Below are 60948 nucleotides of genomic sequence, written 5' to 3' on the forward strand. Positions count from 1 at the left end.
AAAAATTTTTAAAATTAAAAAAAAAAATTTAAAATAACAATCGAAAAATTTTTTTTTCCAAAAAATTCAAAAAACAACTGGAAAAAAAATTAAATTTTGTTTACCTAAAAATATTTAAAATTTTGAAGTATAATTTGGTGAAGGGTATATAAGATTCGGCACAGCCGAATATAGCACTCTTACTTGTTTTTCTTAAAATAAAACATACATAGATATTTTCCTTGAAGACCGCTTAGTAGGATGCGAGTTCGATATCTATTAAAAAAAATGTTATGTCACTAAAAACAATTTTTGACTTTTTTGCAAAATCAAAAAGTTTGTTGATTTTTTTTTCAAAATGGTCCCTATTTTAATTTTGTTTGCTCAAAAAAAAGCTTAGATATTTTCCTTGTAGACCTATTGGATCGCTTAGTGGGTGTGAGTTCGATATCTATCAAAATAAATGTTTTGTAACTCAAAACATGCAATTTTTGACTTTTTCTTTTGCAAAATCTAACTTTTTTTCCAAAATTGCTTGGGGGTATTCTTTTAAGACCTATTTGGTCGCTTAGTGGGATGCAAGTGGGATATATGGCAAAATAAATGTATTGTAACTCAAGATATGGATTTTTTCATTTTTTTTTTTGCAAAATCACCATACCCATCACCATGAGTGGCAAGGGTATATATAAGTTTGTCATTCCGTTTGTAATTTCCACATTTTTAATTTGCGACCCCATAAAGTATATATATTCTGGATCGTTATAGATAGCGGAATCGATATAGCCATGTCCGTCTGTGTGTTGAAATCAACTTTCCGAAGCCCCCAAATAACTTACATACACGATTCATACATCAATATCTCCGAAATTCTTCCGGCTCGGTCGCTACTTAAAATCGAGAAAATCGGTCCACAAATGGCTGTGATATAAGGAAAAAACTAGGACAACCTTTATTTTTTAACTATTTTTGACCTATATCTGGATTACTAAGACATTAATGTAGACAATATGGATATCTAATGATAGATATTTCAAAGACCTTTGCAACGACGTATATAAGACCATAGTAAGTTGGACATACAATGGGTCAAAATCGGAAAAAATATTTTTTAACTCGAATTTTTTTTTGTCATAAATTCTTTTCCAAAAAAATTAATTAAAGATATTTAAAAAAAAATTTGTAAAAAAAATTAAAAAACAATTTTAAAACATTAAAAAAAAAATTCGATTTTGTTTAAATACAAATATTTAAAAAAAAATATATATATCGTAGTACAGCCCTTAACTCATGTTGTAGTTCTTCTAATCTTACAATTGTCTTAGCTTAAAAAAAATGAGTTTGCTAGGCATCTGCGATTGACATTGCTTCGGATGGGAACTCCATTCAAATTGGGAGTATTTGACAGGTATGAAGCCAAGCTGTAGTTTTCAGTATGCGGGAGATTTTCGCGAAATCATTGAATCGTCGCTTGTTAAAGTTTCTAAATGTATCGTAAATGGATTTATTGGTTTGTTCTGTTTTCCAAGATTTCAGCCCCGGAGTTCACGGTAACATCCAATAGCTCTGTTACGTAGGGATGGTAATTTATTGTAAAATCTAACTACGAGTTACTCTAAATCTGACTAAAGATGAGGATCTCTAAAATCTTCAGAAGAAAGAGTCAGATTCGTAAATTTACTGCTACTCTTCTCTTCCCAGAATTTTGATCATATTGTGGCGTATAATGACGCCCATATATTACAATTACCAAAGCATGAATAAATTTAATTACTTTTCATATTCAAATAGGGTTTAAAACAATTGTACTTAAATAAATTTTCGTTTTTGAGGAAGATCTGCAAGAGTCTCTATTTATAACAAGTGTAACATTTGGTGTAGTTAAAATTTTAGTTAATATTCATTTATTGAACTTAACGGTGCGTTAATTTTTCCAACATAAAAGGTGGTAATTTTTCAAGTACTAAAAAAAAGTTTTCCTCCATTACTCAGTTGTATGTAAAGCAGTCAAGGTTAGAAATAATTATGCTTAAGTTTGGTATGGATATTAGCTTAATAATAACGAATTAAATTAACCTTGCAGGTGAAATAGAAACGAAACCCTGGAATAGATTGATGCTATGAAATATAATGGATAACATTTTTGAAAATGTTCTTGGAAGCATTTATGCATTCATGCTTTCACATGTGCTTTAGAGTTCCATAAATCTTGTTTCGATTTCATTTTTAATTTCTTTATTTTAAGAATACATGGTTTATTGTTTAGCTATTGTTAAAAATTCACTTTTATTGCCTACTTTTTACAATAATGTTAATTAATTAAGGCCTGAATTAATGAAGCAAATAAATTTTTTTTTAGAAAAAATGCCATTCAAACTTTCCATCATCACATTACCCACTACATACTAACCCCAATTTATTTTTTAATCATTAAAAATGTAACATACTTAGTAACCAAAAAATACATCCATAAACTATATAATTTGCATTTTTTGTTTCTAAATAAAACCATACAATTACGGAAATAAAAGAACACAAAACCCAAAATTCTAAATTATAAAGAACCAAAATTGATCGTACAATACTTCATCATTATTATCATTCATGACCCTCTAAATAACCACAGAAACTAGATTATTTGGGAGTGTAAAATAAATAATAATAAGAAACTTTGAAACGAGAACAAATAAAAGTTAAAAATTCGGTTGAGCTAAATTTATTTACTCAAACAAAAAATGTGAATTAATTTTGAATGAAATTCTCATAGAATATTTGTGAGGTTTATTTTAAAAAAATGGGTTCCAAATGCATGATACTATGTATGACTGTTTTTATTAGTCAAAGATCAACTGTAGATAAAGCTTGAATTATTAACAGGTATCAGGAGTGATCTGCCTCAGCAGAGAACTTAAATTATGATATGAATGAGCATAGAATTGGAAATTAGAATCTTCAATTTATTACAGTATAATTGTTTACGTACGTAGATTGAATGGTGATCTAAAGACGATCATAATTCAGTTGATCGCGTTAAACCTAGATTATAAGTTACTGGCTGATCTGCACCAGCAGGAACCTTAAATTATGATATGGATGAGCATTAAGATCTGTTTTGTAGCTGTTATGGTATGAGGAAAGATTGAACTACTCCTTGGATCTCCTATACGTTCCGGTGAGAAGAACCCATTGTCGAGGAAATCGAATATCTGTTTTGTTTTTTAGTTTGTAGATTTATCTAGTGTTAAACCAAACAATTAAATAAAATATGTCAACATGAAATATGATCGGAATGACACATTTTATGCTAAGAAAGCTACTTAAAATTACATGGATATTTACATATAAATAAACTTGATGAAACACAATAAATAAACTATGTATTGTTTAAAAGAAACCAACATCTTAATGGTTTGCCAATAAACCATTAATATTAAAAACAAATAAATACATTACAAATATTTTAGTATTGAAAAAAAAAACGTGAATATCTATAAAGTAGAAGTCAAAGTTGTAAACAACATAAATGATCTACGACCAGTAACGAAGAAACTCTCTACTCATACAAAAATTCTTAATAATACTAATTCCATTGACAGTAAATCAACAAATTTGCAAAACAATAATGAAACTTATAAAATTCTCCTCACCAAATAAAAAAAAAATTGAAGATCCAAAAAGATACGGTTGTATTGTTTGGTTGTTTAACTGATATCGTTAGTTTTACAGGTTGTATGGGTTACTTGGTGGTTGTTAGCTACTAACACTCACAAACCAACTAAACAGCAACCAACACTACTCACAAAATGACTACAAATTTGAGGGCTGTTTGAAAAGTCATTGCGAAACAAAAATATGGCACGTATTTAAAAACTTTAGAGGTTATTAAATAGCGCTAGAACCCGTAATGAAAAGGCAAATCTGCGCTCAATATATTTTACGCTAGTCAAGAATGTCAAAAAAAGTGCCAGCCAAAATAAGCGAAAATGGATTGATGATCTGACCAAAGAAGCCGAAACAGCAGCTGCAACCCATAGAACAAAGGATTTATACAGATTTGCAAAAAAACTATCCCAAAAATCGTTTGCTACTATCAAACCACTTAAAATGGAAATGGAGATTTAGTCACATCCCAAAAAGACCAGATGGATGTATGGGTAGATCACTACTCCTCGATGTTATCGAAAACTGGTCACAATCTATGTGATTGCACTCAACACAGTACTAGGGACAATATATCCACAGACTGCCCAGAAACTGCCGCAATTATAGAGGCCATAGTGTCCTTGAAAAATAACAAAGCTCTTGGACCAGATAATTTATCTCCTGAACTATTAAAAGCATCACTTGAAAATAGCGCTAAGTTTATACACCACGTTATAAAGAATCTTTGGGTAATAAACTCACTGTGCGATGACTTAAAGGAGGGACTTATTATTAATATACCAAAAAAGGGAGACTTGTCACAATGCAAAAATTGGCGTGGCATAACCCTTATCAATATCGCAAACAAGTCTCTCAAGTCAGCAATAAAAGGCTATCATCCGCACTCGATCCGCTTCTCCGCAATGAACAGGCTGGTTTCCGTCCGTTAAGGCCCTATATCACAACGCAGACTGTCGAATTCTTCATGATGGCTGTATTAGTGACACATTCAGAATTAAAACTGGAGTGAGACAAGGCTGTGTTTTGTCGCCCCTACTTTTAATATCGTCCTGGCCAACAAATTGAGAAGAGCCAGTGTGAACAGAGGGGAATAACTTGGGGATTCAACAAAAGGCTATCTCGACTATGCCGACGACATATGTTTACTATCCCACAACTTCAATGATATGCAGGCTAAGATCATAAAAATAAATATTGCCAAGACTAAGGCAATGAGAATTAATGCTTCTAACAACAGAGCATTTGCAATAGACGAGAAGAATATTGAAGACGTATCAATGTTCTGATATCTCGGAAGTCTTCTGACTATAACAGGTGGTTCTGCTGACGACGTAAGAAACCGAATAAGAGCAGGCAAACATTCGTTTGGTATCTTAAATCCCATATGGCGATTAGCACATTATTTCGAAAAGAACCAAGCTAAACATATTTAATTCCAGTATAAAATCACCTCTTCTTTATGGATGCGAATCGTGGAATGCAACGCAGAAGGATGTTAACTCGCTACAGGTCTTCATAAATCGCTGCCTGCGGATAATTTTAAAAATATTCTGGCCAGTTACAATATCAAATTAAAGGCTATGGGTCCAAACCTCCCAAACCCCGTACACGTCGAGATCCGAAAAAGAAAATGGCGCTGCCTAGGGCATACTCTACGAAAGCCCGTTGAGGATGTCACAAGACAAGCTATCGAGTGGAACCCACAAGGAAGACTATCACACACCTGGCGTCTCCAAATCGAAATTGAAGCAGCCAACCAAAGGGATGGAACGAGATAAAAACACTTGCATCGGACAAATCAGAATGGAATAAATTTGTTATGGCCCTATGCTCCTTATAGGACCTACGGGAACTTATATATACACAAAACTTACTCTTCTTTTAGCTCGTTATCCTTGGTTCAATAACTCCTTAATCGATCTGCTTTAAATAAAGTTAATTAAACCTTTCAAAATATGTGTTGCTCCAGATGTATTTATTTATTCATAGCTAAAATTAATGAATTTATACTGAGATCAAATTAGAATGTTTTCAATATCGCATCTCACGGAGAAATTGCTACCATTTAGATAATTTAGTGTAATTACAAACAACATTACTCAAAAGTCATTACTAGCCAATAGGCCTAGCCATAGAGAAACATAGAGCTGAAATTTTAAAAAAAACTCAAGCAAAAAATTACTCAAAGTTACTCAAAACGAGTTTTGTTTTCACATATTTTTTTCTACTAAAACATTCTCACCACTTAGTTTTCTGACAACTGAGTTAGGTCTTTGATAGAAGAGTTTCCGTTCTATGTCTATTATCAATGGGGCTAGCGTTTTCTTGCAAAAAGATATAAAGTTTCCAATGTCCCAAACCCTTCAGAAAGCTTTCGTTTATTTTAAAGGTAGCCGCCTTTTTTATACAGGTTACTTGGGTCCATTATGTGTAACCTGAAACTAGAAGAATGAGTAGCGAGACATAGATAAAAAAACAGATGAGGGTAAGTTTAAGTAGATGTTGAATGATTTATAGTATGAATTGAAGGTTACAACAACAAAATATAAAATAGAGGAGATAGTGAAGGTGCGATTCACATATCCGGCATTAATAGCTATCTGCTCTTCCTAATATAGGAATCTATTAATCCCAATTTCTAAGAACCTAGCACGGAGATCTGCTAGTGCCGGACAATTACATAAAAAATTTAAGTTGGCAGCCCAAGTCTTCCACCATGGGTGCCAAAAGTGAAATGTCCGGTGATCATCGCCACGTTGCTGAGTTGTAGACATTGCGTTTCAAGTACATAAGACGTGCTCTTATAGTAGACTTGGGTAGTTCATGAACGAACTAGTTTAATTGAACGATTCACTTGCATGAGCTAAATGAACTAGTTCAAATCTTTTCACTCACTTAGTTCAACTTCTGAACTATGAACTTTAAATCATCCAAACGTACTGAAATGACTCAATTAAATAGAATAAAACAATAATACACAAATTTTACCTGACATTAGCGAAAGCAACTAGGAATATTTAATTCCAATTATTTTATATTTCAAAATTAGTTATTTTTTAAAATTTGTAAATCAATGAAATTTGAAACCTGGTGATTTTTTATATTACCGCAGAAGAGGTAGTTCACGTAGGTCGTTCTAAATCAAAAAATACCAATAGAACTAGTTGAGCTACCTAATTAATGTTTGAATTATGAACTAAAATGAACGGTCATTGAATTGAACTACATAGCACAAGTCTATTCTATAGTCCAGCGCATTCTTGTGATAGCACAAGTAGATTCATTCACCCATCGTGTCTGAACAAGTTAGTGATAGGCATCATAAGTATATCCGTTGTTTGCAAGTGGACAAGGGAATGCCACATAGGGAGTCTAGCTCACCTTCACATATCAAGGCGTCTATTTTCGCCAAGCAATCAGCAATACAATTCAATATAACTATTGAATGTCTTTCCATTCAGGGATGCCCGGTATTCCTGTATTTAATTTGATGTCGTATAATCATTTGTCAGAGATTTTATCGCAGTTTGACTAACAGTATATAAACTAATATTCCTACCAGATATTTTGTTATATCTGAACCAGTTAGCCGCTACCTCAGTATGTAAAATACTTCATTCATTTGGGAGTCTAAAGGACATCTTAATCCTAAATTCCTATATGTAGACTCCTCCCATTTTTTGCAGCCATCAGTATAAATGGATAGATACATTATGTCAGGGGAGAGATCATCTTCTAATTCCGCACTGGCTGGTATTGAGAAACAGATGTTCCTCGAGAAGAAAGGTCTTGGAGTACAGTAATCTGTGTAGAATGCTAGCATGTCTATAGTTCCATCAGAAATTTTTAACTTCAATAAATTGAGTCGTCATACCTAGACAATAACTCTAATGATTTCGGGCATCTCAGATCAAGAGATGATCTTATCTCGAAAAGCTGAATATCCCAGACATTACCGAAATCATTTGATACATTAGTGGAAGTCATATCTACCCAACCAGAAAGATTCATGCAACCATTGACACTATTATCGAGACGTCATTGTTAGAAACTAGACCTACGGATTTCATATGTCCAATATCAGGACATGGCATTTCACTGGATGTTTTTTGTCCCGAAAACTACATGGTTTTAATGCTGAACTTTTTGTCTTGTTCCAAGAAACAAAGTACATTGGAATAGCGGGTTTAGCAAACCGTAACTTACTGATAGACTAATAGACACTTCTGACTGTCTGCAACGTCTGCATTAAATATGGAACACCATTCCAGAAATCCCCCTAAAAGTTTAGTACAAATTCAAACCAACATATTTAGAACCCAACTGAGCGCTTATCTGCCTCCATTCCAAAGACCGCTAAATACATAGCCATCTTGTTCTCCACAAAATGTAAAACCTTCTGGATTGTACGAAATACCTTAGAAACATAAATCAAACTTGTTATCTGTATTCCCTAAGGATCACATTTGTCTAATTCAGGATTTTATCTTTAAATGGTCGTCGAAATTATTTAAAAGGTTGTGTGATATTACCCACATCCGCTGATGAGTTGTGAAAGATCAGCAACACACTCAATATAGTGATTATTCAAAAATTATATCATGAATTTACTTAATAATGTATGTATTCATGATTATAATCCTTTTGACTTCCCAAATAATGGTAATTTCATGCAGACGATCATGAAAATTAAAGTGTTTAATAACCGCTGGTTTCCATTGTCAGATAAGATCAAAACTGATCTTCTTCAATCGATTCCAAATTTTGAAAAACGTTACTTATTGCAACAGGTTTCAATTCACTAGCTCCAACCGTTACACTATAAAAATAGCTTTTCAGATTACCCACGTAACTGTTATTAGCCAAAACAGTAAAACGTTAAGCATTTGTGCGATCTCAACATTTGCCACTTGTTGTTTCTTTACTTTTCGCCAACAGGGTGATCATTTGACTCTTTTTGGAGTTTATAGCTGTTGCTTATTGCTTTTGTTGTACACAAGTCTACAACAGCTAACTATGGCCCAACAAACGAGCAGCAGATTGAATTAATGTTGTTGTTTTTTTGTTTTTTCTTTCTTTCTATCTGTTGTTTATTTTGATTTGGTTGTAAAGCTGAAAGAAAGCCAGCACCACCAACCAGCAATACAATTTTTCTCTTGTGGTATGATCATGACATTCAGTCTTTGTTGGACTTTTATCATTGACGGTTGTTTAAAGCGGAATATCTGTGAAAAGTTTACGAACAAATATTGCTGGCACCCAGTGTTAAAGCTCGCGTTTTTATTGTAGTTAAGTATTTATTTAACTTTGGCAATTGTTGCATGCCACAATGAATTGTTTAAACATTGTTGAGTGAGCTACGAGTGAGTGTATAGTTAAGTTTGTAAAAATTGTATCTGTTAATTTCGCTCGCTGTATTGTTGTGTGTTAAAAGGTTAAAAGAATTTCAAATGTTTTAATACTGTTTGTTAATTCTAAAATCGTGATTCGAAACTAAAAGAAATTTATAATAACAACAAACAAAAACCAAAAAAAAAAAACACAGTAAATGGATAAAAATTCAAGAGGAATGTGAAAAAAGCTGTATGATTAAAAATGTTGAAAGTTTGTGTCATGAAGAAAATTGCTCCAATTTTCATGTTGTGTTGAATTTTTAAGTAATTGCTATTTGAATTACGACAATAAGAAAAAAATAAACAAAGATAAAGCTGATAATATTGGAATTTCGCTGTTGTTTAAATAATTTAAACATTGATTTTAAATCAACAACTAACTACAGATTTGGATAATATTTACTTAAAATACATGGGATTAATTTGTTTAACATAAAGTGGTAAGTAGGTACCTATTACATATGAAAATAAAAGTTTATATTAAAGTGTGACTAGGAATGAACCAAATTTATTCTGGTACAAAACTTCTGTATACCATAGGGTGGCCCTTAATAAACGAAAGTTAGAGTTTTGCAAGTCTCACCCCCCGCAGTTTGGTGAACATTGGAAAAAAAAATCATTTTTAAAAATTTTAGGTAAATCGGTTGGGGTTAAGCCTTCTGATATTTTGAGATGCATTTACAAGGGGAAAAAATTCAATTTTTTCAGTTTTTGTAAAAATTTTGCCATTAAAAAATTACTTTTGCAATTTAATTTAAAAGAATAGAAATGTGTACGTAATTGTCGTTCTAATGAGACATAAAAAACAGAAATTGTTCAAAAAATGTTAAAGTTATTAAAAATTCCCCAGGCCATTAACGGGTCTCAGGCCACTAGAACAAAAAATGTAGGAACAGAATTAACATATTTTGAGAAATATTAAAATAAAAGATAAGTTTTAAATATATCCATATTTACTTGTATATGAGTTATTGCCTTCATAGAATACCGTTAACCTATTCGCAGGTATGACCAAAAAAAATTATTTTTTTAACGACAGTTTCAAAACTCCATTTTAAAATTTTTAAAAATTTTGTTAAACAAATTTTAAAATTTTTTGATCATCACATGGGGATTTGTTGACAACATAATAGGGAATAAAAATATGAAAAACTTACCTTCAATAGTTTTTCCCTACCTACGATTTAAATGATGAAATTTTTGAGAAAAACTAATTGTTTGGCTATATTTTGGCGAATGAGCTCAATTTCCTTACCGTTATGAATTTTAAGTAAAACCTATTGAGAATATTATAGTCCACATAATTCCAAACATACTCTAAAAGTTTTACTAAAATTGGAAAATGTTAAACCTTAAATCGTGAAGGTTAAAGGTAAAATTTTTCAATATTTGGAATTTCTAAAGGAAAGATAGCGAAATGTTATATATTTTTGGGCCGATTTTAATGAAACTTAAGAAAAATATAACATGAAGTCTATTATTTATAATAACAGCACAATAATGGAAATTAACCCTTGATAGAACTGTTAAAATGACCCCATACTTCTAAAATTAAATATTATTGAATTAATCTTTGAGCAATATTAAAAGCAATTAAGTCTATTTTTTGTGAAAATTTTGATTTTGATTATTTTTAAAGATTTTGCTGATTTATATATTGCAACATAAACTTATTACGTGTTTTTTTTTGTAGTCGACTTAGGCTGTTTTTAGAAAAATATTTCTACTACCAAAGATATTTGCGAAAATCCAAATAGTCATTGTAAAAAACAAAAATTTCAAAATTTAAACTTAAGAGATGCTTAAACAGTAGATATGTTTCGTACACATATCTACTGTTCCGGTAATCTTTTGAAAATAAAAAAAAAACTATTGTTTTGCTTCTTTTTAGAAGACGAGTAAGAGGATCAAGATTGTGTTCCGTAAATAATTGTTCTAATCCAACAGCCTTCTTAATGTATACCCCTGGTTTACATCAAAATTAAGTCTATATTTGTAAGCGTGGGTGGTTGTTATTGTTGTTGTAGCAGCAGTGGTTGCTGAGGTGACAGCCCTTAGCCGAGTGAACTCGGGTCATTCCGGTGCGTAGAACTGGCTGTCATGGGAACTAGGGTGGTTGCTGGGTACAACTGTGAATTAAAATACCTGCTGGAAATGTGTCTCATGCATTAAACACATTCAATACAGCAGGCTACCAACTTCAATCTGTCAAAAATAAAATGCACACGTTTATATGGAGACGATTATTTTAACGACAGCACAGCTACACGGCCACACGACTACTCATGCCGATGTAGCCGAATTAGGCTAATTTCTATTTTTGTCAACTACAAAACAGAAATAGTGTTGCTAATATAATAAAAAAATGTAAATCAAATTAGTGCTTAAAAAAATATATTTTTTTACTTAATTAAGAGAAGTTTCTGCTAACCATATTGAAATAAATTAATAACAGGTACATAATTGATTATAACCATATATATATTTTTACTCAAAATAATTGTTTCAATCTTAATTACTTTGGAATTTTGTACGGTTATTTTTTATTAAAGTGGCACCACTGAATTATAAATCAGCTGTTTACTTTGTAGCTGTCGTCTTTAAAATAATTCAGTAGCTGACACACGAACCAGCAGAATTTGTGTTCGTGTAGTCGTGTAGCCTGTTGTCGATAGTACCTATACTTTAGTAACTGCGTGTATCTGTCATTTATTCTCACTTAGTGTAAAGTTTACACTGTAATGTTCAATAACTGTAAACAACAAAGTTTTTTTTGCTTTGAAAATGTCGAATTTTGTATCAACGAATCGTCATATGCTGGAAGTTTTGCTTTACTTCTTTAATTAGAAAAAAAAAAGCACCGCTGAAGCTTTTTTTTCAGCCAAAATAGGCCCCAAAATAGGCCAAGAATTGGAGGCATTTCTCCATGGAAATTGCAATTTCAAAACATTTGCCAGCAGCAGGATTCATCAAAAAGAAGGGAAATTGGGTACCAAACGATTTGAAGCTGAGAGACCTTGACGGGATTTTTTGGTGGTACCAAAAGGGTACTATCTATTATATGCTGCTGAAATCTGGCCAGACCAAATGCTAAATATGCGGCCAGATATAAAACCGTAATATTCCATTATGACAACGCAACAAAACTATTTAAAATGAAGTTTATGGGAAGTTTTTCCTCACCCGCTTTATACATTAGATCTTTCCCTGCCCGAATACTATTTTTTCGAACGATGCTGATTGTTCTATCTGGTATACATTTCACTTTGGAACAGAGTATTCGATATTGGCTTCAAAAGCTGAGCAGTTCTTTTTTGAATAAAATCCCTCATTTTAAGTCATACACTCAATACACAGAAAAAACTATATTTCAATTCAAACATTTATCACATATTGAACTGGTTTCAATTATTTCATAATTGAAGCAAGTATTCATAATTGAATCAAGTATTCATGTGCTCAAAAACAAAATTCTCCGATATTTTCTATTGAATTTTGAGTTTTGAATTTGATATTTGAATATACAATTTTCGTTATTGGTTGAACTTTAAATACAAAAATTATCTATTCAATAATTTTTATATTTAAAATTCAACCAATAACGAAAATTGTATATTCAAATATAAAAATTATCAAATTGAAAACTCAAAATTCAATAGAAAATATCAGAAAATTTTGTTTTTGGGCACATGAATACTTGATTCAATTATGAAACAATTGAAACCAGTTCAATATGTGACAAATATTTGAATTGAAACGGTTTAAGAAATAGTTTTTTTCTGTGTACTTTGCAAATTTGGCAAAAAGTAGACAATTTATCAATAAATTTTTGTAAAAAAAATAAAGGGCAACAAAATCGAAAAAATTGTAGGGGCTTTTTAAACTGCACAATTTTGATGTATTGTCTAATTATTAAAATCGATTTTTATGATCGATATCTTATTTTGTTCCTATTACACGTGGCTTTGCGGTAAAGTAATAAATCTGAACAATTTCTGTCGTTTTCTATTTTTCAAGATTTTTTAAAACAAAAAAATTGCTATTTCCACGTAAAAAATATATTTTTTGCTTGAATTTGTTATTATAACTCCGAAACTACTGAGCCGATTGAAACGCACTTTATGAGTATGTGAAAATTTGTACATAGCATGAGGAAAATGTTTTCAAAATTCAATCGTTCGAAAGAAGAACATTAACTAATCAATTTTATGTATATCAAAAAAAAAAAAAACTAAAATTTTATGAAAATGAGCGAATTCACTTAATTGTGAATAAATTCGAAAAGAATAAATTGATTTTTATGATCGATATCTCAATGTGGCTTTGCTGTAAAGTAATAAATCTGAACAATTTCGGTCGTTTTCTATTTTTCAAGATTTTTTTTAAAACAAAAAAAATTGCTATTTCCACGTAAAAAATATATTTTTTGCTTCAATTAGTTATTATAACTCCGAAACTACTGAGCCGATTGAAATGCAATATAAAATCGGACTAATACTCTTTGTGAGTTATAATTAATTATGTGGTGAAACGTCTATCAAAATTTATAATTTTACTTAAACATTTTTCAAAAAAAAAATCTATCCATAGAATTGAAAAATTTTACGATTTTTGTAATTAGGTAGCCATGATGCATCAAATCTATATAGAGGTTAGTCAAGCCTTTTTTGCTGTTGACCTGAGTTATTTTAATAAAATTTTGGGACCAGTTTTTTATAATTCAAAACACAACAATTTCGTTTTAGTCACAGAGTGGCTTAAAGTTGTCAATCACGGGACCAGTTCTAAGACACTTATCTCTAGGGTGGTAAACCATTACTTTAAAGTGTATACAGTTAAAATTAAGTTAATGGTTAAGCTAAATCATTTAAAAAATGTATAAAAAGTCTTTTAAAAAATACCATCAACATTTATTATAAAAACGATTTAAAACAATTATTATGCGTTTGTGCAGATGTTTGTAACGCCCAAAAATATTAGTCTAACACCCACCTTAAAGTTTAACGATCGACTCAGAATCACTTTCTATGTCGATTAAACGATGTCCCTCCGTCCGTCTGGCTGTCCATGTAAACCTTGTGCGCAAAGTACAGGTCGCAATTTTGAAGATATTTCGATAAAATTTCGAAAAATGTTGATATACACATAAAATTCAACATAAATAATTTTCATATAGACATAAATGACACGACCAAATTTCATGTCGATGGGTCCATAATTGGTCATAGCCCCCATATAAGGCCCACTCACGAATATAAATTATTGAAATTTAAAAAAAAAAATTTTTGCTCATTTACTTAGTGTAGGCTATCGGTCTTGACCGACCATATTTTCTTACTTGTTTTTATTTACATATTTGATTTTTTAATTCGCTTATATTGATAATTTATTTATCACCTCTTAAAGTGCGAACGTTCTATTTTAAATTAAAATTCACAAAAAAAAAAAATAAAAACTAAAACAAACTGTTTTCAAATGATGACATTTGCATAAAAATTAAACAAAAACCGAACGGAATTCTAATAAAACAAAGAATATAAAACAATCATAATAATGGAACCTAACAAATTTAGAATATAAAATAAATAACAGTAAATATTGATAGCTTTACAAGATCAAGATGTCAAATGAACTAAATCAATACTGTTTTAAAAAGCTCTCTCTTTCTAAAGAGTAACATGAGAAATTGAAAATAAGCACAACATTTACCGTTGACCAATTAACGTAGAGGCAAAATTAACATTAATCGTAGACAGCGAATAGGTCAATACGAGATTTATTTGGGTTCATAATTTAAATACTAGTAGTAGTTCATTTTAAAAGATGAATGAATCAATGGCAAGTACGAGTAAAGTTAAATGGTAAAGAAAGCAAGAGCTGTTAATTGCCTTTAAGCCATAATTTACCTAAATAAATAGCCCACAAAAATAAACTGTTGAACTGAAACTACCTATCAATTTCGTTTTGTTTTGTTTTATTTTCAAATTCATAAATATTTCTGTGTGTTTTAACTATGAGAAATCTATTTCTATGTATGTAAATATGAAAAATCATTGTCTGATTCTTTTCCTATACAAATTAACATAATTAACATAAAACGCAGAATGGTTAAAGTCAGCCAAATATTACTAATTATGATATGATAATTATGACCAACAAATATTCACATACATATAATACAGATGATGATCACGATAATAATAATAATAATGATGAGAAAAGTGCTGATCTACCACTGACTGATGTCTGTCTACATTTATAGAAATTACTACATCTGGTATGACTAAACAAAAGAAAGAGGTGATAGAGACAGGTAAATAATAACATTTTATAGCTTCTTAGTTTTAGAAGTCTTTCCGTTTGGGGAAATATCTTAGACCTACTTATTTAAAATTTGTTGTTTGTTTCTATGTTTTTTTTTATAGTAGAAATGAGTAAAAATTCTGATTAAGTCGTAGAATTACAAATTAAGATTTTGTGTTTCTGTTGGGCTTTAATTTGTTATTGAATTGGAAATAATTTCTTATACAGTTGTAGAAATAGTTGTGAAGAAACGTTAGAAATTCCTAAGCAAATTATAAAAATTAAAGAGTTGGAGATTTATTTGTTTGTTTTAATTGATTATCTATGGGAAATTTGTGAATACGACTTAAAGAGATTAAGGTCAATCTAAGATTACATGCAGATTTCTTGGGAAGTATTTAAAAATCTAGAAATTTTGTTATTAGCCATTAATTATTAGTTGTGATTTAGAAAACATATAATGCAAAAAATAGTACCAATTAACAGTTGTTTTTTTATAAACTACACCATCATATTGGGAGCTGATGTTCAAAATTCTAATTTCATATGAGAATAATGTAAAATTGAGCACCCTCAATAATGTAAAATTTACCCCCTCCCCAAATGGTTGACCTGTATCTGTGCATGTTCAGGATCCGTAATTTATTCATCTCTGTCTCTCCCCGTGGTAGTTATTATAGCTATTCCAAAGCCCCCAATTAACTCCAAGTGCTATTAAGGGGTAATTACCATTTTTGTGCTGTTATTATAAATACTAGACTTCATGTTATATTTTTCTTATATTTCATTAAAATCAGACCAAAAATAAATAATATTTCGCTATCTTTCATTTAGAAATTTCAAATATTGAAAATTTTTACCTTTGACCTTCACGATTTAAGGTTTAACCTTTTCCAATTTTAGTAAAAGTTTCAGAGAATATTTACAATTATCTGGACTATAACATTCTTAATAGATTCTACTTAAAATTCATAACAGTAAGGAAATTGAGCACATTCACCAAAATATGGCCAAATAATCGCAAAATTTAAATCACAGGTACGAAAACTATAGGAGTTATTGTCATAATTTTTTCATATTTTTATTCCCTACTAGCTGAACCCGGTCCGCGTTGCTGGCCTTTAGGAAACGGCTGGTTCCAATGAATTCAAAAATTCAGTAGGATAATTGTCAATCGATTTGTATTTTATTGTTTCGCCAGGCACTATCAATTGTATTTGGTCATGGAGCTTGTTAACATCATAATTTTTTGATTAAAAGTAGATTTCATATGGAAATTTCTTATTCATGCACCTAATATGCAAGAGTAAACAAAATTGTTTATCACAGACCGTAAATCAAAAATCTGACTTTACACTGTTGACCAAAAGGCTTTTCTGAAGATTCCGTGAAAATTTCATCAAAATCGGTCCAGCCATTTTTGAGTCCATACGGAACACACATCCATTTTTATGAAATATATGGCATTAGCGGTATAATGTAAAAATTGGATTTTTACATGCCCCTCCGCCCACAGACCCAATATCAAAAATCTGACTATACAGTGTTACCCGCTGGGCTATTCTGAAGATTCCCTGAAAATTTCATCAAAATCGTTCCAGCGGTTTTTTATATACATAGATGATGGCATTATCTGTATAATGTAAAAATTTGATTTTGCCACACCCCTCCGCCCACACCGAAAATCAAAAATTTGACTTTAGAGTGTTACGCGCTTGGCTATTTTGAAAATTCCCTGAAAATTTCATTAAAATCGGTCCAGCCGTTTTTGAGTTCATTCGGAACATACATCCATTTTTATATATACTTTGTATAGATGAAAAATGTTTGTATGAGAAAATTTGAAAATCTTCTTTACGAAAGCACCGAGTAGACCTAATGTAGTATTTTAGGTGTCTAAAACCATATTCAGAAAATTTCCTTTCCAATGATACCAGTTTGGAGCTAATCGGTTGGATGGTCTCAGAGACTATAACGGACATAGGTAGACACATTTTTTGTATTTTATATACAGTCCCGAACTTAAGTATTGGCACAGGATGCTCATTGTACTTTAAGGACGATTTAAAGGCCGTATAGTAGAGATTTTTAATAAAAAAAATATATTTATCAGATATCAATATGGCCTTTAAATCGACCTTAAAGTACAATGAGCATCCTGTGCCAATACTTAAGTTCGGGACTGTATATAGATAGATTATTATTATATTCTCAATAAATCTCAAATGAGATAATCAAAAAATTCGGAAATTTGTTTCACAAAATTTTTAAAAAAAATTTTAAAATGGATTTTTGAAACTTACGTTAAAAACATTTATTTTGGTATCCTACGAAGACAAAAACAAAAAAAAATGGATACATGTTAAGAAAAAATAAGTTTTTATTTTAATATTTCTCAAAATAAGTTAATTTTGTTCCTACGTTTCTTGTTTTAGTTGCCTGAGACACGTTAATGGCCTGGCGATTTTTTAATAACTTTAACATTTTTAACCAATTTTTGTCATTTATATGTCATTAGAACGACAATTATGTACACATTTCGATTCTTTTAAATTAAATGGCAAAAGTAATTATTTAATGGCAACATTTTTACAAAAACAGAAAAAATTGCATTCTTTCCCCATGTAAATGCATCTCAAAACTTCAGCGGACTTGGGGCACGTCTTAACCCCAACCAATTTACCTAAAATTATGGCAGTATGATTTTTTTTACCAAAATTCACAAAACTGGGGGAAAATCAAAATTTTGTTTGTTAAGGGCCAGCCTACTGAGATATGTATAAACAAAAACCCATGACCCAATATATTTATGCAAAAATTAACTTTTGGCAGCTCTCACATAACTTATTGAACTAAGAAAACTCAAATCTTCACGATACACCGCGGTGCACCGTTTGATTTGTCTGTCATACAATTTATATAACATTTAACAGCTCCCAGATAACATATAGAACAAAGATCTGTCAGGTATACCAGAAATACTTTCTGATTAGACTGTGTTGATCAGGTTTTTTGATTCTAGTGAAATTTACAATATTAAAAATATTTCAATTTACTTATATTAACTCAATTTTGTTTGGAAAGCAAAACGGAAACTGTTTTTCATAAAATAATTCCCAGAATTTCATTTCCATTTAATACAAACAGTGCTTGTACACAAATCTTTGGTACTGTACTAAAAAAATACAAAAGCAAGATCATATGTAGAGTTGTTTAGTGGTTAGAACATTTTAAAAATAATTATTGTTATTGTTCATGTAGTAACCGAATGGTGTCTATTACGACAAAAAGAAGTAAATCAAAAAAGAAATTATAAAAAAGACAAACAAAAAATAAACTAAACATGATTAGCCAAACTACGGGGTAATGTTAAAAAATAATGAAACAAGTAAAAAAGAAAATAAAACATGAAAATGAAACAACAACAACAACAAAAATGTAAGTACAAGAATTATTTTATTTGTTTGTTGTTATTAAAACAATAAAATGATGGTGTAATAAAATCATGTTGTTGGCTTTAAAATTTATCTCCCCACATCATACTTAATGCAAACATACTTATGTACATATGGTTAAAAGCAAGAACTTACAAAACATCAAAGTACAAATATGTAGAAAAAAGTACAGAATTTAAACGGAAAACGGAAAGGTTCATTAAACCTCCAACGGACCTTTACTGTGTTTTAGTTTGTTTCCAAACATCAACAACAAATATTACATATCATTGCTTAAAAAGATTATACGGTACAAAATGACAAGCAGACGACATATATACATGCATACTGGCTGACAAACTGACAGACAGGTGTAAGAAATGTTCTTTAGAAAAGGGTGTATTTAGAGGAAGTGTTAAATTGGAGTAAATTACATGAAACTATGCTACACCAAAAATATGCGGGTGTTCTCATTTAGCAATTCTTTTGTATTGAAGTTCATAGAGTTCGGAAATACTTATACATAGTTTTCTTTCTTCGTTTAGTACTCTTTTTATTAGCAAATGTTGTGAAATAACGATATTTTTAAAATTACAACCAAAGTACAAGGTGGCGCAAAAGTAATCGTCCTATCAGAAAATGCTATAAATTTTGCGGTTGGCTCCTAATGTCAGTTCTGTTTTGACATTTGCGTAGTAAACACATGCGAAATACACGTTAATAAACAATGTTACGCTACACTGCTCCAGAACGCGGAATATTGCTGACTATTTATTTGACCAATAATCGGTCGGTTTTTTCATCAAAAATAATCATGAGTGATGAGGCCCATAGCGGGTACGTAAATAAGCAAAATTTACGCTTCTGGGGCACTGAAAATCCGCATGTAACCCACGAAGAGCCATTACACCCGCTCAAAGTCACGGGTACGTAAATAAGCAAAATTTACGCTTCTGGGGCACTGAAAATCCGCATGTAACCCACGAAGAGCCATTACACCCGCTCAAAGTCACTGTATGGTGTGCTGTTTTCGCTGGAGGAGTCATCGGACCTTTTTTCTTCGAAGACGTCGCGGGCCAAACGGTTACTGTGAATGGTGAGGGCTACAGTGCAATGATCAACGAGTTCTTTTTGCCGCAACTTGATGAATTGGGATTGGAAAACATGTGGTTCCAACAGGATGTTGCAACGGCACACACTGCACGTGCCACAACCGATATGCTGAAGGATCTCCCGTTTTGGCGATTTGCACTAGCCAGCAAGATCGCCTGAATTGACCGCTCCAGACTTATTTTTGTGGGGCTTTTTGAAGTCACGGTTTTATGTCAACAAGCCTCAGACTCTTGCAGCTCTTAAAGACAATATCCGTCAAGAATGTGAGGACCTATCGCCGGAAGTTTTGGCCAAAGTGATGGAAAATGCCATAAAAAGGGCTCAAAAGAACAATCAACTGTGGCGGCGGCCATTTACATGACATCATATTCTCGACTTGATGTAAAAAAAATTAAAAGACCAAATAAAAATAATCCACAAGAAGAATCAAAGTTTTTCATTTTTTTTTAATTACAGCCAAAAAACATCGGAAGTTTACTTTTGCGCCACCTTGTATAACAAGTAGTCCGACTATTTGACAGCATCCAGCAGTTCTAGGAGACTGTCCCGAACTAGTGATTTTACCTATTATTTAGGGTGACAACTAGTTACATAACTAGCTACGTGACTAGTTATTTTATCACGTGAATTAGGGTGTCCCAAATTTTTTTTTGGAATTTTGGAACGCATACACATACTAGGCATCATCATTTCGCTATTTTTCCATGGTAAATTTCAAATATTGAAAAATTTGACCTTTGACCTTCTCGATTTAAGGTTTGGAATTTTCCGATTTTAGTAAAACATTCAGACTATATTTAAAATTGCATGGACTATAATATTCTGAATAGGATTTACTTAAAGTTTATAGCAGTAAGGATAGCATTCTCCAAAATATGGCCAAAAAATTAGTTTTTCTCGAAAATCGCAAAATTTAAATCGCAGGTACGGAAAAAGTATAGGAGGTATTGTCATACTTTTTTCATATTTTTATTCCCTATTATGTTCTCAATAAATCCCAATGTGATGATTAAAAAAATTCTGAAATTTGTTTAACAAAATTTTTAAAAATTTGAAAATGGAGTTTTGAAGTTGCCGTTAAAAAATTATTTTTTTTGGCTTTAACTGCGAATAGGTTAACGGTATCCTAAGAAGACAAAAACTCATATACAAATAAATATGGATATATTTTAAAATAAGCTTTTATTTTAATATTTCTCAAAATATGTTAATTTTGTTCCTACATTTCACGTTAATGGCGTGGCGATTTTTTAATAACTTTAACATTTTTCGACCAATTTTTGTCTTTTATATCTTATTAGAACGACAATTACGTACACATTTCGATTATTTTAAATTAAATTGCAAAAGCAATTATTTAATGGCAACATTTTTACAAAAACTGAAAAAAAATTTATTTTTTCCCCTTGTAAATGCACCTCAAAACTAAATCGCAAGTCGGCAAGGGTTGCAATCATGATAGAAATACAAAATTTCATATTTAACTATATTTTTATATATATAAAATTCCAAAAAAAAGAAATTTGGGAAACTCTAACGTGCATGTCCTAAACAGGGGGTCAATTACCATTTTGGATTACAATGAGACTGTTCGATAGCTGATTCAAAATAGCCAACGCTTTGGATTCACATACCAGTTACATAGATTCAGTTAGTAGCTACCTAACTGTTTACTTGATCATTTACTAGTGCTAATTGACCTCAAATAGTCAGTTAAAAAGACATCTCATAGACAGTCCAATAACCAATTGCTTGCAAACAAACCTTCCTCCGACAAATCTCCAATAGATTACTGCTGGTGGTTAATATAACTACTTTCTAAAGTGTCGTACAAAATAAACGTTTAAAGTGGCTACACTAAAGGTTACATAGTGACACTAAAGTGACAATTGACAACACGCTGTTGTCATGGGATGTCTCATACATAAAATAAAAACAATTTGTATAAAACCAGACCGATACCCTGGTGTCATACAACTAGAGATGCTAATCGGGACTGATTTTTGAAAATCCCGGGATTCGGGATACCCACTCAAGGAAAACCAAAAATACCGCTTTCCTTTATTAACTATGTTGTAGCAGGAGTTGAGCTTAACAACTTTGCTGAACATCACTTTGCGATATTTGGGCATGTAGAATGTCAAAATGCATGAAAATGGCACACAAAAATTACAATTTCCCCTATTTATTTATGAAAAATGGGATTTGGAAAATCCAGAAAATCCCGGGATTTAAAATTTAAGAAATCCCGAAAACCCCGGGATTTTCGGGAACGGGCATCTCTACATACAACCCATGGTGATATCTATGCTGCCAAAGAGAATGAATGCAATCTAGAAAACTTTTCGTTGGAATTGAGGGTTTTTATTTATACAATGCTGTCCACGTCAAAGAGATTAAACTCTCGAATCCTTCTTGCAGCCGTAGCGATGTCATAAATCTCCGCCTGGATAGCGGTACAGAAGTTCGACAGCCTGATATAAATCATAAGATCATCGGAGAAAATTCCCGAGCCAATACCTGTCTCCATATTTAAGCTGTCAAAACCTACTAACAGGGAATAAAAGAAATGATAAATCTAAATCTTACTACTATACTATGATCGTATTATCCAGAAGGATAGAGTCCTCCTTTTTCGCTGCCCTAAGATTTGCAGATAAGATAAGATTTCTCATAAGATGGTGACATTAGTAATACCAACATTCTTTAATCCATCTGATTCCGGTAGCATACGAGCCGACCTTTCAGATAGAAGCCATATGTGGCTTTACCCCAATCCATTTTTTACCCATGATAGTAGTCCGCCAAGAGCTGATTCTATAAGTTTACTTATAGATTCTATAAGTTTACTTATAGGAGAGGAAGTTGTGACACTAAATAGTGTGAACATCCCATAGTCTGATCACATTACACACCTTGATATTAATTTAGATAGACTTGGCGTCGGCATATAGAAGCCAAGCGGCTCCACATGAAACTAAAAGCATCTAATTTCCACTGGCTAATCCACCATCAATCGAAATTAAGCTTTAACTGCAAAGTCATCCTGTATAAGACAGTCTTAAAACCAATTTGGACATACGGAATCCAATTTAGATAATCTCGTTAAGTTTATTTGTCAAAATTACATCATCATCCGAACCAGCTCGCAAGGCTACTTACAGTAACTCAATCGAGGCTGCGTAGAGCTGATTTACCAATCATGATTGTGATTGAGACTAATTTTCCAAATATGATTATCCACTGAGTATCTCGAAAATCGTCTTAAATGTGAAGTAAAAGCAACTACTCAGATAATTTTAACTGAATTTTAGATATGGGCATTTCCTCCGATAGTCAACCAGGATCGAAAAATAAAATGTTCATAATCAAGAAGCCTATTGAAACTGGCTGAAATCGGTCCATTATTTCACCTAGCCCCCATACAAATGTCCTCCGAAATTTGACTTTATCGGTCATAAATATTTAATTTATACAGGGAGATACCTGAAATATTGTTCCAAATAATTTTTATATATACCGAATTCATGTCACCAAATTTTATTGTGATCGGTCCATAATTAGTCATAGCTCCCATATAAGACTCACTTCGAAAATCACACACGAATATAAATTATTGAAATTTTAAAAGAAAAATGTTTTTGCTCATTTACTTAGTGTAGGGTATTATATGGTCGGGCTTGACCGAACGTACGAACGTACGTTCATGACCCCAGGAAATGCCCATATTCAGCTCAGATAAAATCTTGGAATTTGTTAAGGAAGCTTAAAATTATTACTTGCTCTTTTAAGCTTTTAAAATTTTTATTCGTTTTGTGGCAACAAACTAAATATTTGCCTTTAAATAACAGTTCCCATGGAAACACCCTATTTGCCAGTAAAGAATACATCTTCTTATCCAACATGAAATGCATACAGAATATAAATAGATTAAATTTTTGTTATAAAATGTGTCGTCTTATAGTTACACAGATGTGTCATTTATGATTTTATCTGTTTAATGTTGACTCTTTTTCTTTATATTTTCAGTATTTTCATTACTCTCCAAATAATGTTTAGATACACTTTGTATCTAATTATTATTTTCTTTGTGTATTCACTGTGTAAAAGTAATTTAAATATAATTAATTATAATTATCATATTTGCCATGAGATTGTTTTTGACTAAGTAAAACCAAAAAATGTCTAGTTTCCTTGCAGTTATAATGACAACAAATAACAAAATTCAGTAACACCTGTGTATAAAACTTCCGTTTGTAAAACTATTACTACAAAATTCAAATAAATACAAACATTTTTGCAGTCATTTTCCAATGAGTAGTTATAAGTTATATAAAACAATTTAAATCAATTTAGTGTAATTTAACGAATATTTTTTGTTTATTCATTATTTTTTTGAAAAACAATTTTATTATTTTCCCACCATGTTAAATATGTTATTGTTGTTTTTTTTTAATAATTTTACACCCACTAACTGTTTGTGCTTTTAATAATTATCTCATAGCATAAATCGTTCAACAAAATTGTTGCATGTGCAACATGCATTAACTTAGGCGCGACCATTTTTAGTTTTTACGCTTAAAAGAATTTTGAAACGAGCAATAAAAATGTTTTAATGTTTTGTTTTGATTATCCACTAAATTACTCAACCCTAAAAAATATATATGTAATCTTGAACACAAAACACTTTGGGAATATTTTTCCAAAAAAAAATTTTTGAGAGATAATACTTTGTTTAAAAATCAAAACAAAACTGTAAAGGGTCAACCTAGTTTGTACAAAAAAATTTATTAACTCGATAGACTTTGTAGAGCGAAACTCAATAACTACGGAAATATCTTTTGATTTATTTTCTAATCATTCGCCTGTAATAGTCATCTATTATGGGAAACTGGCTTAAATATAAAAAATACGTACACAAATCAAAATATACCGTGTGAGATAAACGAATGCTTCAATGTCTTCACGTGACTAATTACTTCAGCTTTGAATCATTCAAAGATCCAAATCCCTATAAAACCAAAAATGCATATTTACAATTTAGATTGGACAATTACTTCTCGAAAGGACAAAGCTTAAAAGAGAGTGTCAACAAAATAGATCACCTGCTCTGTAGACTGAAAAGATCCCTTTGTTTAGAGGAGGATTGCAGAAATAGAAGATACATCAAGATTGAATGAATTCAGATTTTGACCCATTGTAGGCCCATCGTTGCAATGGACTTTGAAATATCCATCATTATATATCCATATTGTCTATATTAATGACTTAGTAATCCAGATATAGATAAAAAATAGGGCAAAAATCTAGGTTGTCCCGGTATCTCAGCCAATTGTAGGCCGATTTAAATAGCAATCGAGCCGGAAGAATTCCCGATATATTGATGTATGAATCATGTATGTAAGTTATTTGGGGACTACGGAAAGTTGATTTCAACATACAGACGGACTGACGGACATGGCTATGTCGACTTCGCTATCTATAACGATCCAGAATATATATACTTGTATATACAAATGAAAAATGTAAAAATTACAAACTGAATGACACGAAGGGTATAAAAAACCTTTTTACAGACATAGCACAGGCCTTCAACAAGGTTCGTCATAAGTGGTTATTACCCAAAATTAAATGTTTACTGTACAGTGCCAGTGTCATCTTTCGAGTAGCTTCTACAATGATCTTAACGGACAAAACTAGACTATTCGAATTCTAGAGATTTTAGCATCTTCAATGTTAATGTTACCAGCAACATTATGAATGTTGCGGGCAGTCGTTACAGACCGTTAAATTCAAATCACTATCTAAGTTTAAATTTCTTGATATAGAGTAACTTCGGGTATTGTGGACTATGCGTCTAATGTGGACCAGTGTCTTTTTTCAGAAACTATTGAAGGTATGATAAAACTGATTTGTCGTACATTTTACAATTTGTTTGAAACGACAATTGCACATTTGCTTTCATGAGTTATTGATATGTTGACTTTTTATTCTTGTATTGAAATTAATGCGCCTGCTCAACATTTTTTTCGGCTCAAGTAAGAAACAAAATTTGGTACAGTTACTTGGTAGAATTTAATGTTTGGTTGTTTTATATGGTTAAAGTGGACACGTAGTTTTGCATATATTTGGTAAGAATTTAAGCACATTTAGATTATTAGGTAAAAATAACTTTTTACCATTGTAACCTAAGTTCGTGTAATGTGGACCACTTAAATTACTTGATTATGTACTACTGGTCCATATTACCCGACAATAACTATGTTCTTTGTAAGCAATCTATCTAAGCCAAGAACGCGACTTTTTAGTTTGTATTAATAAAAATATATTGAAATTAAATTTGTTAATCATTCATGATTAGCTGATTCATGAATTTTATGTATCAAATACTAGTCCACATTACCCTCATATAGTGGTCCATATTACCCTCCAATTTTTTTAATGCTGGTTTTTGGGTTCCTTAAAATATTTTCAAATTAATTGTTTATCCTTTAACGGAAAAAAATTTCAACTGCAAAAACCATTAGAGAATACATTAGCTAATTTATTGCTTCACAACTCTTTTAATATCCATATTTATTGTGGCCAAAATTTAGAAAAAACAAAACGGTAGTCCACATTACCCGAAGTTACTCTACGGATAAGAATTGAATTTTTGGTGATTTAAATAAAATGGATTCGTAGCCTTTTAAATACAAATCAACTCAAAACACCTCAGCTCTGACTCTGTAATATTTCATTAGCATATCTCAAATCGTTCAAGAGCTACCGAAATATTTGACTTGTGGAGTATGAAAATGGGTTATTTCTTGGCTTATCAAGTTTGTTGGAAATTCAACCAAACTTATGAAACAAAATTAAAGAATAGATCTACTTCTTTAACCCCTTGCGGACCAAGGCTTTAAATAGTTGAAAAAGTTTTATTTTTTTATGAAATATTGAAAATAGGGACTTCAGGAAATTATTTACAAAATTTTAACTTTGTGGAGGACCGGCAAGATACCGAAAGGGACCTGCAAGGATCCGAAAGGGACCTGGTACCGTTGGGTCAGCATCAGCCAAAAGATAAAAAAGCTCATTGTTTTTCGTTTACATTTTATTACTATATTGATTAGTTTTGTAACTTTTATACAATTTTTTATTACAAGTCTATTTTATGGTATTTTACGAAAAAGTATTTTTTGTCATTCCAACATAAATAAACACCACAATGAGAACATGTAATAATTCACCGTTATTCTGGGTAAGCGAATTTGCAAATAGGCAAAAACAATCATGGCTATTCCTGTTCTCACTTTCACCATTCACCGTATTTTTGGAAGCATAATTACAACAATATTATGTAATTTCTTCAGCATTTCTAATTATAAATGTTTAGACGTGATTGTTCTAACCTTAATTATATAATTTTATAAACTTTATTTAATATAAATATTGTTGTATTATGCTTCCAAAAATACGGTGAATGGTGAAAGTGAGAACAGGAATAGCCATGAATATATTATTGCAAAGATGATAGTGTACTTCAAAGTACTTTTGGGCAAAAAGGGTCAAAATATGTTTTGTATTCATTTTGTAAGCTTATTATTGTTATGGTACTTATAAGTACCGTCGGTCGACAAAGGGTTAAATTATTTTAAAATTAATAGTTTTGTACACATACATACCTTTATATTCTTATGATTCTATATGATATAATTTAAAGGATTTTTTTTAATATGGATTATTATAATCATAAAATTTTTAAACAGTAGTAAAAAACAAGGCTCGACATCATTTATTTTAAATTTAATATTATGTTAAGAATATAGCTTAACAATTTTCTGGGAATTTATTAATAAAAATTATGAACTTAAAGATGAATATAAAATAAAACAAAAATTATAATTTTGGTTAAGAAAAAGTTGAAATCACTAGTTCTGCTAATACTTTCGGCATTGATTCATGAAATATGTACTAACATATTAAATACCTACAGTATTGGCCATAACTAAAGCACCCCCTCAATGATTTTTTTTCATATGGTATTTTTTTGTATAAAATAAAAGTTTTAAATATCTATTATGTATTATTTTAATTTGTTAATATGTTTAGTATTGATAAACAAATACTTTCAAAGTTAACCTTTCTATAAGAGGTAACTTAAAATCAAAAAATATTTTAAGGTAGAAAATGAAACGGACAAAACTAAAGCACCCCTTCAAGGATATACTAAAAAAAAAAATTTTAGTTAATTTTTTGTTGCAAATCCTTTGTTTTGGATGGCACAAGAACATCTCTTGGCATAGAAGATAATATGTTTTTATGGCGTTTTTCGATATTCCTTCCCAGACTATTTTAACGGCATGAAATAAATCGTGAAAATTTCCGATCCTTATTTCAACAATTTTCACGATTTATTTTCATATTAACAATGTGCCACAAGTTCTCAATAGGATTGAGATCGGGAGATTGACCAGGGCAATGAAGAACTTGAATCTTATTGCTGTGTAGCCAAGTCTTACAAACTTTGGAGGGGTGCTTAGGATCGTTATCCTGTTGGAAGATCCCTATAATTGGCATCTCTTCACTGGCATAAGGCAACATTACAGCTTTCAATACATCACGGTACATGAACCGATCCATAATCCCATAAATTTTATGATTTGGCCCAAATCCTTGACCAGAAAAGCAACCCCAGACCATTACATTGCCTCCTCCATGTTTAATTGTTCCTTTGCAATACTTAGGATTCAGTCTTCCTCCTTTTGGTCTGCGTACACGCCTTATTCCAGCGGAACTTTTTAAGTTGTATTTGGATTCGGCAGGGAACAGTACTGTCTTTAATTTTTGGACACTCCCATCGATGTGGGCTTTGGCAAATTTCAGTCTAGCTTTCTTGTTCTTAGCTGATAGAAATGTTTTTTTGCTGGTCGTCAGCTGAATAATCGGGCTTCTACTACTCTTCTACGGATTGTTCTTTCTCTAACGCATAATCTTAAACTTGTTCCTACTTGAATAGCTGATGCTGTAGGATCTTTTTGTATTGCTCTTTTGATCAAGGAATCATAATATCGTGTTTTTTTTCGCGAACGACCTCCAGAATGCACCGGAGATTTTCGACCAGTCTTAAAAAATTTTGAAACGAGCCTGGAAATAACTGATCTGTTAATTGAATATTTTTTACTAAATTCATGTAGTGATAACCCCGTCTTCCAGTCTTCAATAACTTTAATTTTAAATTCACTGGAGTACTTGTTCCTTGTCATTGTTTTTTTTCACAATAAACTGTATAAAACTTAAATTTTGCACACTACGTCTTCCTATATTTTTATCTTTTGGAATTTTTAAGTCCATTCATTGCGATTCTCGATAATTCACATTGCTAATATGCAGTACCGAGTCAAATTTTTAAACATCTTATAAGAGGGTGCTTTTGTTTTGTCCGTTGCGTTTTGAGTTTTTATATGATTTATCATTTTAAATTAATTTTTAATAAAATTATCTTTTACTAAATGAATATTAAATGAACATTAACAATATTAGTTAATAAAATATATACAAAATTCATCCCAAAAAAGCCGTTTTTATCAAAAAAATTATGATTTGAAAAAATCCATTGAGGGGGTGCTTTAGTTATGGCCAATACTGTATATATGCAGTTGAGACTATAAAATTATTTTTGAATAAAAATAATGACAAAAGCTACCAATTTCTGTTCAAAATTGCCAAACTAGATGGTATTTTTCAATAAAATTAATGAATCTGAAATGAGTTTAGCATTTGCCAAATCAGTAGTATTTTTATGGGATTTGTGCCATTATAAAAATTGTTTAAAAATGTTGAGTATGTACGAGTACTAAGTTTAATTATTAAAATAAATAATAATAGTGTAAAATGAATGTTCTACATTAATTTTATTGTTTTACAAAATTTGATTACAAAGAACTAGAGTTTCGGTTTTATCAGAAAAAATATTTTTTTAAATTAAATATATGTACATTTACTGAATAGTATCCCAAATTCAATTATGTTATCAAAAATATGCAAGGTATTTTTATATATTATCAACTGATTTTGTTTCTATAATATCTTAATATTTAATAAATTAGAAAATTGATATTATAAAAACAAATTAACATATTATTGAACAAATTTTAATTTGGTATAACTATCAGTTTTATGCATATTTAATATCAAAAACAAGTAAGAGTGCTATATTCGGCTATGCCGAATCTTATATACCCTTCACCTTTGTTGTGGATGCATTATTATTTTTTATAATTAGTATATAGGTATGTATGTACATTGCCCACTTTCAGCGTACAGCATCCTAAATTTATCAAGAACACAAAAAACAACAACAACGCCAAACGAAACAGAACACCAAAAGAAAAAACAAAAACAAAATACGCAAGGCAATGAAACCAACACACATCCAAACATACGTTTAATTGTATAAACAACAACAACAACGCCAAAAGAAACAAAACACAAAAGAAAAACAAAATACGCAAAGCATGCACATTCAAACATACGATTTGTTGATTTTTGGTCAAAAAAACCAACACACAACCAAACAAAAGTTTAGTTGTATAAAAAACAACAACAACGCCAAAAGAAACAAAACACAAAAGAAAACAAAATACGCAAAGCTTGCATATCCAAACATACGTTTTGTTGTTTTTTGGTCAAAAAAACCAACACACAACCAAACAAACGTTTAGTTGTATAAAAAACAACAACAACGCCAGAAAAAACAAAATACGCAAAGCTTGAACCATACGTTTTGTTGCTTTTTTGTCAAAGCATGCAATACATTGTGTTTTTTGATGAAATTTTCAGAGGTTGTCTCGGATTTTTGCTCATATCTCCGTTATTTATGGACGGATTTTGCTGATTTTAAATAGCAAAATTCTCGAAAGTATGTCTGACAGAATTGTTGAAGATTTGGATCCCGGAGATATCTGGGGCCTTCAGAAAATTGATTTCAACAGACAGACAGACGGACAGACAGACAGACAGACAGACAGACGGACATGGCTTAATCGACTCCGCTATCTATAAGGATCCAGAATATATATACTTTATAGGGTCGGAAATGAAAAATGTAGAAATTACAAACGGAATGACAAACTTATATATACCCTTCTCACGAAGCTGAAGGGTATAACAATAGATGGTATGCATTTAAGTTTCATAAGCACCCAAAATATATATAAGTTATGGGGTCTATAACCAATATTAGCTAGGTATTTCGTATTGAATATAAAACTCAAAAGTAATATTTTCTTTAAAGAAATTATAGTCGTAGTGCAAAATATACACATTTATGTAAAGTTTAGCAAACAATTAATTTTTTCCTAAAAATTTGATAAATAACAAGCAATAAGTTTGAAAACCAGGACATATTCATAATAAATCTGTTATCTTTAATATTTTTTAATTTAAACGATACAAAATACAGATGCGTTACCGTTACCTTAATTAACAAATGAAGAGCCTTATTTTTTAACTTTTATTATTTTATATTTTTTATTAATTTTTTTCTATTTTTCCATATTATAACAAATTAAATTTATTTTTTTTATTTTATATTTATTTTTTAACCATATTTTTTAATTACTTTTTTTTAAATAAACGATTTACGTATACAAACGTATAATTGAATACATTTTCTCATATTTCCCTTTCCGCCTTATTTTATTTACTAATTCTCTTTCATACATTCATATGCAGAAACACAAACAAAACCCCTTTTTATTTACATTTGCCTTATTCCCATCTCAACCCTTCCCAATAACACTATTTTGCTCACTTTACTTTTACTTCTCATTTGAATGCATGTAAGAATAAAAACAACAACAACAACATTAACTATGACTGCGCCAAATTTATTGGCAAGACTTTTCAATTATTGACACACAAACACACACTTTTTATTTAACCAAAATAAATACGACCGTTACCGAGCCAGATGCGCACCACAAACTTGTTGCTTTATTAACTGCTGCCCACTTGACGAAGGAGATGTAACAACAAACAACACAACAAAAATACGACGACACATTTCTACATTTCTAGAACAAATTAGGCTTTTTCATACAATTGCAATTTTATATTGCATTTTTTCACATTTACTGATTAGATAGGAATTACATTTTATATTTATTCGATAATATATTAACTAAATTATATTTTTTCCATATTTTTATAAACGAAACTCTAATATTTCACTTTTAATTTAATTAAATAACGAGAGACAGCAGTTAATACGTCTTTAGATACCAACCGTTTCACTAAAACTAACTTCCCATACAGTTTGAAAGTCATTGCTAAAATGTCAATGGGTTTAAAGGGCAGGTTAAATTAGTTTAATAATAGAAGGAAATTCCAGTGGGAAGAGAGAGAGCTTATGTTTTACGAGTATAAGGAAACAAAGACGAAAGTTTTAAAATATTGAAATCAGATGACAAACTTTTAAAATCTGTAATAAATATTTCCACAATTGAATTTTATTAAATTTAGTAATTTAATCCATTTTGTCTATTATAATGTCTTTGTTTGTTTGTTTGTTTGTTTGTTTGTTTGTTTGTTTGTTTGTTTGTTTGTTTGTTTGTTTGTTTGTTTGTTTGTTTGTTTGTTTGTTTGTTTGTTTGTTTGTTTGTTTGTTTGTTTGTTTGTTTGTTTGTTTGTTTGTTTGTTTGTTTGTTTGTTTGTTTGTTTGTTTGCTTGTTCCGCATTCATGCCTAAACGGCTGCACCGATTTTATTGAAATTTGGAACAAAGATAGATCCTTACTTGAAAGCATCAATAGGCTATATTTCTGGCACCAGAAAGGGTTAAAAATACGGTTAAGATTGTTACCTTTTGTACTTAAACAGTGATTACACATTGCTACAAAATAACACTTTTTGTAAGAACTTGAAAAGCGACCTGTTGGAGGTTGTAAAAAAAACGTTTTCAAAGATTTTATCTAACAAAATTTCAAAGAAGATGTATAAGAAAAATATACTTTTTGAAAAGCTAACTTTACATATTTTAAATGAAATCAAATATGAAAATTTTTTAAACCGAGGGTTCCATCCAGAAAACCTATTTTTATACCCTTCACCATGAGTGGCAAGGGTATATATAAGTTTGTCATTCCGTTTGTAATTTCTACATTTTTCATTTGCGACCCCACAAAGTATATATATTCTGAATCGTTATAGATAGCGGAGTCGATTAGCCATGTCCGTCTGTGTGTTGAAATCAACTTTCTGAAGCCCCCAAATAACTTACATACACGAATGATACATCAATATCTCATCAAATTCTTCCGGCTCGGTTGCTATTTAAAATCGAGAAAATCGGTCCACAAATGGCTGAGATACATATAAGGAAAAAACCAGGACAACCTCGATTTTTGACCTATTTTTGACCCATATCTGGATTACTAAATCATTATAATAGACAATATGGATATCTAATGATAGATATTTCAAAGACCTGTGCAACGACGTATATAAGACCATAGTAAGTTGGACCTACAATGGGTCAAAATCCGAAAAAATATTTTTTAACCCGATTTTTTTTTTCATATTAAAAAAATTAAAAACTAAAAAAAAATTGTTTTTAAAATTAAAAATAAAATTATAAAATTTTTAAATTTAAAAAAAAAAATAAAAAAATATTTAAAAAATTTATTTTAATATAGCTCTGTTACTTGTTATTGTTAAATTCAACTTTAGGGCAAAAATTCTCAAATCACATAATCGATGTCAAAATATGGTAACCCATTTTAGATGGCCAAATATGTTCTTAATTATTCTTTGTAGAGCTACGCTAACACCCACCCTGGTATTGATATTATAGCCAAAAAACTTAAAACATACATTTTTGGAATTTTTCAAAATTGTTTGGAAATTACGGGATTTCTGATAACAAATTTCAAATTCTGTTTTTATTTTTGCATTCTTAATATAAAAATCTACATAACACCTCAAACTGTTCACGAGCTATCGAAATATTTCCAAAAAAACGTCTCTAAACCACTGTGTTTCCAAATTTATGAAATATAATTAAATTATTTTAAAATTAATAGGTATTTTTGTATACATACCTTTATATTCTTTTGATTCTATATGATATAATTTAAAGGATTTTTATTAATATGGATTATTATAATCATTAAATTTTTAAACGGTAATAAAAAATAAGGCTCCACATCATTAATAATTTTTAATTTAATATTATGTTAAAAATATAGTTTAAAAACATTATGAATATAAAATAAATCAAAAATTATAATTTTGGTTTAGAAGAATTTGAAATCACCTGCATCCGCTAATGCTTTCGGTATATATTCTCGAAATATTAAATATCTAGTTGAGACTATAAAATTATTTTTTAATAAAAACCATGACAAGAGCAACAAATTTCTATTCAAAATTGCTAGACTAGATGCTATTTTTCAATAAAATTATTTAATTGAAATGAGTTTAACATTTTCCAAACCGTAGTATTTTTATGGGATTTATACCAATATAAAAATTGTTTAAAAATGTTGAGTATGTACTAAGTTTAATTATGATAATAATTAATAAGATGAATAAATGATAGTTTTAAGTTATAGCTATAAAGTAATCTAATTGTTATATAAAATTTGATTACAAACAGCGAGAGTTTCGTGTTCGGTTTTAACAGAAAAAATTGTTTTTGAAATTAATAAACTGATAATTCCTAAATTCAAATCTGTTATCAAAGATATGCAATGTAATTTTATATATTATCAAGTGATTTTGTTTTAATAATATCTTAATATTTAATAAATTAGCCAATTGATATTATAGAAACAAATTAAGACACTATTGAAACAAAATATGGTTATAATACATAAATATACCATGCATATTTTTGATAACATATTTTAATTTGAGATAATTTTCAGTTTATGCATATTTAATTTCAAAAACAATATATTAAGATTCATAAGATTCATCCAAAATATATATAAGTTATGAGATCTACATATACATATATTAGCTATTTCGTATTGAATATAAAACTCAAAAGTATTATTTTCTTTAAAGAAATTATAGTCGAAGTGCAAAATATGCACATTTATACAAGGTTTAGCAAAACATTAAAAATTTGTGGCAGCTTACTTTTCAAGCAATAAACATGAAAACCTGGATACCTATATTCATAATAAATTTGTTATCTTCAATATTTTTTAATTTAAACGAAACAAAATACAGAAGCTTTTCTCGTTACCTTAATTAAGAAATGAAGAGCCTTATTTCTTAACTTTTATTAATGATTTTATATTATTTCATTGATTATTTTTTATTTCTTCATATTATAACAAATTAAATTAATTTTTTTATTTTATATTTATTTTTTAACTATATTTTTTTAATTACTTTTTTTAAATAAACGATTTACGTATACAAATTTATAAATGAATACATTTTCTCATATTTCCTTTTCCGACTTATTTTATTTACTAAATCTCTTTCATACATACATATGTATGCAAAATCACAAACAAAACACACATTTATTTACATTTTCCTTATTCCCCCCCTCTCAACCATTCACAATAACACTATTTTGCTCACTTTAATTTTGCTTCTCATTTTAATGCATGTAAGAATAAAAACAACAACAACATTAACTATGACTGTGCCAAATTTATTTGCAAGACTTTTCAATTGCACACAAACACACACTTTTTATTTAACCAAAACAAAACACGACCGTTACCGAGCCAGTCGCGCACCACAAACTTGTTGCTTTATTAACTGCTGCCCATTTGACGAAGGAGATGCTACTATAAACAATACAACAAAAATACGACGACACATCTACATTTCTAGAACAATTTAGGCTTTTTCACACAATTGCAATTTTATATTGCATTTTTTCACATTTACCGATTAGATAGAAATTATATTTTATATTTATTTGATAATATATTAACTAAATTATATTTTTTCCATATTTTTATAACCGGAACTCTAATATTTTACTTTTAATTTAATTAAATAACGAGAGACAGCAGTTAATACGTCTTTAGACACGAACCGTTTCACTAAAACTAACTTCCAATACAGTTTGAAAATCATTGCTAAAATGTCAATGGGTTTAAAGGGCAGGTTAAATTAGTTTAATAATAGAAGGATATTCCAGTAGGAATAGAGAGAGAGAGCTTATGTATGTTTTATTAAGAAACATGATGAAAGTTTTAAAATATTGAAATATTGAAATCAGATGACAAGAGTTTAAAGGGCAATGGGTTTGTTTATTTGTTTGTTTATTTATTTTGTTTGTTTGAGAAAATACTAAAAATGAATACCTTTTACAATTTTCATCCGATTTGAAAAATTAAAACCATGTTTTATTACTAACTAAATTTTCTTAATACATTGGTATAAATTTGTATAAGCTTTCATATCAAAATAAGCAATAACAAGCTACTAAAATCAAAAAAGTTTATAAACTTTTTAGATATGTATTCTTAACAAAAACAATACTTATACAAATGTATGTAATTTTAAAGCTGAATAAGTTTTCTTTCAAAATCCGTTAAAATTTAGAAAGTTCCTAATTAGTGGTATATGTGTTTGCTCTGTAATATAATTTAGTCATGTTTGATAATATCAAAAGCGAAAACTAAAAAAAAAAATCAGCCAAATTGCTCCTGCCGTTCTCACGTGATGTGATTACATACATGGACCAAAAGTGAGTAAACACGAGTGGATTTTTTGATGTTTTTAAGATCATGAAAATCATTACAGTTCGACTTACACTCAAAGTCCAAATTTAGAGTTTAATCTTTTATTATTTTAAAAAACTTTGAAAATTAAAATTGATTTCGTGGAAAATGTATGGGAAAAAATAAAAAGTACCTAAAAACAACAGTACAAAATTAGCATGATTTAAAATTTTATTTGTATTTAAATGGGTTCGTAGCCATTTAAATACAAACCAACTCAAAAACATCTCAACTCTTAATATTTCATCTCAAATTGTTCACGAGCTACCGAAATATTTCCAAAATAAAGTATCTAAATCACTGTGGATCATGATATTTTTGACGTGAGGAGTATGAAGAAGTATGTTATGCCTTGGCTAAAATGGTTTGTTGGAAATTCAAATAAATTTATAAAACACAATTAAAGAATAGATCTACTTTTTTAAATTATTATTTATTTAAATCTATATGATAGAATTTAAAGGTTTTTTTTATTAATATTGATTATTAAAATCATAAAATTTTTAAACGGAAGTAAAAATCAAAGCTCGACATCATTAATAATTTTAAAGTGAAAATCAGTTGATAATACAAAAAAATACATTAAATTAAATTAAATTTTAAAAACAATTTTTTCTGTTAAAACTGAACACGAAACTGTACAAAGAACATTACAAGTTTTTCCAGTATTCAAAATTTAAAAAATAAATATTTTGTAAGAAAACAAAAAATAAATTATGGCTAGATGGTATTTCAGTTTCTTAAGGACAAAAAATAGATATCCATAAATTATAGGATCTATAACCAATATTCGCTATTTCGTATTGAATATAAAACTCAAAAGTAATATTTTCTTTAAGGAAAGTTCGAAATATGCACATTTATGCAAGTTTATTAATTTCATAAAAACATAATTTTTTCATAAAAACATGGATATTTTCATAATAAATCTGTTATCTTTAATATTTTTAATTTAAACGAAGCAAAATACAGAAGCGTTTCCGGTTACCTTAATAACAAATGTAGAGCCTTATTTCTTAACTTTAATTATTGATTTTATATTTTTTTTATTTCTTCATATTATAACAAACTATATTAATTTTTTTATTTTATATTTATTCTTTTTTTACTATATTTTTTTGATTACTCTTTGTAAAATAAACGATTTACGTATGCAAATGTATAAATACATTACATATAATTAATACATTTTCTCATATTTCCCTTTCCGCCTTATTTTAATTACAAATTCTCTAACATACATATGTATGCAGAATCACAAACAAAACACACATTTATTTACATTTCCTTATTCCCCTCTCAACCCTTCACAATAACACTATTTTGCTCACTTTACTTTTACTTCTCATTTGAATGCATGTAAGAATAAAAACAACAACATTAACTATGACTGTGACAAATTTATTTGCAAGACTTTTCAATTACACACAAACACACACTTTTTATTTAACCAAAACAAAACACGACCGTTACCGAGCCAGACGCGCACCACAAACTTGTTGCTTTATTAACTGCTGTCCACTTGACGAAGGAGGTGCTACAATAAACAATACAACATAAAACGACGACACATTTCTAGAACAAATTAGGCTTTTTCATACAATTGCAATTTTATATTGCATTTTTTTACATTTATCGATTAGATAGGAATTATATTTTATATTTATTTGATAATATATTAACTAAATTATATTTTTTTTATATTTTTATAAACGAAACTCTAATATTTCACTTTTAATTTAATTAAATAACGAGAGACAGCAGTTAATTCATCTTTAGACACGAACCGTTTCACTAAAACTAACTTCCAATACAGTTTGAAAATCATTGCTAAAATGTCAATGGGTTTAAAGGGCACGTTAAATTAGTTTAATAATAGAAGGAAATTCCAGTGGGAATAGAGAGAGAGAGAGCTTATGTTTTACGAGTATAAGGAAACAAAGACGAAAGTTTTAAAATATTGAAATCAGATGACAAACTTTTAAAATTTTATTAAATATTTTTAGTTGGAAGAACACTCAAAATATGTTTGTTTATTTGGGAGCGTCAGTATGCTATATTTCTTTTCAAAACTGAGTAATATTGCGACCTGATAGAGGTTGTAGGCATAGGTGAGGACAAGCAAAAACCATTTTCAAAGATTTTATCTAAAAAAATCAAAAAAAGAAGATGTATAAGAAATATATAATTTTTGAAAAGGTAAATTTCCATCAAGTATTTTAAATGAAAATAAATTTGAACATGTTTAAAACCGAGGGTTCCATATCAAAATATTTAGATGGCCTAATATATTCTTAATTATTCTTTATAGGATTCCGCTAACACTGCCCTTGGTATGGATATTTTAACCAAAAAACTAAAAAAAAAGATTTTTGGAATTTTTTAAAATTTGTTGGGAATTGCGGGATTTCTGATAAGAAATTTCAAAATTTGTTTTTTATTTTTGCGTTATTAATATAAAAATCTAAAAATTTTATCTTCACAAAAACTGAATTTTTGGGGATTTATTTAAAATTTTATTTGTATTTATGGGTAGCTATTTAAATACAAATCAACTCAAAAACTCCTGACTATTCATTATTGATTATGATAGCTCTAACTGTTCACGAGCTACCGAAATATTTCCAAAAAAAGTCTCTAAATAACATAAATTATTTAAAAATTAATATTTTTGTATACATACCTTTATATTCTTTTGATTGTATATGATATAATTTAAAGGATTTTATTAATAAGGATTATTATAATCATAAAATTGTTAAACGCTAGTAAAAAAACAAGGCTCGACATCATTAATAATTTTTAATTTAATAAATTTTAATTAACAATTATAAATAAAAAATTAATTTAAAATAAATCAAAAATTATAATTCTGGTTTAGAAGAATTTGAAATCACACACATCCGCTAATGCTTTCGGCATAGATTCTCAAAATATTAAATATCTAGTTGAGATAATAAAATTATTCTTGAATAAAAGTAATGACAATAGCTACCAATATATGTTCAAAATTGACAAACTAGATGCCATTTTTCAATAAAATTAAAGAATCTGAAATGAGTTTAGCATTTTCCAAATCAGTAGTATTTTTATGGGATTCGTAAAAAAATGTAGAGTATTTACTAAGTTTAATTATTAAAATAATTAATAAGATTAATAAGTAAATAATAGTTTTAAATTAAAGCTGTAAATTCATTTAATTGTTATACAAAATTTGATTACAAAAAAACTAGAGTTTCATGTTTGGTTTTATCAGAAAAAATAATTTTTTTTTAAATTAAATATACATAAACTGATAATTATATCAAATTCAAAAAAGTTAGCAAAAATATGCAAGGTGTTTTTACATATTATCAAGTGATTTTGTTTCTATATTGGTTATTGATATTATAGAAAAAAAAATATATACAAAACTACCTTGCATATTTTTGATAACATATTTTAATTTGGGATAAATATCAGTTCATGCACATGTAATATCAAAAACAATATAAAAACAAATATGGTATGGTGTCTACAACCAATATTAGCTATTTCGTATTAAATATAAAACTCAAAAGTAATATTTTCTTTAAAGAAATTATAGTCGAAGTGCAAAATATGCACATTTATACAAGGTTTAGCAAAAAATGAAAAATTTGTGAAAGCTTACTTTTCAAGCAATAAACTTAAAAACCTGGATACCTATATTCATATTGAATTTGTTATCTTCAATATTTTCAATATAACGGAACAAAATACAGAAGCGTTTCTCGTCACCTTAATTAACAAACGAAGAGCCTTAATTTTTAACTTTTATTATTGATTTTATATTATTTCATTAATTATTTTTTATTTCATCATATTATAACAAATTAAATTTATTTTATTATTTTATATTTATTCTTTAACTATATTTTTGTAATTACTTTTTTTTAAATAAACGATTTAAGTATCCAAATGTATAGATTCTTATTATGTAATACATTTTCTCATATTTCCCTTTCCGCCTTATTTTAGTTACTAATACTCGTACATACATATACAATAGAAACGCAAACAAAACACACATTTATTTACATTTGCCTTATTCCCCTCTCAACCCTTCTCAATAACACTATTTTGCTCACTTTACTTTTACTTCTCATTTGAATGCATGTAAAAATAAAAACAACAACAACATTAACTATGACTGTGCCAAATTTATTGGCAAGACTTTTCAATTACACACAAACACACACCTTTTATTTAACCAAAAGAAAACACGACCGTTACCGACCCACTCGCGCACCACAAACTTGTTGCTTTATTAACTGCTGTCCACTTGACGAAGGAGATGTAACAACAAAAATACGACGACACATCTACATTTCTAGAACAAATTAGGCTTTTTCATACAATTGCAATTTTATATTGCATTTTTTTCACATTTATCGATTAGATAGAAATTATATTTTATATTTATTTGATAATATATTAACTAAATTATACTTTTTCCATATTTTTATAAACGGAACTCTAATATTTTACTTTTAATTTAATTAAATAACGAGAGACAGCAATTAATACGTCTTAAGGCACGAACCGTTTCACCAAAACTAACTAACTTCCCATACAGTTTGAAAATCATTGCTGAAATGTCAATGGGTTTAAAGGGCACGTTAACTTAGTTTAATAATAGAAGGAAATGACAGTGGGAATAGAGAGAGAGAGAGCTTATGTTTTATTAGGAAACATAGACGAAAGTTTTAAAATATTGAAATCAGATGACAAACTTTTAAAATTCTTTTTAAATATTTTTAGTTGGAATATTATTTGTATTCCACATTTGAATTTTATTAATTTAGTAATTTAATCCATATTGTATATTATAATGTCTTTGTTTGTTTGTTCCGCATTCACGCCTAAACGGCTTCACCGATTTTATTGAAATATGGAACAAAGCATCAATAGAATATATTTCATTTCAAAATTGGGACCAGAAAGGTTTAAAAATACGGATAATTCGAAAAGGGACCTGATGGAGATTGTAGGCATAGGTGAGGTCATACAAAAAAAGTTTTCAAAGATCTTATCTAAAAAATTTCAAAAAGGATAAGTTATATTTATTTTTCAAAAAGCTAACTTTACATCAAATATTTTAAATGAAAATAAATTTGTAAAATTCAACTTTAGGGCAAAAAATTTTCAAATTGATATCAAAATTCGGTAATCTATTTTACATGGCCAAATATGTTCTTAATTATTCTATATAGGAATTCCTGATAACAAATTTCAAAATTTGTTTTTTATTTTTGCATTATTAATATAAAAATCTAATAATTTAATTTCAATTTGCAAAAATACTGAATTTTTGGTGATGTGATTTATTTAAAATTTGATTTGTATATTTGGATTCGCAACCATTTCAATACAAATCAACTCAAAAACACCTCGGCTCCAAAAAAAAGTCTCTAAATCTTTTGTGAAATATAATTAAATTATTTTAAAATTAATATTTTTGTATACATACCTTTATATTATTTTGATTCTATATGATATAATTTATAGGATTTTAATTAATATGGATTATTATAATCATAAAATTTTTAAATGGTAGTAAAAAATAAGACTCGACATCATTAATAATTTTTAATTTAAAATTATGTTAAAAATATAGTTAATGAATTTAAAATTAATATTATATAAATCAAAAATTATAATTTTGGTTTAGAAGAATTTGAAATATCATACATCCGCTAATGCTTTCGGTATAGATTCTCGAAATATTAAATATCTAGTTGAAACTATAAAATTATTCTTGAATAAAACTAATGACAAAAGCTACCAATTTCCAGACTAGATGCTATTTTTCAATCAAATTATTGAATCTGAAATGACTTTATCATTTTCCAAAACAGTAGTATTTTTATGGGATTTGTACCAATAATAATAGTTTAAAATTAATTGTTTACATTAATTTTATTGTTTTACAAAATTTGATTACAAAGAACTAGAGTTTGGGTTCGGTTTTATCAGAAAAAATTGTTTTTTAAATTAAATTTACATAAACTGATAATTATCCCAAATTCAAATATGTTATTAAAAATATGCAAGGTATTTTTATATATTATCTACTGATTTTGTTTCTAAATATTTAATAAATTAACCAATTGATATTATAGAAACAAAATATACAAAAATACCTTGCATATCTTTGATAACATATTTTAATTTGGGATAAATATCAGTTTATGCACATTTAATATCAAAAACAATAGATGGTATGGGGTCTACAACCAATATTAGCTATTTCGTATTAAATATAAAACTCAAAAGTAATATTTTCTTAAAAGAAATTATAGTCGAAGTGCAAAGTATGCACATTTATAAAAGGTTTAACAAAAAATTAAAAATTTGTGAAAGCTTACTTTTCAAGCAATAAACTTAAAAACCTTGATACCTATATTCATATTGAATTTCTTCTCTTTTATATTTTTAATTTAAACGAAACAAAATACGTTTTTCGTCACCTTAATTAACAAACGAAGAGCCTTATTTTTTAACTTTTATTATTGATTTTATATTATTTCATTAATTATTTTTTATTTCATCATATTTTAACAAATTAAATTTATTTTTTTGTTTTATATTTATTTATTAAGTATATTCTTTTATTTACTTTTTTTTAAAATAAACGATTTAAGTATCCAAATGTATAGATTCTTATTATGTAATACATTTTCTCATATTTCCCTTTCCGCCTTATTTTAGTTACTAATACTCGTACATACATATACAATAGAATCGCAAACAAAACACACATTTATTTACATTTGCCTTATTCCCCTCTCAATCCTTCTCAATAACACTATTTTGCTCACTTTACTTTTACTTCTCATTTGAATGCATGTAAGAATAAAAACAACAACAACATTAATTATGACTGCGCCAAATTTATTGGCAAGACTTTTCAATTACACACAAACACACACTTTTTATTTAACCAAAAGAAAACACGACCGTTACCGACCCACTCGCGCACCACAAACTTGTTGCTTTATTAACTGCTGTCCACTTGACGAAGGAGATGTAACAACAAAAATACGACGACACATCTACATTTCTAGAACAAATTAGGCTTTTTCATACAATTGCAATTTTATATTGCATTTTTTTCACATTTATCGATTAGATAGGAATTATATTTTATATTTATTTGATAACATATTAACTAAATTATATTTTTTCCATATTTTTATGAATGAAACTCTAATATTTTACTTTTAATTTAATTAAATAACGAGAGACAGCAGTTAATACGTCTGTAGACACGAACCGTTTCACTAAAACTAACTTCCCATACAGTTTGAAAATCATTGCTGAAATGTCAATGGGTTTAAAGGGCACGTTAACTTAGTTTAATAATAGAAGGAAATGCCAATGGGAATAGAGAGAGAGAACTTATGTTTTATTAGGAAACATAGACGAAAACTTTTAAAATTCTTTTTAAATATTTTTAGTTGGAATATATTTTGTATTCCACATTTCAATTTTATTAATTTAGTAATTTAATCCATATTGTAATCCATATTGTATATTATATATTTGTTTGTTCCGCATTCACGCCTAAACGGCTTCACCGATGTTATTGAAATTTGAAACAAAGATAGATCCTTACTTGAAAGCATCAACAGGATATATTTCTTTTCAAAATTGGGACCAGAAAGGGTTAAAAATACGGATAATACGAAAAGCGACCTGATGGAGATTGTAGGCATAGGTGAGGACATACAAAAAAGTTTTCAAAAATGTTATCTAAAAAATTTCAAAAAGGATAAGTTATATTTATTTTTCAAAAAGCTAACTTTACATCAAATATTTTAAATGAAAATAAATTTGTAAAATTCAACTTTAGGGCAAAAAATTTTCAAATTTATATCAAAATTCGGTAATCTATTTTACATGGCCAAATATGTTCTTAATTATTCTATATAAGAATTCCTGATAACAAATTTTAAAATTTGTTTTTTATTTTTGTATTATTAATATAAAAATCTAATAATTTAATCTCAATTTGCAAAAATACTGAATTTTTGGTGATGTGATTTATTTAAAATTTGATTTGTATATTTGGATTCGCAACCATTTAAATACAAATCAATTCAAAAACACCTCGGCTCCAAAAAAAAAGTCTCTAAATCTTTTGTGAAATATAATTAAATTATTTTAAAATTAATATTTTTGTATACATACCTTTATATTATTTTGATTCTATGTATATGATATAATTTATAGGATTTTAATTAATATGGATTATTATAATCATAAAATTGTTAAATGGTAGTAAAAAATAAGACTCGACATCATTAATAATTTTTAATTTAAAATTATGGTAAAAATATAGTTTATGAATTTAAAATTAATATAATATAAATCAAAAATTATAATTTTGGTTTAGAAGAATTTGAAATAACATGCATCCGCTAATGTTTTCGGTATAGATTCTCGAAATATTAAATATCTAGTTGAAACTATAAAATTATTCTTGAATAAAACTAATGACAAAAGCTACCAATTTCCAGACTAGATGCTATTTTTCAATCAAATTATTGAATCTGAAATGACTTTATCATTTTCCAAAACAGTAGTATTTTTATGGGATTTGTACCAATAATAATAGTTTAAAATTAATTGTTTACATTAATTTTATTGTTTTACAAAATTTGATTACAAAGAACTAGAGTTTGGGTTCGGTTTTATCAGAAAAAATAGTTTTTTAAATTAAATTTACATAAATTGATAATTATCCCAAATTCAAATATGTTATTAAAAATATGTAATGTATTTTTATATATTATCTACTGATTTTGTTTCTATACTATCTAAAAATTTAATAAATTGGCCAATTGATAATATAGAAACAAAATATACAAAAATACCTTGCATATCTTTGATAACATATTTTAATTTGGGATAAATATCAGTTTATGCACATTTAATATCAAAAACAATAGATGGTATGGGGTCTACAACCAGTATTAGCTATTTCGTATTAAATATAAAACTCAAAAGTAATATTTTCTTAAAAGAAATTATAGTCGAAGTGCAAAATATGCACACAAGGTTTAGGAAAAATTAAAAATTTGTGAAAGCTTCCATTTCAAGCAATAAACTTAAAAACCTGGATACCTATGTATATTCATATTGAATTTGTCATCTTTAATATTTTTAATTTAAACGAAACAAAATACAGAAGCTTTTCTCGTCACCTTAATTATCAAACGAAGAGCCTTATTTTTTAACTTTTATTATTGATTTTATATTATTTCATTAATTATTTTTTATTTCATCATATTATTAAAATTAAATTTATTTATTAAGTATATTTTTTTATTTACTTTTTTTAAAATAAACGATTTAAGTATCCAAATGTATAGATTCTTATTATGTAATACATTTTCTCATATTTCCCTTTCCGCCTTATTTTAATTACTAATTCTCTTTCATACATCCATATGTATGTATGCACATTTATTTACATTTGCCTTATTCCCCTTTCAACCCTTCACAATTGCACTATTTAGCTCACTTTATTTTCACTTCTCTTTGAATGCATGTAAGAATAAAAACAACAACATTAACTATGACTGTGCCAAATTTATTGGCAAGACCAAGGCGTATTTATTAAATGCACCTTGGGCAAGACTTTTCAATTACACACAAACACACACTTTTTATTTAACCAAAAGAATACACGACCGTTACCGACCCACTCGCGCACCACAAACTTGTTGCTTTATTAACTGCTGTCCACTTGACGAAGGAGATGTTACATTACAACAAAAATACGACGACTACATTTCTAGAACATATTAGGCTTTTTCATACAATTGCAATTTTATATTGCATTTTTTTCACATTTACCGATTAGATAGGAATTATATTTTATATTTATTTGATAATATATTAACTAAATTATATTTTTTTCATATTTTTATAAACGAAACTCTAATATTTCACTTTTAATTTAATTAAATAACGAGAGACAGCAGTTAATACATCTTTAGACACGAACCGTTTCACTAAAACTAAATTCCCATACAGTTTGAAAATCACTGCTGAAATGTCAATGAGTTTAAAGGGCAGGTTAAAATAGATTAATAACAGAAGGAAATTCCAGTGGTAATAGATAGAGAGAGCTTATGTTTTATTAGGAAACATAGAGGAAAGTTTTAAAATATTGAAATCTGTTGATAAACTTTTAAAATTTGTATTAAATATTTTTAGTTGGAATATATGTATGTATTTTGTATTCCCAAATTGAATTTTAATGTATTTGTTTGTTTGTTCCGCATTCACGCCTAAACGACTGCACCGATTTGATTGAAATTTGGAACAAAGATAGATCCTAACTTGAAAGCATCAATAGGCTATATTTCTTTAAAACTGGGACCAGAAAGAATTAAAAATACGGGTAAGATTGGTACTTTTTGTTCTTGAACAATGATGATTGAACTTTGCTACAAAATAACACTTTTCGTTAGAACTTGAAAAGCGACCTGATGGAGGTTGTAGGCCTAGGTGAGGACATACAAAAACCGTTTTCAAAGATTCTATCTAAAAGGTTTCAAAGAAGATGTATAAGAAATATATACTTTTTGAAAAGCTAACTTTACATCAAATATTTTAAATGAAAATAAATTTAAAAAAAAAATTCAACTTCAGGGTAAAAATCGCCAAATTGCATAATCGATATCAAAATCCATTTTAGAAGGAAATTCCAGTGGGAATAGAGGGAGTTTGTGTTTTATTAGGAAATATAGACGAATGTTTTAAAATATTGAAATCAAATCAGATAAAAATATAGAAGGTAGTTCCAATCAATTTTTTTTTAAATAAGGTTTTTTGAAGTTTCCTTTATTTGTGAGCATTATAAAAAACGTTGCCACAGTCCTTAAAATTATTTTTATTTTCGTGAAATTTTTTTTACAAAAAATGTGTAATTTACAATTTAGTATTTAAATAAAAATGTATTATGTAGTGTTGGAAATTATTTATTTAATTCCTTACATATATCCAGCCATTGTTGTCGTTTGTTGGGTAATTTATTGACTTTAAAATAATTTATATTTGAATTGTTGCAAAAATATTTTGTATATTCTCAGTTGGGGAAAATGCAACTCATGCTTGTTAATTCTTAAAATAATATTCACAAATTAGCTTTGTTTTTTGACCAATTTGAAAGTACATTTTTTTATATTTTTCAAAGAATATATGTACATGTTATTAATATGGTATTACTATTTTTATGACAACTTCATAAAATCCTTAAGCATGTCAGACATAGAAGTAGAAAAAAATAAAGAGAGAATGAATCTACCTTCTATTTTTCTACTATGAATCAAATGACAAACTTTTAAAATATTTATTAAATATTTTTAATTAGAAGGAACACTCAAAATATTTCTTATTCAACAATACAAAATAAACAATTGAATTAGGGATGGGCAAAATATATCGATATATCAAAATATTAATATTTAGAAATAAAATATGGATATATATCGCCGATATTTCAAAAACCGATATATCGATACATCGATTCTTATTTACGAGTATCGTTTTCTATATTTTTAAGAGCTCTATAAATGTTTGTCGTTTTCATCATATGTTTTTTTAACTGATGTGTGAAAAAGGGATTTTTTCATAATTTTTTAATGTGTTTTTTATATGATCGAAGTTGGTTTGTGTAAAGAAATATGTCTTCGGTTTGGATATTTTTCCAAAAAATTAAATTATTTTGTGTGGTAAGATACAAAACGTATGGAAACACAACAAATTTAGGCTTTCGTAATTTATTTGATGCTAAATGTATAAAAAAAATAAATGACAATAATTAAATCATTTATTTTTTTATATGTAGATTTAATCTTTGTTTTTCTTGAATTTTTTTTTCTATTGTTTTTATTGAACAGTTGCAGAAATATTTAATTTTGAATTAAAAATTCATGTAACATCCTTCTACTTATGTTGGTATGAGTATTTAAAATACGTTTCGATATATCGAAATATAGATAATTTTTTTCCATTTGCCCATATATAAATTGAATTTTATTTGTATATCGTTACCTTAATATAGAAAGGCCCTAACTCGAGTTTTTTTTAAGTCAAGATTTCTTGGCTAAATATGATATATGCGCGGACCATTTATCGAAATAAACGAAAATCTTATCTAAATTAACTGGTCCCCAGAACTAGTTCCCATTATCCGTTCTTAAGAAGGTATGTTAGTTATATAGCACTCCGTAGAACTAGTTCCGATGGTGACAAACAAAAATAATTGATTAGAGTACTGTTCCCAGAACCGTTCCAAGGGGTACTGGCTTCGTAACGATGCCATAGAACTTGTTCCCTAGCTGACAACTTCAAACAAAAATCATTAGTCGTAACGCCAAACTAGAATGGGTACTGATTATATGCATACCTTTTAGAACTAGTTGTGGAACTAATACAGTTTTTTCCTGAATATAGTTATATGTATCTGAATCTATAAAATAATAACAATTAATTTACAATTTATTTTTATTTCGTTTTTATTTTCAGTTGCCTTTAATTAAACCAACTTTTAAACCATCTACGGATTTTTGGTATTTTACAAAATAAGGATCTTGTAATACTAAACATAATGCTGTAAGATTTTTAAAACAAACATTGCTATTAACATAAAATCAAATACATTAATTAAATTCATCACTTGTATATAAAAAAAATCACATTAGCACCTATTTCATTTTAACAGAAAAACTACTGTGTTTTTAATTTTTATTGAAACAAACCAAAAAATCTCAAGATAAATAACATCCAAAATAATACACAGGAGACAAATTCTATTAAAAAATCACCAAGAAACAATATCAATGGCTGACAGCCGTGAAAGAATACGAGGACCTTCCCGTGATGGTCGTGAATTTCTCACCAGTCCTCGTCAGGTTCTAAGGCGTTTAATGTTGCTGTCCGAGGGCCGTCAATATCGTGAAGCTGCTGGTGTTGTCGGTCGTTTGGGTCCCTCCGTTTTGAGATCTGTTATTGCAGAACTGCCCATAGATTTGTTGTTGGAACATTTGCCACACAGTGCTTATCTGTTGGAATCGTTTTTCTCGAGGTAAGATACAAATTATTTTTTTGAATTTGGTTTATTATATTACTTAATGTAAACATTGGTCTTTGGAAATATAGTATTACCTGAGCAATTAAAAAAAAAATATTTTGAAATGTCCATTTCTTATATTCCAATAAATATCCAACATTTTAGATTAATTGCCGTAAATCCCTCACCCAAACCCGATGTTCCCACTGAAGCAGTACTCTGGCAACTGGTTAGATTATTCTCAAATCCCCATGATCCGGGCCTGAAACAACGATGTTCAAAACTCTTACAATCTCTCGTACAATATGAACCGAATTTAAGACAAACCATTCGTGAGACCCGCAAATCCTTCAGCGATGCCGTACAGGGTTTAGGAGTTCATGGCTTAACAACAGATTCCTCTGGTCAATTGATATCGCTGCATATAGCTTTAAAAACCGAACTACAAAGACATGTCGACACATACAAAGTGGCCCTGCACAAACTAGAGGAACTAAGTATGATCACCATAAATCAAGATCCTGCCCATTCGTCACATCAACGATTGCTGGGCATTAGTTATGGCGACATACAACAGAGACTTATCGATAATAAGACTCTATTGACGGTACTCGATAAGCCAGCCTTGAAACAATTAACTAGTCTCATAGAAAATCTCTCACAAAGAGTGGAAAACGACAAAGAGGTCTTGAAGGCGGTGGGTCAAGTGAAAAGGGTGGACATGCAGGCAAATGTGGACAAAAGGCCGGCTGCTGGTTTGCTTATGAATTTCACACGTGGCTGTGAGATTATTTTACAAATGATGGGTGTCGAAGGTATAACGGGCACACCAACAAATGTCAGCAGTATGGGGTCACCCAATGGCAGCAGTTGTTCGGATGGTTATCATTCGGATGATTCAGCTAATGAAGAAATAAGGTAAGATGTGTCGTTTGTATTATTAACGCCCTCAAATTTTAAGCCAAATTTCTATTTCAATTTAATTTTGCGTTACATTTAGCCAGCAACACCTAAACGCTTTCGCTTGTTAATTTTGTTATTTTATTTTTGTGTGTGATTTCAGCTTTAAGTGTTTCAATTGCTAAATAGTAGATACTTAAAAGTGGTTTTTATTTAAATTTGTTGTGTTTTTGTTTCTTATTTTCATTTCTCTTTATTAGCGGCATGGTTTCACAGTATCGTTTATTGTATTTAGAAAATAGGACAGATACTTTGGAGGCATTGGACAGTATGCCACAACTGAAACACGTTCATAATTTGAAAGCGAAAATCTTATTCTCAATTATAGTGGTAAGTACTTGATTGTTTTGTTTTTATAAATTTTACTTGGGTAGAGATTGTCTTTTAAAGCCTTTTAATATGCTTAATATGTAGATCATAAACAAAATCGAGATCGTGATGAAATGCGTAATTGAGGGAGTTTAAAATTACTAAAATACTTAATGTAAATACAAATCGTGACAGTTTAAAGCGATCTTAACGTGAAATTTAATATTATTGCCAAAGAACTTGTCGAATTTTTAAAACAGGCATTTTAAATAAGAGTACTATAAGATTTTTTTGTTCTAATTTCGACGCTTAGTATCAAAGTAAACATTTTATATAAATAAATACGAATATAGAAATTCTAAAATTAAAAATTAACTTTTTTCCAACCAGTACAAAATTTTAAAAATCAACGTAGACAGGTGTCAACAAATTATTTGATCTTGTAACTTTTGCTTTTAAATATGAAGTCAATTGTATCATTGGTTGTAGTAGCTCGAGTTTTGGATGACCGACAAAAATGAAAGTTGTGACAAAAATCAACTGGACATTCGAAATAGGTTGGTCTTTATCGAATTTTGCGCGAAAACTGTTACAGATTTGTATGTATGTAGTCATATAAACAGTAACAATGTGTTGTTTTCAAAAATCAATTGTGTCTTGATACAATTCTACAACGTAGAATCCTTAGGAAGAGTAGAAAACCCATGGAGAAAAACTATAAAAATATTATTGTATCACATTAAAATGTTGCATGAAAATCTTGAAATGATTATTAAGTTTAACACCACAATCAGCACTTCATTCTCTTATTTTTGAAATATTTTATAGTATAAAATTGATAAAACACAATTAATAATTTCAATATTGAAATTTATTGATTTGAAAATATGTACATTGGAGTGGGTCAATTTGTTTGTCGACCAAGCGGTTGTCAAAATCGTAATCAACGATGAATTTTAAGAATTCAAAATCGTGCTTCCATTTTTAACGCGAAGCTTTTCTTTTCGTATTTTATACTTTTGTTTAAATATGCTAACATTTTTGAGCCTTTTAAGAAACTTGATTATGTTTGGGCTTGTTCGAAAGGAAAGAAAGGCAAATGGAATAGATTAACAATAAACTTCACCCGAGGATGGTTAAAAAATCTCATATCGTGATTGTGCGAGAATCTAAAACCAAGGTTTTTGGTCACAGAGAGGGAAATAAAAAAAATGCAAATAAATCTGTAACTTCTAAACCGATATCCCGATTTTAATAAAATTACCCATGACTATAGAGGAGGTGTTGCTGAGATTATGTTTTGAATTTAGACTTTCAACACTAAGGTGGGACGGAGCCTCAAGGCCCCAAATTGTGGTGTCTCGGGTACATTACAAATTATGGCAAAGATTTGTATATATGTATGTAGATTCTACTAGAATAGAGCTACAAAAATCATAGCTATAAATATATTCTATCTTTTATAGTTTACGAGATATTCACCATTTTTTACTTACCCTGGTATGGATTTTTGCAAATAGCGGATTCAAATCTCACCCAATTTCTTTAAAATATGTATTTTTATACCCTTCACCTTCGTGAGGTTTGTCATTCCGTTTATAATTTCCACAATATAATTTTCCGAACCTATAAAATATATATAATCTGGATCCTTATAGATAGCGGAGTCGATTAAGCCATGTACGTCTGTCTGTCTGTTTTCAATTTAATCAATTTTCCGAAGACCCCAGAATTCTCTGGGATCCAAATTTTCAATAATTCTGTCAGACATGCTTTCGAGAAGTTTAAAATCAGCAAAATCGGTCCACAAAAGGCTGAGATATGATGAAAAAACCAGGACAACCTCAATTTTTTACCTATATCTGGATTGCTAAGTTATTAATATAGACAATATGGATATCGAATGATAGATATTTCAAAGACCTTTGCAACGACGTATATAAGACCATAGTAAGTTGGACCTACAATGGGTCAAAATCGGAAATTTTTAATCCGATTTCTTTTTACCAACAAAAAAAATTTTTAATTTAAAAAAAAAATGATTAAATTAAAAAAAAAAAATTTAAAATAACAATTCGAAAAAAAAAATTTCAAAATCGATACCAAGTCAAAAGTTATGTTCACTTAAATTAAGAATCATGTTCATGATGATTTATTATCATAATATGTTGTTCTCAGATTATGATAACCATAAGCCGAGAACAACATAATGTGGTAAATCATTCATCATAAAAATTGCTGTCACAAACATATACTTATTTACTATAATAATGATTACCACAATCATATAAATAATTACAGTGACCATAATATTGTAAAAACCTTGTGTACTGTTCCCAAATAATCACATAACATTAGTTTCACTCTTATATATTGGTTAAGTTATAGATATAACTCTAGTTCAACTAAGATCCAGCATCCATAGAGACCAATGCGGATCATTATGATTGCTTTTCCATTTCCTAACTTCTGCTTCCCCAAAATACTGTAATTCCACTAGTATCCATAGGTTTAAGCGTCTGATGACTGTCAAGTTCTGAAAGAAATAGCATCCAATTATTTTATATCATCTATTTGATAGATAGATTCACATAAAAAGTGATATATGTCCTCGACATCCTCTCTGCTCCATCTCCTCAATTATACCCAACATTACCATATGCCTACAAATAGTATTATCACCTTTTTTTTAGATTACACAGGGCAACAAAATCAAAAAAATTTTAGAGGCTTTTTAAACCACTACTCAGTTTTGATGTATTGTGGTTCCAGTAGTACAAATAGGGTACAAATTTTAAATTCTATGTAGAAGTATTTTTTAAACAATTTTTTTCTAAAATTGTGAATTTTTTTAGAAGGGTTAGTCCAATATTATTGAAGTAAACTTAGAAAAGTTCAAATTTACATAACCTTTAATCTGTTTCTATATTACGTTTTAATCGGCTCAGTAGTTTCGGAGTTATAATAACAAATTGAAGCAAAAAATACCAAATTTTTTTGTTTTAAAAATATCATGAAAAATCGAAAACTGCAGAACTTGTTCAAATTTTAACTTTTCTAAGTTTACTTCAATAATATCGGACTAACCCTTTTTGAGTTATCATGAATTATGTGGAATCTATCCATAGAATTGAAAAATTTTACCATTTTTGTACTTTGGTAACCATGATGCATCAAATCTATATAGTGGTTAGTGAAGCCATTTTTTGCTGTTGACCTGTGTTATCGATCATCCTCAGTTACCTTTTATCCATTTCCATAAATGTCTTACTGTGTTTGGCATTTGCTTCATATGATATTTCTGTTCTTAGACATACATAACAAGAATTAAAATTGACAACTCTCGCTAATGACTCTACCTTGTAATATTATTGTATCATGATCGTAACTAAATATTGAAGTTTGTCTAGCTAACATAGATATTGCATAAAAAACTTGAAAAATACTGTAGTCTATTTTCAAGCGATAAGATTTCCTGGGTTTCGGCACAGAATCAATGCTCCTTTCAAATTTTTCACATATTTGTTCTTTTTTGAAAACTGTACAATAAATTCTTGATTTTTGTATAAAAACGAATGAGCTTGGATGATTCTTACAGAAGACTCTCATACATGCATGGAGAAATTTCTCTGTGAAGTTTCATATACCCTTTACATAGACGGCTTCAAGTTGAAGGACTTTCTGAATCCTGCTCCAGATATATTCATTAATGCACAGAGAATACAGATTCGTAATTGCAACCGAATTTGTTGCCAATAGAATGATTCTGTTGCACACAAATAATTTTTCGGTTATAGCAACAGAAAGTTAGTGGATAAAGAAGAATTTCGGTTAATGCAACCATTCTTTTCTTAACACTTTTAAAATTTAGTAGTCCCAACTGTAAAATTCGGTCACTAAGATAGAATCATTCGATTGGCAACAAATTCGGTTGCTACTACGAATGTGTATTCTCTGTGTGTATATCAAGATGGCTAGTGGATCATGATAATGGAATCTTTATTCTTGAAAACGAAAACATCGAATTCATTGAGTATTTAACATAAAAATCATTTGGGTCCTGGGGGACTGGGATATACATTGGAATGAGCTTTACAGGCTAAGTATTACATATTGGGTTTCACTAAATATTGATTGTGTGGGTATTCCTCATTAAGAGCCATGCTAATCGACTGGATATAATGATTTCTGTGGATGTTGAGCATTGAGAGCATTATGGTAATATCCAGCTTTGATGAGAAAACGAATGATTGTAATTTGATCGGCTATATATGTTGTACTGGCTGATCTATCGCAAATTTAATTGGTGTATATTATGATCTCTATAACTATCTCGGTACGCGACTTTTTGAACAGAGAGGAGGCAAAGAAATGCTTGTTTATTTCAATACCTCAACTCTTATAGTTTTAAAGATATTTATGTTTTAAAATGTTCGTGTTTTTACCATGACTTTATTTTGATTCCCGCAAAGTTTTGTTTTCGTGGTATTAAATCTTATAATTAAGAATTAATAGAGAATTCTCTATTAATAAACATTTTTTTAATTAGTACATACGAACAATACTAAACATAATGACAAAATGAAATTTCAAAACAATTCAATTTCATTTTATTTATTTTACTTCCAAATTCGACCTAAACACTTTTGCTTTTTTTTATAACAATCTTGTTAGCAAATGGTTTATTATTAACTTTCGATTTCTACAAAAGAAACTTTAATAATTTCTATCAAAGATAACAGTAATGAACAATTTTCAAGTTTTTTTTTCTATTTAAAAGCCTCAATGATCAAGCATTTCATTAACGGCATGTGTTTCTATCAAAATCTTCTGGAGGCGATATGCAAAATTTCATAAAATAACAAGTCTTGGCAATGATGATGGTCATAAAATATATAGCCGCAAATAAATAACAATAATATTAACAAAATTGTGTGAAAATAATGATTACATAGATTAAAGATTATAAATAAAGTTATAAAGTAAAATGATTAAAATAAAAAATATATTTATTTTCTATTTTTACAGCTTTCATTCCGTTTGTGTCATGGTATGCGAGAACGTAAAGTTATGGAAGTAAGACGCACCTTAAATTGTCCATTGGACAGTACAAATGAAGTAACATTGGCTTTGGATCGCTCCATACGTCAACATTTACATGAGACCATCGATTCGTTTCCGTTGGGTGAAATTGAAAGATCGGTGTTTAATCAGGTAATGGTTTTTATGACAAATAAATAATACTGTGATGTGCCAGTACTGTTAGGATTTTCAGTTTTTAATAAAAATTTGGTCTTAAATCTTATAATATATTTTTATGTTTTTAGGTACTTTCAACTTTGCATGAATACCCTTGTTTGGAATCTTGCCCTCCCCTTATACATTTTGTTAGTGCTTGTGCACGTTTAGCCTGGAAAATGGTTAATCAAAAGGTTCCCTATTATTTGGATAATGATTTTAATTTGGGTAAGTTTTAACTCTATACATAAACAATCTGTTCTCTTTTTTCAAAATCATTCCTTTTCACTTCCCAGGTTTTCTACGCCCTGAAAAACACGAACGTCATGCCTTGGCAGATCGGCGCTCGGATCTAATACGAACCTTTCTATGGCCCGCTCTAATGCAGAATAACCATTGTGTTTTTAAGGCTATAGTGACCACTTAAGTCTTTAAATGTTTAATAAAAAAAATTGATTATTATATTTTTTAATAATTCTGTAAATATTTATTATTAATTATGCAAATAAAATAAATAAAATTTTATATTTATACATGCATCTGTATACCTAAATCTAAAGTATTCGTAAAATACAAAAAAAATAAAATAAACGTTTTCTTAATCTCTAAAATGTAATCAGTTTAAGACAGCAATTTTTATCTGAGATCATTTCAGTACAAATTCTGAGTGTTTCTTTCCATTTTACTCTTCTCAAACTATTATCGGTCTTAGGACTAAACTTAAACTACATTGTTTATTGGTACACTGTAAAATGTTGTGCTTGTAAAACTCTATAATATCATTGGGTGTATTGAAATATTTCTCATTTGCCTTCTCCTGGCCAATGGCAAACAATTCCTGGCCCTTGATTTGTCTTATGAATAGATGAAAGAACTCCTTTTCTGCATAAATGCTGACGATGTATTTAATAGAAATATCCTTAAAAAAATGTTAAATTGTATAAGTAATTAAAAACGTTTAAATAAGTAATGTATAAGCATTTACTTACTGTTTCTTTGTAGGGTCTTACTAAGCAAGTTCCATCTTCTCTCCCCAATAATATGTCTTCCGCTGTGGCACGATCTATGGTACGATAAAAAGGTTCTGTTTCAATTTTTCTCTTCTCTATTTGTAGGTAATTGGCATCTATGTCGTCTATAAAATAGAGAATGGACAAAGTTAAATACATAGAGAACATAGAGCGGAAACTCGAAAAAAACTCAAACAAAAAAATTACTCAAAAAAGTTACACATACGAGTGTTGTTTTTGTGTTCACATAGTTTTTTTACTAATACATTCTCACCACTTAGGTTTTTGACAACTGAGTTAGGTCTTTGACAGGAGAGATTCCGCTCTATGTGTTTTCTCTATGGTTAAATATTAGTTTGAGCTGTTATATTTAAATCATAGATTGCTTGTAAATTTTATTTACATAGTTAAATACATATAGATCGGAAACTCACCAGTCAACGACCTAACTCAGTTGTCAAAAAACTAACTGGTATTAGAAAAAAACTATGTGAAAACAAAAACAACACTGGGATGTGTGATTTTTTGAGTAATCTTTTTGTTTGAGTTTTTTTGTATGTACAATATGATTATTTATATTAGAATTGGAAATATTCAATATTAAATATAAACCAAATCTTCTATCTTCTATATAAATAAAAATCAAATGTCGTTCGTTGGTAATGGCATCAGTTGCGAATGGCCGGACCGATTTAGACAAATTTTTGTTTAAAATGTTGGCGATAGTCAAACTTAGGTTTTTACGGAATGAAAAATTGACCACGCCCACTTTTTTTTGATTTTTCCAAAATCGGAAAACGGCTTGTTTAAATGTTCATAGAATCCAATATCCAAAATCGCAGGACGCTTGGACCGATTTGGCAAATTATTTTTAATTTAGTCCACAAAAGTTTTTACAGAAATAAAATTTGTCCACATCAGACCAAAATTCTATTACTTATATAAAAACTGATAATATCTTAAATCATTAATAATTGGCCAATAAGCGTTTAATCAAGAAAAGGAGCTCGATCTGTGATCACTCATATTTCTGACCAAAAATTGTTTTTTTATGGAAAAACTCAAAATATCTAATATCGCTAATAACTTGGTTCATATTTCTAAACAAAAATCGATTTTTATATAAAAAATCAAAATAATTAAATTCGCAAATAACTTGGCCAATAAGCGTTTAATCAAGAAAAGGAGTTCGATCTGTGATCACTCATATTTCTGGCTAAAAATTGATTTTTTATGTAAAAACTCAAAATATCTAATATCGCTAATAACTTGGTTCATATTTCTGAACAAAAATCGATTTTTTATATAAAAATGCACAATATCTAAAATCGTTAGTAACTTGGCCAATAAGCGTTTAATCAAGAAATGGAGCTCGATCTGTGATCACTCATATTTCGTAACAAAAATCGATTTTATATATAAAAACTAAAAATTCGCTAATAACTTGGCCAATAAGCGTTTAATCAAGAAAAGGGTCTCGATCTGTGTTCACTCATATTTCTGAACAAACGCCAATAAGCGTTTAATCAAGAAAAGGAGCTCGATTTGTGATCACTCATATTTCTGAACAAAAATCTATTTTTTTATATAAAAACTCACAATATCTAAAATCGTTAGTAACTTGGCTAGTATTTTGGAGAAATTTTCAGGGAAAAAAATCTCCCCATGTAATAATATTGTTACTTTTTAACCTTTTCAAAACGTTAGTTTATTTCCTTTAAATAAATGGGATACTTTGGATTGCAAATAAAAGCCGTTTAGTAGTTTGAAAATTGTAACCACTCTTTATTTATTTAAAATGTACAACAACAGAATTAAATAGTCACTCGATGTTTTTTTTATACACTTTTATAAATTCTCAGAAATACAGACACTTTATAATGTATACGAATTCACTTGAAAAATACAGCACACTTTAAGGCACTCAGTTGATGTTTATTCAAATAGCGTCTATGATAAACTGACTCACGACTGCAACCTCTGCCACTATTTATTACATTGCCATCTGCACTCTAGATAGTTCTTTAACTGTCAAAATTCGAATATTCTAGATCTTACTAATACATACGCCATCTATGGTGTACTTTCTACAATGTTCTTTAACTGAATATTCGAATACAGCGTTGCCAACTTACGATCAAATCAACTGAAAGCTTTTATTTAATAATGCCGACAGATATGTTACAGTTTGCTATTACAGCACTGTTATTTGAAAGCATTAAGCTACTTTTAAATCAGCCCTTAAAATCGTTATATTTGAATTCAAGTACAATTTCGTAACAATATGGAATATTCAATAGAATACAGCATGGGTATACAAGAACAGATGCCTCGAAATGGGATGACAGGAAGAGTCTACGATTTTGAAATTCATATGTAAAATCCCTTCGTCTTGCCAACTACAACAAGGCCGATGTTGCTGCAATCACCGCATGTATAAAATGGTTAAAGTGTAATGAGATAATTCATAGATAGCCAAGCAGTGAAATATCAGCACACTTAAAGTGGAAATAGTATATCCAAAATTGTCCTCAAATACTGGAAGGAAATAAAAGACTACTATGTGAACCTAGAATCATTAGTTCTCCATGTGTCCAAAATTGGCTTCACTATGGACACAAACAACCTAAACAACAGTGGCTTCCACTCAATCAGCCCAATTATGAATAAAAAATTCCGCGGGAGTTTGTTCCCCGGGAGTTTTTTCTCATTGAAATTGAATAGGAAAAATGAGAAAAGGGAAAAAACTCCAACAATATTCTGAAAGTTTTGACTCATTTAAATAGTTTAATGCTTATATTTTGCACAATATTGTACACTGTAGTATATTTAAAAAAACTAAGCATCTGTATTGTTTACAATTGTTTTTGTTTTCTTTTTGTAATTAAGCTAAATATTGTTATTATTTTTTTACTCAGAAATTTTGAGTTCCAAATACTCAAATTACTTTCAAGCTAAACTTGTTCAGAACAGGGTTTTCTCTATTTAACACAACAAACACACTCTCTCTCTCTCTATCTCTCTTACCCACTATGACATAATCATGTTGTATTCTAGACGTTTGTTGTGGATGAAGTTCACTTGAATTTAAATTCAAACCATTCTCCACCGGATCATATTCACCATCATCATCTGATAGATTTCTCATTTGTTGATGTTTATAACAATTACAACAACCACATCGACTACAGCAATAACAACAAATATGCGTGGTATCGGAGTATGAGCAAGTATTGGCAAGATTTGAAAAGAATCTGGCGAATAAATTATGTAAAACAATCCAATAGACACGTATCGACCAACACATTGCGATCAGACAAAAAAAAACGCGCTAAATAGTTTTCAAAAAAATGTTTTTAAATTTCTTTTTATTTTAAGTTATTTTTTTACAAATTTGCACACAAATATTTAAAATTCAATTTGCAATTAAGTGTTTATTTATTATTGTTATTGTTGTTATAATTAATAAATTAATTTTAAATGTGAATTTAACGCGTCTGGACATGTTTACGTTATGATGTCTTAATGAATACTGACAAATAATAATAAAAATATGTATTATAATTCCCTGATACATATTAATGATGATAAGTAGAGAATTATATACTTATAATATGTACTGTATTCTCACATTGTATTTAAATATTTTATCATCACGTTAATGATCATTAAAATGATATTTAATACATATTTTGAA

At 29.0% G+C, this 60948-nt stretch overlaps 2 protein-coding genes across 2 annotated transcripts; one reads left to right on the forward strand and one right to left on the reverse strand.

The window, feature by feature from the left end:
• Positions 1 to 49447: 49447 nt before the first annotated feature.
• Positions 49448 to 56857, forward strand: LOC135948699 (uncharacterized). The gene is made up of 6 exons (XM_065498110.1): positions 49448 to 49749; positions 49900 to 50652; positions 50895 to 51024; positions 56032 to 56217; positions 56331 to 56469; positions 56538 to 56857. The coding sequence occupies exons 1-6, from the start codon at positions 49505 to 49507 to the stop codon at positions 56666 to 56668; spliced, it is 1584 nt and encodes a 527-aa protein (XP_065354182.1). The 5' UTR covers positions 49448 to 49504; the 3' UTR covers positions 56669 to 56857.
• LOC135948690 (uncharacterized) lies at positions 56698 to 60669 on the reverse strand. Its single transcript, XM_065498097.1, has 3 exons — positions 60279 to 60669; positions 57231 to 57376; positions 56698 to 57160 (listed from the first exon to the last, which is right to left on the reverse strand). The coding sequence occupies exons 1-3, from the start codon at positions 60556 to 60558 to the stop codon at positions 56933 to 56935; spliced, it is 654 nt and encodes a 217-aa protein (XP_065354169.1). The 5' UTR covers positions 60559 to 60669; the 3' UTR covers positions 56698 to 56932.
• Between the last annotated feature and the right edge of the window lie 279 nt (positions 60670 to 60948).

This window comes from Calliphora vicina, chromosome 1 (genome assembly GCF_958450345.1).
Source record: "Calliphora vicina chromosome 1, idCalVici1.1, whole genome shotgun sequence".
NCBI classification, from domain to species: Eukaryota; Metazoa; Arthropoda; class Insecta; order Diptera; family Calliphoridae; genus Calliphora; species Calliphora vicina.

Bases quoted from the DNA above. Each gene is read 5' to 3' on its own strand.
- LOC135948699 (XM_065498110.1), top strand. From the start codon at position 49,505: ATGGCTGACAGCCGTGAAAGAATACGAGGACCTTCCCGTGATGGTCGT. The intron at 51,025-56,031 runs GTAAGTACTTGA...CTATTTTTACAG, and splicing joins TCTTATTCTCAATTATAGTG to CTTTCATTCCGTTTGTGTCA. The intron at 56,218-56,330 runs GTAATGGTTTTT...TTATGTTTTTAG, and splicing joins AAAGATCGGTGTTTAATCAG to GTACTTTCAACTTTGCATGA.
- LOC135948690 (XM_065498097.1), bottom strand. From the start codon at position 60,558: ATGTGTTGGTCGATACGTGTCTATTGGATTGTTTTACATAATTTATTC. The intron at 57,377-60,278 runs GTAAGAGAGATA...TCTATTTTATAG, and splicing joins ACATGATTATGTCATAGTGG to ACGACATAGATGCCAATTAC. The intron at 57,161-57,230 runs GTAAGTAAATGC...CATTTTTTTAAG, and splicing joins TAAGACCCTACAAAGAAACA to GATATTTCTATTAAATACAT.